Here is a 72089-nt window from a genome sequence, read left to right as displayed (position 1 = left end):
TTTCATTCTTCTTGGCATAGATTGGAAACATTCCTCAGAGATTTTGGTCCATAGTGACATGATAACATCACGCAATTGCTGCAGATTTGTCGGCTGCACATCCATGATGCAAATCTCCCGACCCACCACATCCCAAAGGTGCTCTATTGGATGAGATCTGCTGAGTGTGGAGGCCATTGGAGTACAGTGACCTCATTGTCATTTTGAAGAAACCAGTGGTGAGATGATTTGAGCTTTGTGACATGGTGCATTATCCTGCTGGAAGGAGCCATCAGAAGATGGGGACACTGTAGTCATAAAGGGATGGACATGGTCAGCAACAATGCTCAGGTAGGCTGTGGCATTTAAATGATGCTCAATTGGTACTAAGGAGCCCAAAGTGTGCCAAGAAAATATCCCGCACACCATTACACCACCACCACCTACCATCTGAATGTCGCTGCTGAAATCGAGACTCATCAGACCAGGAAATGTTTTTCTAGTCTTGTATTGTCCAATTTTGGTGAGCCTGTGCAAATTGTAGCCTCAGTTTCCTGTTCTTAGCTGACAGGAGTGGATGGGGTCCTTTACTGCTGTAGCCCATATGCTTCAAGGTTCGATGTGTTGTGCGTTCAGAGATGATATTCTGCATACCTTGGCTGTAACGAGTAGTTATTTAAATTACTGTTGCCTTTCTATCATCTTGAACCAGTCTGCCCATTCTCCTTTGACATCAACAACACATTTTCTTCCACACAACCTCTGGTCACTGGATCTTTTCTCTTTTTCGGACCATTCTCTGCAAACCCGAGAGATGGAATCCTCTTTCTTTCCCATTTTGATGCTGAGTTTGAGCTTCAGTGAGTCATCTTCACCACATCTAGATGTCTTAGAACATTGAGTTGCTGTGATGTGATTGGCTGATTAGCAATTTGTGCTACCAAGCAATTTAACAGGTGTGCCTAATAAAGTGGCAGGTGAGTGTATACAGTGCCTTCAAAAAGTATTCATACCCCTTGACATTTTCCACATTCTGTCATGTTACAACCAAAAATGTAAATGTATGTTATTGGGATTTTATGTGATAGACCAACACAAAGTGGCACATAATTGTGAAGTGGAAAGAAAATGATAAATGGTTTTCAAAATGATTTACACTTACAACTAAATATGTGAAAAGTTTGGCGTGCATTTGTATTCAGCCCCCTTTACTCTGATACCCCTAACTAAATTCTAATGGAACCAATTACATTCAGAAGTCACCTAATAGAGTCCACCTGTGTGTAATTTAATCTCACAGAGAACTGTTCAATCCATCATCTGGAAATGGAAAGAGTATGGCACAACTGCAAACCTACCAAGACATGGCCATCCACCTAAACTGACAGGCCGGGCAAGGAAAGTATTAATCAGAGAAGCAGCCAAGAGGCCCATGGTAACTCTGGAAGAGCTGCAGAGATCCACAGCTCAGGTGGGAGAATCTATCCACAGGACAACTATTATTCGTACACTCCACAAATCTGCCCTTTATGTAAGAGTGGCAAGAAGAAAGCCATAACAAGTCCCGTTTGTAGTTTGCAAGAAGCCATGTGGGGGGACACAGCAAACATGTAGAAGAAGGTGCTCTGGTCAGATGAGACCAAAATTGAACTTTTTGTCCTAAAAGCAAAATGCTATGTGTGGCAGAAAACTAACACTGCACATCACCCTGAATACACCATCCCCACCGTGAAACATGGTGGTGGCAGCATCATGTTGTGGGGATGCTTTTCTTCAGCAGGGACCGGGAAGCTGGTCAGAGTTGATGGGAAGATGGATGGAGCCAAATACAGGGCAATCTTAGAAGAAAACCTGCAAGAGTCTTCAAAAGACTTGGGATGGGGGAGTGGGGGGGGAACGCGTTTCGGAGACGAAGCCTCCTTCCTCAGGCCTCCGAAACGCGTTGTCCGTAGCAACAGCAGAGGCAGTGCACCCGTGTCTTGAATCCCCCACCTCGCAGCTCCGTACTACTTGTGGCTCCGGTTTTGGCTGAGGCTCTCCTGAGGCGCCGTAGATCACGTTGGTATAGTGCGCAGGCGCACTAGAACCGGCATCCGGTGACCAGGCAACACAGGAAGTGAAGGAGAGCGGGGATACAGCGGCGGCAGCCGCGGATGAGGAGACCGCAGAGTCACCATCTGGAGGGACGGGAGGAGCGAGTAGCTCCTGTTGGAATGCTGTAAAGCGATTGCCTTAAAGAAAAAGTGAGAGTGCAATTCCAATGTACTGTGTTATTGTCCTTTATTAAAGCTTTATTGCCCGAGGTTGCGTGCGCTTTTCTTTACAGATTTGAATTGTTTTGATCCGCCCCCCCCCAAGTGGAGTGAGAGAGGAGCAGCAGCAACCAGGACATTTCAGCTAAAAAACATACAAACAAAGGAGGTGAACACATGGACAGCGCCATGGGCTGGTGAAGTACTCCTCTTTGTACTTGTTGTATATCAGCATGTGCAGGATCTGTCCTTTTTGATCGATTTTGACAAAGAGCTCAAGGGAAGGGGCATGTGGTGGAGGAAAAATTATAAGTTCGGTTTTGGATAGATTGAGTTTGAGGAAGTGGTGTGACATCCAGACAGATATGTCTGATAGTAAATTAGTGATACGTGAGGAGACTGAAGGAGTGAGTTGAGGGGTGGATAAAAAGATTTGGGTATCGTCAGCGTAGAGATGGTATTGGAAGCTATGGGAGTCTATCAGCTGACCCAGAGAGGAGGTGTAGATTAAAAATAGGAGAGGTCCAAGAACAGAACCTTGGGGGTAGGGATAGACCGATTATCGGCAAGGCCGATATATCGGTGGCCGATATGCACTTTCCCCGATATATCGGTATCGGCCCCAGAACTGGCCGATATTGCCAATATTTTTGTGACGTCATTCTGCCTTCTTAGGCTGCCTCCCTTGCCTGTGACAGCCTCGTCTGGAGTCGGGACTAGTCTCATGGGAGTGTATCACAGCCATACACACACCCACAGCATCCCAGTGCCAGCCAGCCACCCACATCCACAGGCCCTGTACAAGCCAGCCAGCCACAGGCAATGTACCAGCGAGCCAGCCAGCCACCCACAGGCCCTGTACCTGCCAGCCACAGGCTCTGTACCAGCCAGCCACCCACAGGTCCTGTACCAGCCAGCCACCCACAGCCCCTGTGCCAGCCAGCCACCCACCACAGGGTGCCAGCCAGCCACCCACCACAGGGTGCCAGACAGCCAGCCACCCACCACAGGGTGTCAGCCAGCCAGCCACCCACCACAGGGTGCCAGCCAGCCACCCACCACAAGGTGCCAGCCAGCCATCCACTACAGGGTGCCAGCCAGCCATCCACCACAGGGTGCAAGCAAGCCAGCCACCCACCACAGGGTGCCAGCCAGCCAGCCACCCACCACAGGGTGCCAGACAGCCAGCCACCCACCACAAGGTGCCAGCCAGCCATCCACCACAAGGTGCCAGACATCCACTACAGGGTGCCAGCCATCCACCACAGGATGCAAGCAAGCCAGCCACCCACCACAGGGTGCCAGACAGCCAGCCACCCACCACAGGGTGCCAGCCAGCCACCCACCACAGGGTGCCAGCAAGCCAGCCATTAAGCATTAAACAAAAATTAACATGTTCAGTACCAGATTTGTATCAAAAATTGTCTTTATTTTTCAAAACTTTAAATGTACAAAATATCGGCCTATATTATGCCGATTCCGATATGCAATAGCCAAAATATCGGTATCGGCCCTGAAAAAAACATATCGGTCTATCCCTACTTGAGGGACCCCAACAGAGAACAGAAGAGGAGAGGAGGAGGTAGAATTATAAGTAATGCTAAAGGTGCGGTTGGATAAGTAGGAAGAGAACCAGTGAAGAGTACAGTCATGGAGACCAAAGGCGGGGGTTTTTTTGAGGAGGGGGTGCTCAACCGTATCAAAGGCAGCAGAAAGGTCCAGGAGTAGGAGTACAGAATAGTGTCCATTGGTTTTGTCCGTTAGTAGATCGTTTGTTAGTTTTATGTAGCCCATCTAATTCTCTAGATGTGCAAAGCTGGTACAGACATCCCCCAAAAGACTTGCAGCTGTAATTGCACAGAGAGGTGGTTCTACAAAGTAGTGACTCAGGGGGGCTGAATATAAATGCCCCCCACACTTTTCAGATTTGTAAAAAAGTTTGAAAACCATTTATCATTTTCCTTCCACTTTACAATTATGTGCCACTTTGTGTTGGTCTATCACATAAAATCCCAATAAAATACATTTATGTTTTTGGTTGTAACATGACAAAATGTAGAACAGTTCAAGGGGTATGAATACTTTTTCAAGGGACTGTATATATATAAATTTGCTTTTTGGATATGAGCACAGACATATTTGCATTTCTAATATATATTTTTATGAGCATCAACTTTCTCAGTTGAAACTTTTCCCCGTGATTAATTATTGATACGAATATGCAGACATTTTTCCTTTTTAAATTCCCGTCTTGGTAGATTTGCAAATGTTGTTTTGTCAAACACTGTCCGAGGGAGAGAAAGTAGAAGACGTCCGCCTTGATGAATCTTTACTAGCAATATATAATGACATGTAAAATGTTCTAGGAGATAAAAAAGCTTAACTTTGTAGGAACTGTTAATCTGGCTCCCCGCTGTCAGACATTTGCCCCGGGTGAGAACAAATGCAAATGTTAACGAGTGTTTATTCATTGGACCCCTGATGCATTAACACCGAGTTAGATAACATACAAAGTATTTTCCCACAGTAATGTCCTGGTGATAGGCGAAACCCAAAGAAGTACGTATTTATTTTATTTATTACATTTATTTTAGCACCAAAGATGTACACAATGTGTTACAAAATATACAATCACATTGGTCCCTGCCCACAAGGAGTTTACAATCTAAGGTCCCTATCTCACATACGTTGATACATTGTGTACATTTTTATTCTTTATATGTTTTCTGCATGATACATTAATTTATGAAGCTGAAAGTATAACTAAAGGCAAAACTTTTTTGGATAGAGTGGTGTAGAATTAGAACCCCTGCCAGTTTGTATTGCTGTCTGTGCTCCCTGTTAGGGAGATTCTCACTTTCTATTTATCATTGAAAGTAAAAGAAAATCCCAAACTTTGGGTTGTCCCCAAAAAGTAATAGTGGGGAAATCTTTTATTCAATCCCCAAGGGATTTGCTTAATTTGAAGGGATTTCCTCTCACGTCCTGTTTGGCTATAGCAGCGGTCCCCGACCTTCCTGGCACCAAGGACCAGCCTTGGGTGGTGGCTTGGTAGTCGTGGGGGTCATAGCTCAAATGTGCAGTGCTATATATAAAAAACAAAATGAGAGCAATACACATAAGTAACATCACCATCAAATGGCAAATAGTGAAAAAACAAGAAAACAATTAGTAAAAATGAATAGCAATAAAAAATAGAAAGTGTCCATTAATCACTTCTGGTCCAGCCACGTACCCATACTTCCCTGGACTTTCGGTGATTATACCGGGATGATATGCAGCCGCAGGCATCACCCCGGTATAATTTTTTAGAGCAAACGGTTGGCTCTCTTGTAACAGCAATCGAAGTGGCTAACCAGCTCTTCGATTGCTATTACAAGCAGCGGGAAGGGCCCCCCCCCCCCATTCTGCGTCTCTCTCAAGTTCTTCTGTCCCACCAGGAGACCCGAGCAACCAACTGTAAGATTCTGGTACCTTTGGTACCCTTATTTACCATTTTCCTTTCAACATTGCGTCCCACCTTTCTAGTTAGGTGGAACGCATACACCTTTAAGACGGATGACGTCATCGCTGAGCGCCGCTGAGCGGCTATTTCAATCGCCGGCGTTCTCTCTCACGTTGTTCGTTCAATGTGTGCCTACATGCTTACAAGCCTTGTCTTGCTGTCGGAACCTCCAGCTATTTGCCTTTACCTGGAACAGACCGGAACCTCGCTACTGATCCCGTATCTCGCTACCGGATCACTCCCTCACTACTGGACCCCTCTACTTACTAAACCTTACTAGTGATAAGTACCCCACAGGGGAATCCTCCATAACTAACTTACACTATCATCTTCTGCACATTAAGGACTGTTACTATCTATGCATACTAATTCTACCATCTGCACTGTTACATAGATTGCTAGCTCTTGAGTCTACTACCATCTATCCTTGCACTGGGTTAGTCTATCCTGTATATGTCATCTGCTGTCCTTACCACCTGTTACCATACATGATTACTAACCTATCTGCATTCTACCTATTACCATCTACTACTCTCCTGAACATTACTATCAAGTGCTTACCATTACTGTCACTGCTCACACCTGTCCCTTCAGCACATCACCTCCATACTATCATATACATCCTATCACTCCAGGAACATCTTATTGAGTGTGTGTATATCTGTATGCTGAAGCAGACAGGCCCACAGTGATGAGTCTGGAGAGTTGGATCTGGTATTCCAACACATCTCTACATGACTACTGAGTGGAGATTCTGCAGCTGCAAATCCAGCTTACAATAAAAACGCAGGAGCGTTACAGATTGAACGAACCTTAAAAAAATGGATTCAGCAGAATTACCCACTCAAGTGACACAATTAACACAACAAGTAAATGCATTAATACTTGCTCTTACTGAAGTAAAAGAAGACAATCAGACTCTGAGACAGCAGGTAACCCGTCTTTCCCAGCTTACTGCTGCTCAGCCCCCTGAACCCAAAATAAACCCTCCTCTAGTGTTTACAGGTGATCAGAAAAAATTTTGTGAATTCAAAAACGCATGTCAATTGCTTTTTTTGCTAAAACCTCGTACTTACCCTACTGATCAAATTAAAGTTTGTACCATTATTTCATACTTAACGGGTGATCCACGGGCCTGGGCAGACTCTCTCTTTGAGAAAGATGATCCTCTTCTCAACTCCTATCCTTTATTCCTAGCGGAACTCGCTAGTTTATATGATGACCCCAATAGGCAGAGTACTGCTGATATCCAATTGAGGGCTTTAAAACAAGGAAGGAGACCTGTAGAAGACTTTGTAGCAGAGTTCAAAAGATGGACCCTTGATTCAGGGTGGAATGATACATCTCTGCGAACTCAGTTCAGACTCGGGTTGTCAGAAGCCGTTAAAGACGAGCTCGCCCGAGCGGATTTACCTGGCACTTTGGATGCCTTAATACCACTCAGTATCAACATTGACAGGCGACTGCGAGAAAGAAAGGCTGAGAAAATGGGAATGCCATTGTCTAGTCCTTCTCGGATTTCGGCCGTTGACCCTACTCCTATGGAGGTAGGAACCATACGCCCACCTTTATCAACTACTGAACGAGCCAGGAGAAGATCCAGTAATCTCTGCATGTACTGCGCATCCCCGGATCATTCGATAAGCGTCTGTCCCCTTGACCGCAAAAAAGAGGGCGAGTGTTCACATGTCTTGTTAGGGAGATTAACGACTTCCTTTTCTAAACCCTATCTCTTTGTTCATTTAACATTACAGTGGGACCAGACTAGGATTACCACCAAGGCTATAATCGACACAGGATCTTGTGGGAACTATATCGATACACGTTTTGTTACCTTAAATAAAATACCTATTATTTCAAAACCTAAACCTCTTTCTGTTAGTTTCATTAACGGTATCCTGCTATCTTCTGGTCCAATCACCAATCAGACACAAGCACTCCTTGTCACTGCCAACGAGTCTCATATGGAGACCACCTCCTTTGATATACTATCTTCACCCCATTTTCCCATTATTTTGGGACTCCCCTGGTTACACACACATCAACCAATCATAGATTGGAAAAGACGGACTTTAACTTTCCTTTCTCACTATTGTGAGATTACGTGTAACCTCCCATCTTATGGAAAGATCCTGTCTGTGGTGTCAGACGAGATTGCACCACTATGCTATCAGGATCTGTCCGAAGTATTCCTTGAGAAAAATGCTCAAGTGTTGCCTCCCCATAGGGATTATGATTGCACTATCGATCTACTCCCTAACAGCAAATTGCCTTTCGGTCATGTTTATCCTCTTTCACAGGATGAACTCTCTCATCTCAAGGAATACTTGGATGAGAATTTGACAAAAGGGTTCATCAGACCCTCTACTTCTTCCACAGCTGCAGGACTTTTCTTTGTCCGCAGTAAGGATTTAAGTCTTAGGCCTATTATCGATTATAGGCAATTAAATACCATTACAATAAAGGATCGCAATCCTTTACCGCTCATCCCTGAACTCATTGAACAAGTGCGTGGGGCTACTTACTTCTCTAAATTGGACCTAAAAGGGGCATACAACCTAATCCGAATCCGTGACGGAGATGAGTGGAAAACAGCATTCAGAACCAGATACGGATTATTCGAATATCTTGTGATGCCATTCGGGTTGTGTAATGCTCCCGCAGCTTTTCAAAGGTTCATAAACGACATCTTTAGAGACTTACTTGATGTCTGTGTTGTAGTATATCTGGACGATATACTTATCTATTCTGGATCTCTGTCTGAACATATAAAACATGTAAGACTTGTGTTATCCAGATTACTCGCACACAATCTATACGTGAAATTAAAAAAATGCCTATTTCATAAAGAAGAAATATTATTCTTAGGATACATCATATCCAAAACCGGAATCAAGATGGATATGAGCAAGATATCCTGTATTCTGGATTGGCCTATACCAACAACTCGTAAGGCATTACAGCGATTCCTTGGATTTTCAAACTTCTATAGGAAGTTCATCAAGAACTTCTCTGCTATTGTGAGACCTCTCACACAACTTACAAGTATAAAGAAACCATTCAAATGGTCAGAAGAAGCAAATGGAGCTTTCCGCTTGTTAAAATCAAGCTTTACTTCTGCTTCCATACTACGCCATCCAGACCCATCCCTCCAATATATTCTGGAGGTAGATGCGTCAAATATGGCAGTAGGAGCAGTTCTCTCCCAACGACCAACAAATACTTCACCACTCCACCCAGTTGCTTTCTTCTCAAAATCACTAAGCAGCCCAGAGGTGAATTACCCAGTGGGTGAAAAGGAGTTGCTTGCCATAAAACTGGCACTGGAGAATTGGCGACATCTACTTGAAGGTACCCAATTACCAATACTCATATATACAGATCATAAAAACCTTCAATACCTCCAGACTAACAAAACTCTTTCCCACCGGCAGGTACGATGGTCATTATTCTTCCTAAGATTCAACTTCCTAGTGACCTACACTCCTGCAGACAAAAATAAAAAAGCAGATGCGCTATCACGATTAACCGAAGATAACTGCGCCAAAATCCCTTCTATTCCTATAATACCCTATGAACGTATTATTGGTGTTGTTCGTTCCCTGAAGGAAGAGATTTTGCACAGTATAGGATTGGATTCACCTCCACCGCAACTAAGTACTGATGCAGAAGGCTTCCTCTATTACCACGATAAACTCTACATACCCCCTACTATGCGCACCAAGATCTTGGAATTATCACATGATGTGCCCATGGCAGGACATATGGGTATGACGAAAACCCCTAATTTGCTTACCAGGCAGTTTTGGTGGCCTGATATGAAGACGTCTGTACAAAAATTTGTTTCTTCATGTGACATCTGTGCAAGGTCCAAAATTGACACTACAAAACCATCTGGTCTACTGCGCAGTCTACCAATACCCCAGGTCCCATGGCAAGTTGTGTCCTTAGACTTTATAGTAGAACTACCACCTTCCAAAGGATTTAATACTATTCTAGTGTCAGTGGACCATCTGACAAAGATGGCACATTTCACTGCTATTCGCAGACTACCTTCATCTAAACAAACAGCGGAACTACTAATGAAACATGTGTTCAAGTTACATGGAATTCCAAAGACTCTTTTATCCGACCGTGGTTCACAGTTCATCTCCAAATTTTGGCAAGCTCTATGTCAAATACTACGGATTGAGCGAAAGCTCACTTCTCCCTACCACCCTTAGACCAACGGACAGACTGAAAGAGTCAACCAGTGTATAGAACAATATCTGCGTTGCTACACATCATACCTACAGGATGATTGGGTGGACCTCCTCCCTCTGGCGGAATTTGCTTATAACAACGCAACCCACAGTACTACTAAGCAAAGTCCGTTCTACTTGAACTATGGGTTTCATCCCACACTTCTTCCACCACGCATCCTACCATCAAGTAACCCAGTAGCCTCGGATTATCTTACCCAAATAAAAGACTCTCTGGGTTTACTTAATACCACCATCTCACACGCTCATAGTCAACAAAAAAGGTACTACGACCTTCGTAGAAGACCTTCTCCGCAATATGCTATTGGGGACCTCGTTTGGCTATCGACAAAAAATTTAAGATTAAAGACCCCTAGCAAAAAGCTTGGACCTTTATTTCTGGGACCCTTCCCAATTAAGAAACTCATTGGAAAAGCTGCAGTGCAACTCACCTTACCGGCAGATCTCAAAATACATCCCATCTTTCATGTGTCGCTACTGAAGCCACATGTTCCTAACCAAGGAATAAGGCCTACCATCTTGCCTCCACCTCCAGTACAAGTTGAAGGCGGAGAAGAATATGAGATTAAGGAGATTTTGGATTCTCGTATCCACAGAGGAAGACTCCAATATCTCATAAGATGGAAGAACTATGGACCCCAAGACGACACCTGGTTGGATACCTCTGATGTTCACGCACCTAGGCTTATATGAAGGTTTCACTCGAAATACCCAGAGAAACCAGTGCTATAGGCCTTCCGGAGCCGGGCCTTAAGGGGGGGGGGGTACTGTAAGATTCTGGTACCTTTGGTACCCTTATTTACCATTTTCCTTTCAACATTGCGTCCCACCTTTCTAGTTAGGTGGAACGCATACACCTTTAAGACGGATGACGTCATCGCTGAGCGCCGCTGAGCGGCTATTTCAATCGCCGGCGTTCTCTCTCACGTTGTTCGTTCAATGTGTGCCTACATGCTTACAAGCCTTGTCTTGCTGTCGGAACCTCCAGCTATTTGCCTTTACCTGGAACAGACCGGAACCTCGCTACTGATCCCGTATCTCGCTACCGGATCACTCCCTCACTACTGGACCCCTCTACTTACTAAACCTTACTAGTGATAAGTACCCCACAGGGGAATCCTCCATAACTAACTTACACTATCATCTTCTGCACATTAAGGACTGTTACTATCTATGCATACTAATTCTACCATCTGCACTGTTACATAGATTGCTAGCTCTTGAGTCTACTACCATCTATCCTTGCACTGGGTTAGTCTATCCTGTATATGTCATCTGCTGTCCTTACCACCTGTTACCATACATGATTACTAACCTATCTGCATTCTACCTATTACCATCTACTACTCTCCTGAACATTACTATCAAGTGCTTACCATTACTGTCACTGCTCAGACCTGTCCCTTCAGCACATCACCTCCATACTATCATATACATCCTATCACTCCAGGAACATCTTATTGAGTGTGTGTATATCTGTATGCTGAAGCAGACAGGCCCACAGTGATGAGTCTGGAGAGTTGGATCTGGTATTCCAACACATCTCTACATGACTACTGAGTGGAGATTCTGCAGCTGCAAATCCAGCTTACAATAAAAATGCAGGAGCGTTACACCAACCAGCGCGACTGGCCGGACAGCCAAGCAAATCTGGGATTGGCTGTTTGTAATAGTAATCAGGAAGCAATGACATGACACCACTTCCGTTTACTCGGAAACCATCGGCATCATTTTTTTTAAATTTAAAGCATTCAAAAACACAGAGATGGTAACCTGTAAAGGCTTTTAAAGCATTGCCTATAGATTTATGTTGTTTGTTGCCATTGCACAGGCATGCGCAGTTTTAAGCATGACATGTTTGGTATCTATTTACTCTGCGTAACTTCATCTTTTATATTTTACAAAAAAATTGGGTTATTGTGTGTGAAAAACTTCTGCGCAAATATTGTGGCATAAAAATTAAAAAGCCCACCAATTTATTCTCTAGGGCACAGGTGTCAAACACAAGGCCCGTGGGCCGAATGCGCCCCCCCCCCCCAGGCCATTTCTTGTGGCCCTCACAACTCTCCTGCAGCTGCGGCATCCCCCTTGTCTCTGCCCCCACCTTGTCTCAGTAGTCTGCAGCAGAGAGGACAGAACTCTTTTACCAGATCCTGCACTCTGTGCAGCTGCAGAAAGGCTTGTCTTGCCCCCCCTTCTCCGCAGTCTGCAGCAGAGAGGAGGGCAGAACTCCTCCTACAGATCTTGCAACTCTCTGTGCAGCCGCAACACCACCTTCCCTCTGCCTCCCTTGGTCTCAGCATTCAGCAGACTCTGGAAGCTGACTCCAGCCCTTCTCTGGTTCTCCTCCAGACCCTGCACTTCCCAGATCCACCCGCATTTTCTTCCTGGCAGCACCATAAGGTAAGGGGGTGCATTGTGATGTAAGGAAGGGTGGTTGCTCTTGACATCTCATGTAAGGGGGTGTGGGTTGGTGAGGTGCTCTTGACATCAAATCTTATAGATCTAACCGACCCTTTGAGGGCAACCATAATGCTGATGCGGCCCGCAAAGAGATTGAGTCTGTCACCCCTGCTCTAGGGCCTCTGGTTTTACATATATATATATATATATATATATATATATATATATATATATATATACAGTATCTCAGAAAGTGAGTACACCCCTCACATTTTTGTAAATATTTTATAATATCTTTTCATGTGACAACACTGAAGAAATTACACTTTGCTACAATGTAAAGTAGTGAGTGTACAGCTTGTATAACAGTGTAAATTTTCTGTCCCCTCAAAATAACTCAACACACAGCCATTAATGTCTAACCTGCTGGCAACAAAAGTGAGTACACCCCTAAGTGAAAATTTCCAAATTGGGCCCAATTAGCCATTTTCCCTCCACAATGTCATGTGACTCATTATGGTTATAAGGTCTTAGGTGTGAATGGGGAGAAGGTGTGTTAAATTTGGTGTTATCACTCTCACTCTCTCATACTGGTCACTGGAAGTTCAACATGGCACTTCATGGCAAAGAATTCTCTGAGGATCTGAAAAAAAGAATTGTTGCTCTACATAAAGATGGCCTGGACGAAGATTGCAATACGAAGATTGCCAAGACCCTGAAACTGAGCTGCAGCACGGTGGCCAAGACCATACAGCGGTTTTCCAGGACAGGTTTCACTCAGAACAGGCCTCACCGTGGTCGACAAAAGATGTTGAGTGGACATGCTCAGCGTCATATCCAGAGGTTGCCTTTGGGAATTAGACATATGAGTGCTGCCAGCATTGCTGCAGAGGTCGAAGGGGTGGAGGGTCAGCCTGTCAGTGCTCAGACCATACGCCTCACACTGCATCAAATTGGTCTGCATGACTGTCATCCCAGAAGGAAGCCTCTTCTAAAGATGATGCACAAGAAAGCCTGCAAACAGTTTTCTGAAGACAAGCAGACTAAGGACATGGATTACTGGAACCATGTACTGTGGTCTTATGAGACCAAGATAAACTTATTTGGTTGAGATGGCGTCAAGCGTGTGTGGCGGCAACCAGGTGAGGAGTACAAAGACAAGTGTGTCTTGCCTACAGTCAAGCATGGTGGTGGGAGTGTCATGGTCTGGGGCTGCATGAGTGCTGCCGACACTGGGGAGCTACAGTTCATTGAGGGAGCCATGAATGCCAACATGTACTGTGACATACTGAAGCAGAGCATGACCCCCTCCCTTCGGAGACTGGGCAGCAGGGCAGTATTCCAACATAACGACCCCAAACACACCTCCAAGACGACCACTGCCTTGCTGAGGGTAAAGGACACATCAAGAGGGGTTTTAATAAATAGCATAAAACAAAACTTTACTGGACATCTAAATACATAAAGCCTCTTGCACATAAAAGTTACCATAAACATTACACAAAATACCACGACTTAAACATACACTCCTATTCCCAATATCCCAAAATATCAAATAATACTTAGCTCTGGTAGTTGAATGTCAACAGCTTACAATGGATAGCTGGAGGAACGGGACAATAAGAAATCCTGGCTGCATGCTTGGTAATTCCACAGCTCCAAAAAATAGACTATTTCTTATTCTATGGACTCTTTTTATAGTCCTGTATACCAGAGACCACCCACAGGATGTAATCATTCTTCTTGACCACTTACAGGTAATTTTGTGAGTGAAGTCATCAACACATGGTTGCACTCCCCCCCCCCCCCCCCCACAACCACATGGTCAGTTGGATATGCGGCAGCCATCTTTAAATACACAACATCAAAAGCTCACTAAACCACCTGTGGGTGAGAGATAGTTGTACACATGTATGGGAACATTTGTCACAAACCAGTTAAAAATATGCACGACTGATACAGAAGGTAAATCTCCAAAATGGAACACAGATGGCGAAAAAAATCTGACAGGGATTTTTACCCTCCCTTGCTCTATCCAAAATTAAAAAAAAAAAAAGTTTTGCCTATAGTTCTACTTTAAAGTAGATGTACACATATTCACTAAATTCTCATATCCGCTTTAACATAGTCATTTTATAGAATTCTGTTAAAGCAGCAGCTTTCGGTAAAATAATCCCTGGAGATCCTGCTGTTCCTGTTTTATAGAGTGACAACGCTCTGTTCCTGTCTCCCAATGGTGCTTTTGTGTTGTCACCCTGTCACATAGGTTTCTAATAGATACTACGAATTCAAGACACACTGGGCAAGCATGGTCCACTGTTGTTCCTAGGCATTAAATGGGTTTGAATCTGAAGTCAGTTGGATCTGAACCAACGGGAAGCTGTCACATGATCACATCCCCACTAGGCCAATGAGCTGCAGACAGGAGTTTACCCAACCCGCAGCTGCACATAACAGGGGGGATAACATAAGGGGCAGGGATGCTCATGACATTTATACATTATTTATGCATCATTTATATTAGGACAATGTCAATGACCAAATATGGCCATGTGTGTTGATGTCATGTTCATCCACATCCCTTTGTATAAGTAGCTCTACCCCAGAAGAAGCCGTTGTAATTTTGGAAAAGAACTTTGATGGGGTGCAGGACAATATTGGGATATTTTTTATTTATTTATTTATTTATTTATTTTTACTAGTAATGGCAGTACTAATGAGCCATGTCTTCTGCTGGTGCTGGTCCACTGTGTTTTATCAAGACCAAAGTCAGCGCAGCCGTCTCCCAGGAAATTCTAGAGCACTTCATGCTTCCCTCTGCTGACCAGCTTTATGGAGATGCAGATTTCATTTTCCAGCAGGACTTGGCACCTGCCCACACTGCCAAAAGTACCAATACCTGGTTTAATGATCATGGTATCACTGTGCTTGATTGGCCAGCAAACATGCCTGACCTAAACCCCATAGAGAATCTGTGGGGTATTGTCAAGAGGAAGATGAGAGACACCAGACCCAACAATGCAGACAAGCTGAAGGCCGCTATCAAAGCAACCTGAGCTTCCATAACACCTCAGCAGTGCCACAGGCTGATCCCCTCCATGCCATGCCGCAAACCACCTGGGAGACACACCAAACATGTGGAAGAAGGTGCTCTGGTCAGATGAAACCAAAATCAAACTTTTTGGCAACAATGCAAAACGTTATGTTTGGCGTAAAAGCAACAAAGCAACACAACTCATCACCCTGAACACACCATCCCCACTGTCAAAACATGGTGGTGGCAGCATCATGGTTTGGGCCTGCTTTTCTTCAGCAGGGACAGGGAAGATGGTTAAAATTGATGGGAAGATGGATGGAGCCAAATACAGGACCATTCTGGAAGAAAACCTGATGGAGTCTGCAAAAGACCTGAGACTGGGATGGAGATTTGTCTTCCAACAAGACAATGATCCAAAATATAAAGCAAAATCTACAATGGAATGGTTCACAAATAAACATATCCAGGTGTTAGAATGGCCAAGTCAAAGTCCAGACCTGAATCTAATCGAGAATCTGTGGAAAGAACTGAAACCTGCTGTTCACAAATGCTCTCCATTCAACCTCACTGACCTCGAGCTGTTTTGCAAGGAGGAATGGGCAAAAATTTCAGTCTCTTGATGTGCAAAACTGATAGAGACATACCCCAAGCGACTTACAGATGTAATCGCAGCACAAGGTGGCGCTACAAAGTATTAACTTAAGAGGGCTGAATAATTTTGCACGCCCAATTTTTCAGTTTTTTATTTGTTAAAAAAGTTTGAAATATCCTATAAATTTCGTTCCACTTCATGATTGTGTCCCACTTGTTGTTGATTCTTCACAAAAAATTACAGTTTTATATCTTTATGTTTGAAGCCTGAAATGTGGCAAAAGGTCGAAAAGTTCAAGGGGGCCGAATACTTTCGCAAGGCACTGTAATTCATGCAAAAGGAGCCCCGACCAAGTATTGAGTGTATACTATACTGTACATGGACAGACTTTTCACTAAGCCAACATTTCTGTATTAAAAATACATTTTTTTATTGGTCTTATGTAATATTCAAATTTTCTGAGATACTGAATTTTGGGTTGTCACTAGCGTAAGCCATAATCATCAAAATTAAAAGAAAGAAATGCTTGAAATATATCACTCTGTGTGTAATGCATCTATATAAAATAGATCAGTTTCACGTTTTGACTTGATGCAGTAAACCCCCGTTATATCGCGGTTCAGTTTTCGCGGTCCCGGTATTTTGTGTTTTTTTTTTCTGTAAGACCTATTACTATCGTTTTATTAATTAAATCATTGTTAATTCAATATTTTTGTGTTTTCCATAGCGCTTGCTCTGTCTCTCAGTATCTTTTATGTGTTTAAATGTGTTTCTATTGTTTTAAAAGTGTGTTTAAAGACCTTAAAATGCTTTTAAAAGTACAGTGAAAGTTATAAAAACATGCCTAGGGTGTATTTGAATAGGGTATTTCTATTTCGTGGATTTTCACTTATTGCAGGTGGGTCTGGAACATAACTCCAACGATGGAGGGGGGTTTACTGTATTCTAATTTTATGAGATGCATCTGTGTGTGTGTGTGTGTGTGTGTGTGTGTATATATATATATATATATATATATATATATAGATATATACACATATACATTTCTTTTATATTCGTAATCTACAATGAAATCTACGTATTTATAGTATTTTTAGTTAGCAATATAAAATCTGTAATTTTGTAGTAAAATACATTTTGCCAGAATTATCTGTCTCATTTCTAGAAATAATTAGCTGCATATTTATCCTAGGTCCCTGACCCAGAAAGCGAGTAATTAGCATTATTATAAGTAGGTCAGTAAGAGGGGTTCAGCTGTTCTCTTAGCATGCTTCCTTTAAATCAAACTACAGTTTGTGGACCCAATCTGCCACAACAAGGTTTTATCCAGTCTGTAGCTGGAGTCTGTGGCATATCCTCAGTATGTGCAATGTATGCTGGGCACATCATCCCCAAAGGGGAATGGGGCCTACTATGCTCTCCCACACTGCAAAAACTAAGGGACTAACTTCAGATCAACAGAGGCTGTCTATACTCTCCACTTCTCCCAACCTTCCTCCCTACATTCTCCAAAACAGGTTCTCCCCGCCAGTGGCGGCTGGTGCTCAAAATTTTTGGGGGGGCGCAAAAAGAAAAATGTAATAGGTATTGCTTCGCGGCAAAAAAACGCGGTAAAAAAAATGCATGACTTTGAGTGACTTTGATGCAAGGGCAGATTCTGACTGGGACTCTGATGTTATGGCAGACACTGACAGGGACCCTTATGTAATGGGGTGATCTGATGGGCACTCTGACGGGCACCCTGGTGTAAGGGGGACTCTGATGTAAGGGCAGATTTTGACAGGGACTCTGGTGTAAGGGACAACTTTGACAGGGACTCTAATGTAAGAGCAGACACTGATGGGGATTCTGATGTAAAAGCAGACTCTCTGATGGGAACCCATCAGATGTAAGGGGGTATTCTGATTTAGGGCAGATTCTGATGGGGACTCTGATATAAGGGAAGACTCTGATGGGGACCTTGATATAAGGGGGACTCTGATGTGGACCCTGATGTAAGGGCAGATTCTGATGGAAACTCTGATATAAGGGCAGAATCTGATGGGGCCCTTGTTGTAAGGTTGTAAGAGTGTGTGTGTGTGTGTGTGTGGGGGGGGGGGGGGGGGGTTCTGATTGGCTTCATGTTGTAAGGTGGGACTTTGAAGTAAGGGCAGATTTTGATGGGGACTCTGATATAAGGGAAGACTCAGAGGGGGGCCCTAATGTAAGAGGGTTCTCTAATGGGCACCCAGATGTAAGGGGAACTCTGATGTAAGGGCAGATTCTGATGGTGACCCTACAGTGAAGCATGGTGGTGGCAGCATCGTGCTGTGGGGATGTTTTTCAGCGGCATGAACTGGGAGACTAGTCAGGATTGAGGGAAAGATGAATGCAACATTGTACAGAGACATCCTTGATGAAAACCTGCTCCAGAGCACTTTGGACCTCGACCCTTAGTGCATAGCCAAGATAAAGGAGTGGCAATGGCACGGGACAACTCTGTGAATGTCCTTGAGTCAGTGGTGTATTTAGGATTTGTGCTGCCCTAGGCCTGACTAAACTCGTACACCCCCTACTTTAAATATGACCCACCCCTTCTTGCCAAGGCCACACCCCTTACTGTTTAAGACCCCCCTGCCATCTGCAAACCCCACCCCTTCCTCTTTAGGCTTCACCAGTGCAGCGGCTGGTGCGAATGGACCCTAAGCTGTGTTGAGAGGCTTTTTCTTGCTTCAAGTAGGTTTTTCATACCTACGCAAGTCTATTGGACGCTTCTGGGGGTGCCAGACTGATTTGCCTCATAGGCCCTGCCACCCAGCCCAGTCTGGCCCATAAGAATGGTGCTACACTAAAGGCCAGGAAGAGGCTGTATTTTTTATGCGGGGGTGGCTTTTTTGTCGCCGCCCCCCTGCAAAGTACCGCCCTAGGCCTGGGCCTTGTTGGCCTAGGCAAAAATACAGCGTTGCCTTGAGTGAACCCAATTGAACATCTCTGGAAAGATCTGAAATCAGCTGTGCACCGATGCTCCCCATCCAACCTGATGAAGCTTGAGAGGTCCTGCAAAGAAGAATGGGAGAAACTGCCCAAAAATAGGCGTGCCAAGCTTGTAGCATCATCCTCAAAAAGACTTGAAGGCTATAATTGGTGCCAAAGGCGCTTCAAGAAAGCATTGAGCAAAGACTGTGAATACTTATGTACATGGGATTTTTTTTTTTTTTTTTTGTTATTTTTAATAAATTTGCAAAGATTTGAAACAAACTTCTTTCACAATGTCATTATAGAGTATTGTTTGTAGAATTTTGGGGAAAATAATGAATTTAATCCATTTTGGAATAAGGCTGTAATGTAGATTTCCACAGTTCCCACATAAGGAACACTATTTATAGGTCCACTTTTGTTAACATTTTAATTCTAACATTTTCGTTGTTCAGACAACTGAAGGGATCTGCTTGTAGATCTGTGTCAGTTTTCCGTACAACGTACCCGTGTGAACAAACATTTAAAAAAAAATATCCTAATAATGAGCAAATGTATCATTTGAAGTCTATTCTAATTATTGGCTCTTCAAGCTTGAAACCGCAGTTCAGTGATATTTTGAAATTTACAAAAAACAGTTCCATCTTTCGAATTAATCTTGTCACAAAACATGAAGAACGCGACTCTTGTTCTTCATGTCTTGTTTACAATTGAAAGCCCCAATTGCCATTTTTTTTTTTTGTGGAAAGACGCAGACTGAATTTATTTTTATTTGGCCTTCAAGGCTTAAGCTTATTTTGCTTTGTTTTACTGAAGTTCCTTCTCTTTTGTTTTTCCGGATCGTATTAAAAAAAAATAAATAAATAAAAGATCAAAGTAAAACTGTTTCATTCATTTACATTTTTACTTTTTTTTTTTTTTTTTTTTTTTTTAGAAAATATACGATGTAGCCCTTGCATTAAAAAGTCTGGAGACCCCTGGTCTGATGGGAGAATTTTTGTGTTAATTAGCTTTTTCAGAACAGGCAGTGAGAGAACGGGGTTATTTTAACATTTTCACCACCTGGTCTGATATGGCGGAAAGCCAAGTTTTCTCCTTGGAAGAGCCAAGATGTTCAATGAAAGTTGCCTGCAGCTGTGTGCGAAAGAAATACAATTATAGAATAAAAAAGAACAACAATAGCTAACGCATCAACATAGTACATCACCTTTATCTCCTTAGTCCCCTGTTGTTTAATAGAAAAATCAATCAGAAACTAACAACTTGAGTGGGATACAAGAGACATTTAATGTGACTTTACTCTTTGAGGCTCAAATAGCTTTTCAGAGGACCGGTATCTGAACCAGAATTAGCAAATCTTGGTGGGAAATGATACAATATGAATATGTAAGTGGTTTTCCTTTCTTTTTTGACAGCTGTATGTTTAATAATATTATATACTGAACACCATACCTAGGGCCAGGAAAAGGTGTGGGCAGGAGGGGAAGTTGCCCTGTGCGCAGCGAAGCAAAGAAAACATGGATGCAGCATGGTACACACATTATACGGCCTGTATGAATAGTGGGGGGCGCACAATTCTGCATCCTTGCCCTGGGCTCTGGATGACCCTGTCCTGGTACTGAGCATACATTTTCATATACACAGGACCACTAATAAGGCAGTACAGCCAGCCCTCCTGTACTGGGCCTGGGCCCCATCAATTCAAAAGGGGGGCCTGGAGGCTATTCTGCCTTATTGCCAACTCTTGTGGCTCCCACTGCAGTGCTGCTGGCTTCTCCTCTTCCTTTTTCTCCCTCAAGCTGCATTGCAGAGGGATCGGTATCTGTCTTCTAACCCCCCCTGATGTCCAGGCCCCCCTGTGTGCCACCCCTCCTCTGAAGTACTGCCAGCTTTCCTCCTCTCCTGTGCTGTGAGCACACCACACAGGGGGATTGTTTTAGGATGGAGAGTGGGGGGGGGGGGGAGGGACAGTAAATGCATTTCATTTACCAGATCCTTTTTTCCTGAAAGAACGCAGTGAGCGATCAGTACTGATCACTCTTGTGTCCATTTATCACTGAAGCATAGTAAATACAGTTTTCTATCCTTCAGTTTGTAAATGAACAGGAAGCCACTAAATACAGAGCACTCCCCATACATTCACTGTCCAGTGGGACTGGGGAATCTCTGTCCTTAATCCCCCTTTCTCTGTCTCAAAAGTGAGACTTCAGGTTTTTTATTAGACCTCTGATATGTTGTGTTCATGGCTATTTAGTGAAAATATAATTTTATATTTTCGAATGGGGGGGCTTTCAGGTAAGCTGTATGGGGCCCCTTGATTTCTAACAGCAGCCCCTGCATATACATACGTAAAATTCATTGGAAGTCACTATAAACTGTCCAGGGAGTAAATTCCTGGTAGAAAATACTAGAGGCAGATGGTAAATCTCCCCACCAGAGAAAAAAAAAAACAAAAAAGCAGTATAATAATAAAAAGGGAAGAGCGCTGAAATTACTTGGTATGTTGTAATTTGTGGTGTAAACTGTGTGGAGGTTGGTTGGAAGGCAGCTCTTTGTTCTTGGGGACCCTTTGGAGCAGTCCCTGTGGAATCATAAAAGCTAATGCATTTTGAGTGCAAGACTGACTTCCTCAGCTTTACATGCATCAGAGGAGTTCAGCTCTGAAGAAGGGGGTCTTGTCCTGGAAATGTATCAGTGAGCTCAGCTCTGAAGAAGAGGGTCTTGTCCTGGAAATGTATCAGTGAGCTCAGCTCTGAAGAAGAGGGTCTTGCCTTCAATGCAGTAGAGAAGCTGAGCTCTAAAGAAGATGGTCTTGCCTTTAAACATGCCAGAGGTTTACAGCTCTGAAGAAGAGGATCTTACTTAAAATACATTAAAGAAGCTCAGCTCTAAAGAAGATGGTCTTGCCCTTGCAATGTGTCAGAGAACTCAGCTCTGAAGAAGAGGGTTTTGCCCTCGAAACCCATTAGAGATACTAAGCTCTGAAAAAGATGGTCTTTCCCCTCAAAACATGTCAAGAGAGCTCAGCTCTAAAGAAGAGGGTATTGTCTCAAAATGCATTAGAGGAACTCAGCTCTGAACAAGATGGTCTTGCCCTTAAAATGTGTCAGAGAACTCAGCTCTGAAGAAGAGGGTCTTCCCCCGAAAATCCAAAGAATAACCATAAAAATGCATAGAATAATAAAGCAACAGAGGTCAGCTCTAAAAAAGAGGCTTTTAACCTTGAAATGTGATTAAAAGCTCAACTGTGAAAAGAAGTGTCTCCCTCTCGAACTGTGTAGCTGGGAGGAAGAGGGTATTGCCCTCTAAATGCATTAGCAGAGCTTAGCTCTGAAGTCTTGCTTTCAAAATGCATTAGAGAAGCTGAGCTCTTAAGAAGATGGAACTGCTCACAAAATGTATTAGAGGAGCTCAGCTCTAGAGAAGATGGTCATGCCTTTGAAATGTGTACTCCGCACTGAAGAAGAGGGTTTTGCCCTTGAAATGTGTCAGAGAACTCAGCTCTGAAGAGGAAGGTCTTGCCCTCAAAATATGTCAGAGATTTTAGCTCTGAAGAAGAGAGCCTTGCCCTAAAAATGTGTGAGAGAACTCAGCTCTGAGGAAGAGGGTCTTGTCCTTGAAATGTGCCATTGAGCCCAGCTCTGAGGAACAGTATCTAGCCCTCAAAATGTATCAGTGAGCCCAGCCCCAAAGAAGAGGGTCTTTACCTTGAAATGTGTCAGAGAACCTTGCTTTGAAGTAGAGAGTCTTGCCCCCAAAGTGTGTCAGAGTACTGGGCTCTGAGGAAGAGGGTCTTGTCCTTGAAATGTGCCATTGAGCCCAGCTCTGAGGAAGAGTATCTAGCCCTCAAAATGTACCGGTGTGCCCAGCCCCAAAGAAGAGGGTCTTTCCCTTGAAATATGTCAGAGAACCTTGCTCTGAAGTAGAGGGTCTTGCCCTCTAAATGTGTCAGTTTGCCCAGCTCTGAATAAGAGGGTCTTGTCCTTGAAATGTGTCAGTGATCCCAGCTCTGAATAAGAGGGTCTTGCCCTTTGAAATGTGTCAGTGAGCCCAGCTCTGAATAAGAGGGTCTTGGCCTTGAAATGTGTCAGTGAGCCCAGCTCTGAATAAGAGGGTCTTGTCCTTGAAATGTGTCAGTGAGCCCAGCTCTGAATAAGAGGGTCTTGCCCTTGAAATGTGTCAATGAGCCCAGCTCTGAATAAGAGGGTCTTGGCCTTGAAATGTGTCAGTGAGCTCAGCTTTGAAGAAGAGGGCCTGTCCTCGAAACACATTGGAGAAACTGAGCTCTGAAAAAGATGGTCTTTTCCTCAAAACATGTCAGAAGAGCTCAGCGCTGAAGAAGGGGGTATTGCCTTGAAATACATCAACAGAGTTTAGCTCTGAGGAAGAGGATCTTGCTCTCGAAACAAGTCAACACTATACACTAGTTAGGTTACAGCAGTTGAATGCTGAATGGGTCCCACAGTTGGGTATCTAAATCTGGTGCACTGAGGGTGCCACTGCTTGGATATATATTATGCTCTGTTTTTAGGCACCTTTGTGCATACCATCAAACAAAAACCACATCACTCAGAACAGTGGAAACATCAGGTGAATGGAAATGTCCATCAGGTGCACAGGCTGCGGGGATCTCTCCAAACACCATGGGAGTACAATATCAAGCAAAAGGACAGCCGCCGACTCTGTAAATCTTCCAATTCTTTATTGTCATGCCTCAGTGAGTAAAAAGACAAGGTAGCTTACGCGTTTTGGCGATGAGCCTTGATAACAGCACACCACACCTTTGTGCATACGGCTAGATTTTTTTATTACGCTCTTTTTCTTGTTTGCTGCCTTTCCGAATAAAAGTGCAGGATAAACCTGTTTGGACTGTTCCTGGGTGTCCCTGTTTCGTGCATGGTTAATGCTATCAGTACAAGCTGAGCCTGTTTCCCCTTACAAGTGGGGAGGTATTGAGTGATTACGCCATTGGGTATACTATAGAAAACTGTTATGTCATGGTAATTCTGATCGTGCATTCTGGCTGCCCTGAATAATAAATTACCCACCCGGAATGAAAGCTATGTTGCATGACACGGAGACCGACAAGGAGCTGACATGTTTTATCCCTTGAATGATAACAGTAGTGACTATAAACACCGGTGTGCTAAGCCTAGGTGTATTAATGTGTCCCCCCGGTTGGAAGAACGCGCTCCCTGTATGTCCTTGCTGGGAGCAGGTGTCATTTTGGGATTACCATTCTCCAATTCACACAACCCGTGTCCACTCAGCTCACAGTCAGAGAGATCATGTCGCATATCATATGTATTTCCAAGCATTTGAGACCAGAGTGCTTCCCTAGAGGCCACTCTCCTCTACATTTCCACTTACAGCCAATCCCAGGACAGATTTACTGGGATCGTGTCCAGATCTCGGGCCATCTGCTAGCAGCTGCAGCCACTCTCATGCTTGAAACTTCCCTGTTTCCACTCAAGAAATCTTGCATGATACAAGGAACTTTATTTGCATGTGAAAACAACTTCTCTGGTACCTGCAACGAAATTTACGTGAGTTTTTCTCTTGCAAAAATATTGACATTGCGCGTTTGTCTGTATACAGTGCATGTGTATATACAATGGGGTTGATTTACTAAAACTGAAGGGTGCAAAATCTGGTGCAGCTGTGCATGGTAGCCAATCCGCTTTTAACGTTAGCTTGTTCAATTAGGCTTTGACAAAAAAAGAGCCCAAAAAACTGGAAGCTTATTTCTGTGCAGAGCTGCACCAGATCTTGCACTGTCCAGATTTAGTAAACCAATCAATAAATATTTAACTATATATATATATATATATATATATATATATATATATATATAATATTTATAAAAATAAAATAAAAATAAATATAATATATATATATATATATATATATATATACAATTGTTTTGATATATATATATATATATATATATATATATATATGTTTATACAGTATATATACATACAAAGAGCTGCACCAGATTTGAAATGCTTCAATTTAAGTAAATTAACCCCATTGTATGTCTGTGTTTGTATATTACTGTTCATCACTATTATTATCAGAAAAATAGTTTATATAGAATATTCTTTTTTACTTTTATTTAGCTATGTTAGGATGCAATGCACTCATTAAAATGTGTGTGTAATATCTAACTTATGCATATCATTCATCAGGTTCATCATGATCAAAACGGATGGTAAACAAAAGCCCTATATGCTTCAAAAGGTTGCAGGTGAGAACCTTTTTTAGGGCAAGAACAGATTTGTTTTTGTTTTGATAATTAAAATTCATTGTTTATTTGTTTTGTTTTAGTTTTTTTGGTTTTTTTTTTTTTTTGTAGTTTTTCATTGGATTCTAATGTTGAACAGGCTATATGTGGAAAAAAAGGTTATAAGCGCCGGTTCACATAGGAGCGACGCTACTTTCAGGGGCGACCTCCGAGATCGCGGTGCGAGCAGCGCGCCGCGACCTCGGAGCGGCCGCCACGGACTTCATAACATTGAAGTCTATGGCGGTCGCCTCCTGATCGCCCCAAAGAAGCTCCGGACCCTTTTTCTAGGTCGGAGCGACTTGTGTCGCTCCTATTAGAATGGGTCCGCAGCTTTCCTATGGGAGGCGACCTGCGGCGACCTGTGAGGCGACCAGGTCGCCTCACAGGTCGCCCTAGTGTGAACCGGGGCTAAGACTTGTATGTTTAAAGGTTTTCCCTCTTCTTCTTGATAGACCCCTTCATATTTAATATCTTACAAATATAGAAAAAAAAATATATATATACAGATGTGCCTCATAAAATTAGAATATCATCAAAAAGTTACTTTATTTCAGTAATTCAATTCAGAAAGTGAAACTCTTTTATTTTGTATAGATGTGTTACACACAGAGTAATATATTTCAAGCATTTCTTAATTTTAATTTTGATGATTATGGCTTACAGCTAGTGAAAACCCAAAATTTTGTATTTCGGAAAAATAGAATATTACATAAGACTAATAATAAAAAACGGATTTTTAATACAGAAATGTTGGCTTACTGAAAAGTATGTCCATGTACAGTATAGTATGCACTCAATACTTAGGGCTCCTTTTGCATGAATTACTGCATCAATGCGGCGTGGCATGGAGGCGATCAGCCTGTGGCACTGCTGAGGTGTTATGGAAGCCCAGGTTTCTTTGACAGCGGCCTTCAGCTCATCTGCATTGTTGGGTCTGGTATCTCATCTTCCTCTTGACAATGCCCCACAGATTTTCTATGGGGGTTTAGGTCAGGCGAGTTTGCTGGCCAATCAGTGATATCATGATCATTAAACCGGGTGTTGATACTTTTGGCAGGGGGGGCAGGTGCCAAGTCCTGCTGGAAAATTAAATCAGCATTTCCATAAAGCTGGTCAGCAGAGAGAAGCTTGAAGTGCTCTAGAATTTCCTGGGACTGTGCTGACTTTGGACTTGATAAAACACTGGGGATCAACACTAGCAGATGACATGGCTCCCAAATCATCACTGACTGTGGAAACTTCACACTGGACAACTTGGATTCTGTGCCTTTCCACTCTCTCCCCAGACTCTGGGACCTTGATTTCCAAAAAAAATGCAACATTTTTCACAGTCCATGTTGATTTGGGGAGCCATGTCATCTGTTGGTGTTGGTCCACTGTGTTTTATTAAGTCCAAAGGAAGATGAGAGATACCAGAACCAAGACAGGCTGAAGGCCATTATCAAAGCAACCTGGGCTTCCATAACACCTCAGCAGTGCCACAGGCTGATCGCCTCCATGCCACGCTGCATTGATGCAGTAATTTACGCAAAAGGAGCCCCGACCAAGTATTGAGTGCATACTATACTGTACATGGACAGACTTTTTAGTATGCCAACATTTCTGTATTAAAAACCGTATTTATTTTTTGGTTTTATGTAATCTAATTTTCTGAGATACTGCATTTTGGGTTTTCACTAGCTGTAAGCCATAAGCATCAAAGTTAAAAGAAAAATGAATCAAATATATCACTCTGTGTGTAACGCATCTATAGTATCTCACAAAAGTGTGTACATCCCTCACATTTCTGTAAATAATTTATTATATCTTTTCATGTGACAACACTGAATAAATGACACTTTGCTGCAATGTAAAGTAGTGAGTGTACAGCTTGTATAACAGTGTAAATTTTCTGTCCCCTCAAAATAACTCAACACACAGCCATTAATGTCTAAACCGCTGGCCACAAAAGTGAGTACACCCCTAAGTGAAAATGTCCACATTGGGCCTAAAGTGTCAATATTTTGTGTGGCTACCATTATTTTTCAGCACTGCCTTAACCCTCTTGGGCATGGAGTTCACCAGAGCTTCACAGGTTGCCACTGGAGTCCTCTTCCACTCCTCCATGAGGACATCACGGAGCTGGTGGATGTTGGAGACCTTGCACACCTTTACCTTCTGTTTGAGGATGCCCCACAGATGCTCAATAGCGTTTAGGTCTGGAGACATGCTTGGCCAGTCCATCACCTTTACCCTCAACTTCTTTAGCAAGGCAGTGGTCATCTTGGAGGTGTGTTTGGGGTCATTATCATGTTGGAATACTGCCCTGCGGCCCAGTCTCCAAAGGGAGGGGATAATGCTTTGCTTCAGTATGTCACAGTACATGTTGGCATTCATGGTTCCCTCAATGAACTGTACCTCCCCAGTGCCGGCAGCACTCATGCAGCCCCAGACCATGACACTCCACCACCATGCTTGACTGTAGGGAAGACACACTTGTCTTTGTACTCCTCACCTGGTTGCCGCCACACTGCTTGACACCATCTGAACCAAATAAGTTTATCTTGGTGTCATCAGACCACAAGACATGGTTCCAGTAATCCATGTCCTTAGTCTGCTTCTCTTCAGCAAACTGTTTGCAGGCTTTTTTGTGCATCATCTTTAGAAGAGGCTTCCTTCTGGGATGACAGCCATGCTGACCAATTTGATGCAGTGTGCGGCGTATGGTCTGAGCACTAACAGGCTGACCGCTCACCCCTTCAACCTCTGCAGCAATGCTGGCAGCACTCATCCATCTATTTCCCAAAGAGAACCTCTGGATATGACGCTGAGCACATGCATTCAACTTCTTTGATCGACCATGGCGAGGCCTGTTCTGAGTGGAACCTGTCCTGTTAAATCGCTGTATGGTCTTGGCCATCGTGCTGCAGCTCAGTTTCAGGGTCTTGGCAATCTTCTTATAGCCTAGGCCATCTTTATGTAGAGCAACAATTCTTTTTTTCAGATCCTCAGAGAGTTCTTTGCCATGAGGTGCCATGTTGAACTTCCAGGGACCAGTATGAGAGAGCGCTAACACCTAATTTAACACACCTGCTCCCCATTCACACCTGAGACCTTGTAACACTAACGAGTCACATGACACTGGGGAGGGAAAATGGCTAATTGGACCCAATTTGGACATTTTCACTTAGGGGTGTACTCACTTTTGTTGCCAGCGGTTTAGACATTAATGGTTATGTGTTGAGTTATTTTGAGGGGACAGCAAATTTACACTGTAATACAAGCTGTACACTCACTACTTTACATTGTAGCAAAGTGTCATTTCTTCAGTGTTGTCACATGAAAAGATATAATAAAATATTTACAAAAATGTGAGGAGTGTGCTCACTTTTGTGAAATACTGTATATAAAATATATGAGTTTCACTTTTTGAATTGAATTACTGAAGTAAATTCACTTTTTGATGATCTTCTAATTTTTTTGAGATGCACCTGTATATACACTATATTACCAAAAGTATTGGGACACCTGCCTTTACACACACATGAACTTTAATGGCATCCCATACCTCAGTCCGTAGGGTTCAATAATTGAGTTAGCCCAGCCTTTGCAGCTATAACAGATTCAACTCTTCCGGGAAGGCTGCCCACAAGGTTTAGCAATGTGTCTTTGGGAATGTTTAAGCATTCTTCCAGAAGCACATTTGTGAGATCAGGCACTGATGTGGACGAGAAGGCCTGGCTCGCACTCTCTGCTCTAATTCATTCTAAAGGTGTTCTATCGGGTTGAGGTCAGGACTCTGTGTAGACCAGTCAAGTTCCTCCACCCCAAACTCGCTCATCCATGTCAGACACTTTGAATAGGGTCACTGTAGTACACATGGGGTACCTTTACTGGAACAGACGACTGAAGTCTAATAAAGTCTTTGATGAAATATACATCACTATGATCACTGATGCATTTAAGAGGGAGGACGCAGAGCTAATGCCCTCTCCACCTGTCCAGTGTTTTACCGCTACCCTCCTCCTAGTAACATATGTTAGCCCCGCTGGTTACCTAGTGCTGCACTTCAACCTAACTCTTCCTCTTTGGTACCTGTGTCTAGGTTGGGGACCTCTGCAGTGCCGATCTGCTTCCATTGCTGTGGGATATGGCCTGCTCACAGAGAGGGTGCTGATAACAACTCCTCCTGCTTGAGGCTGTCCCACCTGCCACATGTACATGCGTACGACAGGCTGCTAAAGAAACCTTCATTACCCTTGTTGTTTTTCAATCTTTATTCGTGTCCAACTCTTCGTGACCTCATGGACCATAGCGGGCAGTGGTGTATTTTGGTTTTGGGCGCCCCCCCTATTTAAGTTTGCCCACCCCTTCCTGTTTACAGGTGCAACGCCCTCCAAAATTGAAGGACTACAAGTCCCAGTAAGAACCACTGAGATCTCATGAGAGGGGGGGTGGGAAAGAGAGAGGGGGTGGGAGAGAGAGAGGGGGATGGGTGAGGGATGGTGTGAGAGCGGGGTGAGATAGAGAGGGGGTTGAGAGAGAGAGGGGGTTGAGAGAGAGAGGGGGTGAGAGAGAGAGTGGGGGGTGAGAGAGAGGGAGGTGAGAGAGAGAGAGGGTGTGAGAGAGAGAGAGAGAGAGAGAGAGAGAGAGAGAGAGCAGGGGGTGGGAGACCCCCTAGCCCTGCCTACAATCCCTCCTGTCCCCCCCTGTCTGTGGGTAGGTGTGTGTGGTGCACCTACCTCCCGCCCGTAATCGTCTTTTGGGCCCTCGGTCAGCCTGTTGATGTCCCTGCTGGGAGCAGAGAGGAGGTTTGAGAAGGAGTGCAGGCTCTGGTAGGTGCCAGGGATGCTGCACCTGCTGCTGCTTTGGACAGGGTGGTGCCGTGGCAGTGGAGGTCTTCTCCCTCTCAGGCTCTCAGTTCTAGCCAGCTTCCAGGGCCTGCCGGCTGCCCGCTCGCTCTGTGAAAAAGCCGCAGCTCAGCAGCAGCTGCTGTCGGCGGTGGATTGGTGGATTTTTCTTTGTCGCTCTGCACTCCACTGTCACCGCACCGGCGAGACCACTTCGAATCATGGGCAAGGCCAGGGAGTCGCGGCCGTGACATCACTCGTTGCTAGATGCCAGCCGGCTCTAGCAAACAGTGGCCAATAGACTCTCAGGTGGAGGCGGGGGCGGCTATTTTGCTGCCCCCCTGCAAAGTGCCGCCCTAGGCCTGGGCCTTGTTGGCCTAGGCCAAAATGCAGCACTGATAGCGGACCAGGCTTTTCTGTCCTCCACTGCCTCCCGGAGCTGGCTTAATTTCATGTTCCTTGTTTCAATGATCCTATCTATCCATCTTGTTTTCTATCGTTCTCTTCTCCCTTTTTTTTCTTCCATGTTTCCCAGCATCAAGGTCTTTTCCAGTGAGTCCTCTCTTTGCATTAGGTGGCCAAACTTTTTGAGTTTCAGCTTCAGGATCTATCCTTCTAGTCAGGGGCGTCACAAGGGGGGTGTGGAGGGGGCGGACCGCACCAGGGTGTCCACCGGGGGGAGGGTGACACCACTCTGCTTGCCTCTGCCCAAGCTCCCGATCCGCTTCTCTCTATGCGGGCAGCGGCCCAAGAACCCGGTCTGTGCATCCACGGCAGGGTTACAGGCTGCAGTGGTAAGCGGAGAGTGTCGGTACACTCTCTCTTACACTGATCAGAGCCAGCAGTGACAGCCTGATCTCCTCGCCTGCTCCTCCCTCTCCTCTCCTCTCCTCTCCTCTCCTCTCCTCTCCTCTCCTCTCCTCTCCTCTCACACTGGCAGGACAGGATGGGATAAAGAGAGAGTGAGCTAGATCTACTCTTCCTCCTCCTCCCCCCTCCCACCCCTGTCCTCCTGTGTGTGCCTGCGGTCTGGTCTCCAATCAGATTGGATTTTGGGCGGGGAAGAACAGCTGCCGGGAACAGCATGGAGAATGAATATGGAGGATATGCAGGCTGCATAAGCCTCCTTCCTTCCTGGGGTAAGTTCACTATCCATTCATTCACCCCCTCTCTTCTCTCTCCTGCCTCTAAATCAGCACAATAATGTATGTGGTCTTGTTAAACACCCACATGTATATATGATGTATTTTGGGGGGGGGGGGGGGGTCCTCCTATTTTGCTTTTGGGGATAAATGTCCAACAATTTCTTTTTTTTCCACTTTTGTGTAGATGCATTTGTTCCTTTTTGTTTTGTTTTTTTTGTTTTTTTTGTTCAATAATGTAAAGGGACCTCAGATTTAAGGGGTGCTCCGCAGACCCTGTTGTAGGGGGCTTTGGTGAGCAGAGACCCCCCCTTACATCATAGATCCCCTTTACACCAGAGTCCACAGCATTCCCCCTTACATCAGAGCACCCCTATAAATCGGGTTTCCTAGAGCACCCCCTTCCATCAGAGACTCTTCCATCTGCAGACTCTGATTTAAAGGGGGGCTCTGCGGACTGTGATATAAGGAGGGCTCTGCAGACTCTGATATAGGGGGGCTCTCTGGACTCCCATGTAGGGTACTCTGGGAACCCTTATTAAACGGGAATCCTAAGAACTATGAAGCATGTGGGGGCTATGGTTACCAGAGACCCCCTAATATCATAGTTCCCCTTTACACCAGAGTTCTCAGTGTCCCCCCTTACATCAGAGTTCTCAGTGTCCCCCCTTACATCAGAGTTCTCAGTGTTCCTCCTTAAATCAGAGTCTCCAGAGTTCTCTCTTACATCAGAGTCTGCAGAGAGAGTTCAACTGTAAAGGGGAGCTCTGTAGATTCAGATGTAAAAGGAAACCCTGCAAGTTCAGATGTAATGGGGAACTCTGCAGATTCAGATGTAAAGGGGATGTTGCCTTATGAGTTTATGTGTAATATCCATTACTGTGGCCTGAGGAGGAGTTATGTATAAATCTCCATTAGAGACTGTATATAGATGGGTGTAAATATATATGTATAAGATATTGAGTTTTGATCTTACATTGAGTTGATATATGATTATCAATTATATGAAGTTGTGTGACTTCAGTCTGCAGTCAGTAGTAGGAATCCAGTTTAACAAGTCCATTTGAAAGGCCAGCCTGCTATTCACATGTAAACACATAAAATGATAAGTCTGTTTGGAGGACGAACTGTCTGCTAGCCAGGAGGGAGCCTGATGATATGCCATATAGTATCACCCTGTAACTACATTCCTGAGAGCCAGACTTCCTGGGGCCAATGAAACTAGGATGAATAGACTATGTCATGTCCGCCCTTATTTCAATCCTCCATGTCAAAGAACTCTCATTAAGATATGCAATGAAGATTGACTATCAGTTGAAGGGTTGGACAATGGGCCCTGGAGATGAGCCTGGCATCTTAATTTTCATTTTCAAAGTAAATTAACAGATTCTCACCCCCAACAGAGAGGAGTGGTTAGCAAGAGGCTGAATTATGCTAAGCTAGGGGAGGGGGAAGTTGTCCAATCCTGAACGAGATACGCCCAGAGGGAGGAACAGGGCAGGATAGCTGAACCAATCAGAATAGCCCTATACAAGTCTATGCGATATGGTTCTATATCACTGTAGGTGGAAAGAGAGGGACTTCCTGTTTTGCATAGCAGACCAGAATGAAACACTCAAGTGAAGGGTAACTATGAACGTTTAAGGTATACATGACTTGTCCTCTTTGTGTCTGTGTTCGTAAATGAGTATCATACTCTATATTTGTTCATTTAAACTAGGAATATTTTCCATTTTGTTGTATGTACCATAGTTAGATTGTTGTAAATTAATTTAGGCTTTCAGACTATATACTAATAAAATAATTGCTGTTTTAAAGCTTTCATTCATAGTCAAAGAACTCTCATTTTTAACCCAAATATTGTCTGAGGTAAATTAAATCTCATATCTTCTGGGTAACAGGGAACACTGGAAGTTCAGATGTAAAGGGGAATTCTGCAGATTCAGATGTAAAAGGGACCTCTGCAGATTCAGATGTAAAGGGGAACTCTGCAGATTCAGATGTAAAGGGGAACTCTGTAAACTCTGATGTAAGGGAGGACTCTTGTCATTAAATCCATATGATTAGAAATGTTATTTAACGATAAAATATATGTATAGTGTATACAACCAAAAAAATTGCTGTGTGCCACTAAAGTGTTCTTGTTTGGCATGAAGAAAAGGTGGCAACGCTATCAAAGACAGCATGAAGGGGGCCACTGCAGAACATGTGAAAGGGTCCCACTGCCCCGGAATTAGTGGGAACGGCCCGGGTTCTGAGGAAAGGCCCTGGGACCAGAGGCCAGGGGGGCCCTTCATGTTTTGTGCACCGGGGCCCTGAAGGTTGTAGTTACGCCACTGGCTATGGGATATGATATTGTAATTTAAAGGTCATTATAATTCTCCTAGTTATTAATGTCGCTATTTCCATTACATTTAGTGTTATATGGGAGCTATGATTTACGAAAAAAAAAAAAAACATTATTAAAAGGGGTTGGGATGACACCGTGAGTTACCGCACCGGGTGACACCAACCCTGGTGACGCCACTGCTTCTAGTGAATATTCAGGGTTTATTTCCCTCAGAATTGACTGGTTTTTTCTTCTTGCCGTCCACAGGACTTTCATTACCCTTGGTAACCACTTTATCTTTACACTGTATAAACTCTTGCACACCATACTCTTCATACCCTAATGTGATTAATGACCCAAGCTGTAGACTATGTGTGCCAGTTACTTGCATTACACTTCTTTAATAACTTCGGACCAGGCAAAGGCAAGATTTCAAAAGCTTTACTAAAGAGTAGGGTAACATGACAGTTCAACTTCAACATAAAGTGCAGTCTCTTCCTAACATCCCTGGTCCCTAAGCTTCTGGTTGCCCCAGCATATCTCCATAGGAAAGAGTCCAGTCTTGGCAGAGTCCATAATGGTAATGTAGCACCCTCTAGTGTGTGCTACTAGTAGTGGCAGTGCAGGGAAATTTACTTTCACTCATGCTTTATACTGTACCTGTGAGTCTTGACTGGGTGAGGCGTCTTCAGGGCTGACTGCAAGTCCCAGAAGTTCCTGCAAGCTGTAGCAGGGCCCTGGGGGGCAGATGTGCATCACTTGTCATTCCAGACATGGCATATTCAGCAGGCTGACCAGACGGTACCAACAGCTTCTCGGGTGCGTGTGAGCCATCAAGCCCTGACCTTTTGAGTATGGACCCTTGTCTCTTTTATAATATACAGAACCAGTGCGTTGGACCCAGGAAAGCCTGCCAAGGAGGAACTGGGAACCCCAATTAACACCTTTCCGGCTGGGGCAGCCTTAAACTCGACTTGTCTATATGCATTGCAGAGAACGTTTATATGTTCGTTACAGTATATTATTATGAAGTACTGAGAAAATGGTGGGGTTATGGGGGATAAAATAATCCATAAATTGTGATATCACCTTTGTCAAAAACTCTGGGGCGAGGCCAAAAAATATATAAAAAAAAAATATTCCCTTGCCTTCACTGCAACTCCAGCAAACTGAAGGTATGGATGGAGTGATAGGCTTGTATAAGAGCTTTATTGAAGCTTTACCACTTGCCAACCGTCTAATTTGGGAATTTACGTAATTACTTTGCAGTTTATCACCGGAGTTATTGCTGCAGATAGATGCAATAACCCCTGGTATTAAAATTTTCTGCAGTCACCAATCCTTCTGCTAAAAGTGATTTTGATTAGCTGCTGGATCACTTTTAGAAGCAGTGGGAGGGGTCGACCCCCCACACTTGCCGCTTTCTGGTGGTTCTCGGGCTTACCTGCCTCATGGGGAAGTCCAGGAATCGATCTGGTCATGGTGGCGGTTGTCCATAGAGATAAACAGATCTTTATGACTAGGAGGCGCAGAGTGACGTCATGATATCACTTCCGTTTCATGGCCGATGTAGACAAGGCCATTTTTTTTTTTTTTTTGGAAAGCATTAGATCAATGTTTTTTATCTGATGCTTTCTTATTGACCCACATCTCTCCATAATGAGGACCTGTCCACTTTTATTGTTGTCACAAGCGTTGTTTACATTTCTTGTGACAGTAAAAAAAGTAATAAAAAATAAATATTTTATAGGGACAATGTAAAAAAAAAAAATCATACCATCCTATATACACAATCCTATACCCACAGTTGATCCAGAGGCCCCCATCCCACTTTGTTCTCATACTAGACCTCCTCTGTAACTCCTCATGTGCAATTTTAAAGCATGACATGTTAGGTATCTACAGTATCTCACAAAGTGAATACACCCCTCACATTTTTGTAAATATTTTATTATATCTTTTCATGTGACAACACTGAAGAAATGACACTTTGCTACAATGTAAAGTAGTGAGTGTACAGCTTGTATAACAGTGTAAACTTGCTGTCCCCTCAAAATAACTCAACACACAGCCAGTAATGTCTAAACCGCTGGCAACAAAAGTGAGTACACCCCTAAGTTAAAATGTCCAAATTGGGCCCAATTAGCCATTTTCCCTTCCTGGTGTCATGTGACTCGTTAGTGTTACAAGGTCCCAGGTGTAAACGGGGAGCCGGTGTGTCAAATTTGGTGCTATCGCTCTCACTCTCTCATACTGGTCACTGGAAGTTCAACATGGCACCTCATGGCAAAGAACTCTCTGAGGATCTGAAAAAAAAAAGAATTGTTGCTCTACATAAAGATGGCCTAGGCTATAAGAAGATTGCCAAGACCCTGAAACTGAGCTGTAGCACGATGGCCAAGACCATACAGCAGTTTAACGGGACAGGTTCCACTCAGAACAGTGCTGCCAGCATTGCTGCAGAGGTTGAAGGGGTGGGGGGTCAGCCTGTCCGTGCTCAGAACATACACTGCACACTGCATCAAATTGGTCTGCATGGCTGTCAATTGTTTTACCCTGGCCAATACATCATCAGAAGAGAAAGAATGGTTCTTGTATCGAGGATCCAAAAGACATGCAAGCACAACATTTTTATTCTCTTCATGCTTCTCAAAACGTGTGATGAGGCTGTCCCTCATGGCCTGCCTACATGTTTTAGAGCCACATGTGTTGGGTCCTTCCCGTTGAAGAAGCATCTTCAGCACTCTCACACATGGGATGACAGATGACACAGATGAGTCATAATGACTCACCTCTAGTGTCACTTCCTCTATGGGGAGGAGGGTCTTAATGAAATTGGCTACAATGTCCCACTGATCAGCAGTAGGACAAGAATATTCTCCAAGTCCATATTCACCGTAATATATGGTAAGAGCTCGCTTCTGCTCCTATGCAGCATGTGTAGCGTTGAGTTCCATCGTGTTGGAACAGCCTGTATCAAGTTGTTTTTGGGTAGGCCAAGGTCTTCCTGAATGCACCTCAGTCGCTGCTTGGCAAGGATTGAATGGTGGAAAAAGGCCTGCGCACTTCTTCAGCATTCTAATTATGTCAAGCAAAGCTTTCTGGTTTGACAGACCATCATTTACCACGAGATGAAGGGTGTATGCCATGCAACTGAGATCTGTCACTTCAGCAAGTCTCATACCTTTAACCATGTTTGCTCCGCTGTCTCGCAGCACAAGCATAACTCGGTCTTTGGTGATTCCCCATTCTTCTAGCATGCCTAGAAACTTTTCTTTTATGTACTCCCCAGTGTGGGATCCTTGCATCACTTTTGTATTCAACACCACATGCCTTCTTGTCCATCCGCTGTCAATGTAGTGGCATGTAAGACTAATTCGTGATTCTGTTTGTCCTGACCAGCAGTCAGTCGTGAATGAGAGGGAGTTGCCAGCATTCTCTGGTTTCAGCATAGCCTTTACTTTCTTAACGACCTTTTGGTGAATCTTTTGCAGCATTTCAGTTCGATAAAACTTGTCACTCTTCAGTGTGTACCTTGGCTTAACTATGGACATCAACCGCTTAAATCCACAGTCAGATTCCATTGTAAATGGCTGGTTATCAATGGCCATCATCTCTGTGATTACTCTGTCCAGCAGTAGGGATCCTCAATCCGATTCTAGCCACCTGTTTATTTTCTGAAACATATCTGTTATTGTTGCCTGGGATAGTAATGTTTCACCTTGTGATTCATTTTGTTTTTTCTGTCCTGCATGAAACAGTTCAACATGATGAACTCTTAGATGGGCCCAAAGATTTGACGTATTTTTGGTTTTTGCAGTTTTTGATCCCATGCTTACATTGTTTTTGCACATCTTGCACAGTGCTGCTGATTTTCTGGAGATGAGAAATAGTCCCACACCACATTTTTAATTTTTCGATCTGCATCCATCTTCATTGACATTTGAAAGACGCTACTACTATAATTGACTATTAGGCTAAAAAAAAACTGTCTGGATGGCACCCTGTAGTGATGAGTGGCTGGCACCCTTTGGTGGGTGGCTGGCTGTGGCTGGCACCTTGTGGTGGGTGGCTGGCTGGCACCCTGTGGTTGGTGGGTGGCTGGCACCCTTTGGTGGGTGGCTGGCTGGCACCCTTTGGTGGCTGGCTGGCACCCTGTGGTGGTTGGGGGGCTGGCTGGCACCCTGTGGTGGGTGGGTGGCTGGCTGGTACCCTGTGATGGGTGGCTGGCTGGCACTTTTTGGTGGGTGGCTGGCTTGCATCCTTTGGTGGCTGGCTGGCTGGCACCCTGTGGTGGGTGGCTGGCTGGCACCCTTTGGTGGCTGGCACCCTGTGGTGGGTGGGTGACTGGCTGGCACCCTTTGGTGGCTGGCTGGCACCCTGTGGTGGGTGGCTAGCTGGCATCCTTTGGTGTCTGGCTGGCTGGCACCCTGTGGTGGGTGACTGGCTGGCACCCTGTGGTGGGTGGCTGGCTGGCTGGCACCCTGTGTGGTGGGTGGCTGGCTGGTACAGGCCCAGGGCCTGTGGCTGGCTAGCTGATACAGTTAGGCAGTGCCTGTGGCTGGCTAGCTGGTACAGTAATAAATAAATTAAAGTGCCGGTACTATATCACTGAACTGAAATGCAAATACATGAAACAACTGAAAAAAGTATTTTGGATTTGGTCAGATAAAGTCCTCATGCATAAAGTGCTTGTGCTCTTAAACAGCTGAAAATTGATGATCCTTATAAAAGTGCTTGTGCTTGAATACTTAATAGTGCAAACCACTCCGTGCTCCCCTCCTGTGTCCCCACTCACCAAAGAATGGGGAGATCAAACGTATATTCAGAGACTTTGCTTTGCCACTTGGTGGATGCTGGAACAAGAGTTTCTCCCAGGTTCTCCCAGTGGACTCAGACAGTGGGGAATGGTTTTATCTCCTGTGATTCCTTGACTCTCCGGTACCCAAATATAATCAAAGAAGAGCCTCCATAGCGTAAAACCGTTTATTAAGGATAAAAAGCAAAAGTAATACACTTACATCTGATGATAGTAATGCGCTTAGCCGTATAGTGGGAGAGTGACGTCTCAGGGTGTGGTTCACTACTATAACAGAAATTATGTCTGACGCTAGATAAGCAGGAATCTAACGTCAGACGTCATTCCTGGTATAGTAGTGAACCCCCCCCACAACTCAAGCACTTTGTCCCTATGTTGATGGGGACAAGGGCCTATTCCCCACAGGTGGCGGCCGACTCCAAAAATTTGCATCTGAACCGCATCTAAATCACAGCTAAACCGCTGAATAGCTGCTTTGGATATTTGCAGTGAAAACTGAGGGGACATTCACACCGGACATGTGTGAACCTAGCCTAAGTGGTACCATTCAGCTCAAGTTTGTAAATCTTAAACACAGATCCTAATGGAAATGTTAATTGCCACATTAAGCAAGCTGCTAGCTTTAACCCTTTTATGCATGAATTATGAAAGTCACAGTCAGAATTTTTTTCCTCTGTGTTTTTTTTTACTGATTAGACATAAAAAGAAAAAATTAATCGTTTTGGAAAAAAAAAAAAAAAGAAAAAATTGAAACTTTATTTTTTTGAATGTTCATTTTCCAAGGTCTTCTTCTCACCTCTACTCGAGTGAACTGCAAAGATTTGAGGTTTTAACTGAAGAAACAACTTAGATGGTATTTGCTTCACTATCCTGTAGGCCTTTCTATCATGCTCTGCACTTGAGCTCTACAAAATAAAACATGATAACTATTAGTCCTCATGTACATTGGACATTTTTAATGTAGGGATGTCTGGCATTTTTTTTGGGCTCTAAATGCCCTTGCATGTTATCCTGTATGTTATCCTGTATGTCCATGCACACATAAGCGTTTAGAGGAGTTTAGAGGCAAGGGCATCTAGAGGCAGAAAAATAAAATCACTGCCAGCACATCCAGGAGCAGCTGCATTTTGGCACATGCGTATAGCTCTTGAGAGTCAATTAATTTTAGATGGCCAGAATATAATATTATTCTAATCATAAACCACTTTCCTACAGGGTACATTCACCCCCTTCCTGCCCAGGCCACTTTTCAGCCTTTAGTGCTGCCGCAGTTTGAATGACAACTGCGCGGTCATGCAACGCTGTACCCAAACAACATTTTTTTAATTCATTTTTTTGGGACAGATAGAGCTTTCTTTTGGTGGTATTTAATCACCACTAGGTTTTTTTACTTTTTGCTAAAAAAATTTTGTAAAAAAAAAAAAAAAAGATTTTGTAAATAGGTAATAGCAATTTTTCTCCTTAACTGATGTGCGCTGATGAGGCTGCACTGATGGGAACTGATGAGACAGCCCTGATGTATACTGATGAGGTGGCACTGATAGGCGGCACTGATTAGTACTGATAGGTGGCACTTATAGGCAACACTTATGGGCACTGATAGGCAGCATGGATAGGTGGCAATAATAGGCACTGATAGGCAGGACTGATGGGCACTGAAAGGCAGTACTGATGGGCATTGACAGGCATCACTGATGGGCACTGAAGGGCAGCACTGATGGGCACTAATGGGGCTGCACTAATTATCAGGGCATTGATGATCAGTGCCCTAATTGTCCATTCATTTCAGATACCCCCGTTGAGGAATGCTGCTTACCGATAACCGGCATTTCCTGTTTATACTGTGATCAGCTGTGATTGGACACAGCAGATCACATGATAAAGAGCCTATGTCATAGGCTCTTTACCGTGATCGGTGATGCACCGCAAGAATGGGAGGACATCCAATGACGTCCTCCCACAAAGGGAATGCTCCCACCCTTCATTTCATGATACAGTGGGCAGGAAGCAGTTAAATTAATTAATGCCCAAACACTTGATGTGCCTAAACACGTCACACACATTTACAAGTGTCAAGCTTTTTTAAGTCAAAATGGTGCTGCCAGGAGGAAAGGGTTCTACAAGAGCTAGCAAAACATCCAATGTGCATTGGGTCTTACTCACATAATGGAACTTATCTGCACAAAATGAAGCTTTTGTTACAAAAGCTCCAAATTACATTCTAATAGCATAAATACTGATTTGAACTTGTAAGCAACATGTCAGAAAAATGCTTAGGCCCCTTCCATACGAGGTGGATCAGTTTTGATGGACTCCGCTTGGTCAGTGGGGATCGCTCTATTGATCCCCGCTGAGCAGGCAGATGACAGGTCCGTCCCTGCTCACTGTGCAGAGATGGGCCTGTCAGAGTCCCACTCTCCTCTATGGGGGGATTGGATGAAAACAGATGTTTATTATCCGATCCCATCCCATCCGACCCACTGGATGGATGACGAACGTATCGTCATAGTCTTTTTTCACCAGATCTCGTGCACTAGTGCACAGTCTTGTTGGAACAGGAAGGGGCCATCCCCAAACTGTTCCCACAAAGTTGAGAGCATGAAACTGTCCAAAATGTCTTGGTATGCTGATGCCTTAAGAGTTCCCTAAGCCCTGAAAAACAACCCCACACCATGATCCCCCCTCCACCAAATCAATTGGACCAGTGCACAAAGCAAGGTCCATAAAGACATGGATGAGTGAATTTGGAGTAGAGGAACTTGACTGGCCTGCACAGAGTCCTGACCTCAACCCGACAGAATACCTTTGAGATGAATTAGTACGAAGACTGCCAGCCAGGCCTTCTCTTCCAACTTCAGGGCCTGACCTCACAAATGTGCTTCTGTAGGAATGGTTAAACATCCCCATAGACACGCTCCTAAACCTTGTGGACAGCCTTCCTAGAAGAGTTGAAGCTGTTATAGCTGCAAAGGGTGGGCCAACTCAATACTGAACCCTACGGACTAAGGCTGGGATGCCATTAAAGTTCATGTGCGTGTAAGCAGGCGTCCCAATACTTTTGACTATATAGTGTATGTGAGACTCAAAGATACAGTGACTTCAAAGTAGTTGCAAAAGTAGTAGTGAGTTCATGCACTACTTTGGTCCGACTTTCATGCAACTTGAGGACCATAGACCATAGACTTTAATGTTAACCCTCAAAAGTTGCATACAAGTAATACCTGAATGTTATACAATGCAACAGATTTGCAACAGTTGTCCATTATCACTGGTCAAAGCCAAAGTGGCATCCAAGTCGCAACTATCCAACGTTGCATTAAAGATTCACTACAAAATCGGCACAACTTTGGAGTCATACAAGTGTGAATGGAGTCTTAAAGCGGAGTTCCACCCATTTTTAATAGGTTGGAATACATAGATCTTTGTAATCCCCTTTAAAATGGCTTTTACCAATGGAAACTTTTTTTTTGCTAGTAAATACCTTAATTTTGGCTTTATTCCTCCTCTCCTCACTTCCTGGTCCGATCGGCGATGACGTCATTCGGCGATCCGCAGTGTCTGCTGGGATGTATTCTACTTGCAGTAGCTGTATCTGTACTGAGCCGTGCCTGCCCCGCCTCCGCCCCACCTCCTCTCATTGAATTGCATTGTATGAATGTATTAAGGCCGTTCTCTGCCCAGCCTCCGCCCCGCCTCCTCTCATTGAATTGCATTGTATGAATGTATTAAGGCTGTTCTCTGCCCAGCCTCCGCCCCGCCTCCTCTCAATACAACTCAATGAGAGGAGGCGGGGCGGAGGCTGGGCAGAGAACAGCCTTAATACATTCATACAATGCAATTCAATGAGAGGAGGCGGGGCGGAGGCTGGGCAGAGAACAGCCTTAATACATTCATACAATGCAATTCAATGAGAGGAGGCGGGGCGGAGGCGGGGCAGGCACGGCTCAGTACAGATACAGCTACTGCAAGTAGAATACATCCCAGCAGACACTGCGGATCGCCGAATGACGTCATCGCCGATCGGACCAGGAAGTGAGGAGAGGAGGAATAAAGCCAAAATTAAGGTATTTACTAGCAAAAAAAAAAAAGTTTCCATTGGTAAAAGCCATTTTAAAGGGGATTACAAAGATCTAAAGTTCCAAAAATGGGTGGAACTCCACTTTAAGAATGTCTTTTTGGTTCACGTCCTCTATTCTTATGACTTATGGAGCCACACTGAATAGCTAATTTTCAGTTATGTCCGGTCTTTGTAATACGACCGTCTTGCCTATATTAAATTTATAGTTTCTAATGAGCTACCCCCTTCAGGGGATAGCTTATGTTATTGTCTTCCATGTACATTATGGTTTGATTCTTGTATAGCCATGGGATATCTAATACGGTTGTACTTACTTCACGTTTACTGTTTCATTCTCTGTTATATGAACATTTCTCTGTTAATTAAACCTTTTATAAAAATTACAATAATAAAAAAACCAAAATGGTTGACGGAAACCCAGAAAGGCTGAGCAGCTTAGGAATACTTCATCTTGCCAATACTTTCCATAGGAGGAAACCCTTGGAGGTAACAAAAAAATATGGTAACATCAAGTAACACCTAAAGAGACTTATTGTAATTAAATTTTACTGGTATCGATTTTATCTTGGGTGGAAATTACAATGAATCATCTGTCCACCAAATTCGACATCATACACCACTGGTTATATGTCAGCTACAATTCATACTAATACTGTTTCTATTGGGGGAAAAAAAAAAGCAGCTGCGGTAACTTTTTTGGCTGTAAATCAATTTATTTATTGCTATAAAATTACTTTGAACCCCCAAACATTATATATAAATATATATATATATATACAGTGGGTACGGAAAGTATTCAGACCCCCTTAAATATTTCACTCTTTGTTATATTGCAGCCATTTGCTAAAATCATTTAGGTTCGTTCTTCTTCCTCATGAATGTACACATAGCACCCCATACTGACAGAAAAACACAGAATTGTTGACATTGTTGCAGATTTATTAAAAAAGAAAAACTGAAATATCACATGGTCCTAAGTATTCAGACCCTTTGCTCAGTATTTAGTAGAAGCCCCCTTTTGATCTAATACAGCCAGGAGTCTTTTTGGGAAAGATGCAACAAGTCTTTCACACCTGGATTTGGGGATCCTCTGCCATTCCTCCTTGCAGATCCTCTCCAGTTCTGTCAGGTTGGATGGTAAACGTTGGTGGACAGCCATTTTTAGGTCTCTCCAGAGATGCTCAATTGGGTTTAAGTCAGGGCTCTGGCTGGGCCATTCAAGAACAGTCACAGAGTTGTTGTGAAGCCACTCCTTCGTTATTTTAGCTGTGTGCTTAGGGTCATTGTCTTGTTGGAAGGTAAACCTTCGGCCCAGTCTGAGGTCCAGAGCACTCTGGAGAAGGTTTTTGTCCAGGATATCCCTGTACTTGGCCGCATTCATCTTTCCCTCGATTGCAACCAGTCGTCCTGTCCCTGCAGCTGAAAAACACCCCCACAGCATGATGCTGCCACCACCATGCTTCACTGTTGGGACTGTATTGGACAGGTGATGAGCAGTGCCTGGTTTTCTCCACACATACCGCTTAGAATTAAGGCCAAAAAGTTCTATTTTGGTCTCATCAGACCAGAGAATCTTATTTCTCACCATCTTGGAGTCCTTCAGGTGTTTTTTTAGCAAACTCCATGCGGGCTTTCATGTGTCTTACACTGAGGAGAGGCTTCCGTCGGGCCACTCTGCCATAAAGCCCCGACTGGTGGAGGGCTGCAGTGATGGTTGACTTTCTACAACTTTCTCCCATCTCCTGACTGCATCTCTGGAGCTCAGCCACAGTGATCTTTGGGTTCTTCTTTACCTCTCTCACCAAGGCTCTTCTCCCCCGATAGCTCAGTTTGGCCGGACGGCCAGCTCCAGGAAGGGTTCTGGTCGTCCCAAACGTCTTCCATTTGAGGATTATGGAGGCCACTGTGCTCTTAGGAACCTTAAGTGCAGCAGAAATCTTTTTGTAAACTTGGCCAGATCTGTGCCTTGCCACAATTCTGTCTCTGAGCTCTTCAGGCAGTTCCTTTGACCTCATGATTCTCATTTGCTCTGACATGCATTGTGATCTGGAAGGTCTTATATAGACAGGTGTGTGGCTTTCCTAATCAAGTCCAATCAGTATAATCAAACACAGCTGGACTCAAATGAAGGTGTAGAACCATCTCAAGGATGATCAGAAGAAATGGAAAGCACCTGAGTTAAATATATGAGTGTCACAGCAAAGGGTCTGAATACTTAGGACCATGTGATATTTCAGTTTTTCTTTTTTAATAAATCTGCAACAATGTCAACAATTCTGTGTTTTTCTGTCAGTATGGGGTGCTATGTGTACATTCATGAGGAAGAAGAATGAACTTAAATGATTTTAGCAAATGGCTGCAATATAACAAAGAGTGAAAAATTTAAGGGGGTCTGAATACTTTCCGTACCCACTGTATATATATATATATATATATATATATATATATATTTTTTAGCAGAGACCCTAGAGAATAAAATGGCGATCGTTGCAATATTTTATGTCACACTGTATTTGCGCAGCAGTCTTTTAAACACAATTTTGTTGGGGAAAAATACACTTTAATGAATTTTAAAAAAACTAAACAGTAAAGTTAGCCCAATTTTTTTGTATAATGGGAAAGATGATGTCACGCTGAGAATCGTGATCTTTCTTCTAAGCAAAAGAATTGTGATTCTCATTTCATCCTGAATCGTGAAGCTCTAATATATATATATATATATATATACAGAGAGAGGGATAAATATATAGATATACAGTATATTTAAATTCATATTAGCAACTACAGTAAGTGTTCCCTGTACAGATCTCTGCATTACCAATGGAGCTGGATGTTGCTCACAATAAAAAATTTTTAATATGAAATAACTTGACTAACCCTAAACTATTAAATTTCCCGAAGCTTAGCTTGGTATTCTCTCACAATCTCAAACTTGCAATGCGCCTTTGAAAGGCATATGTAGCAGAGCCGCATAAATTGTTATCTGGCACCTAGATAAGTGCAATTTAGAGGCAAGGCATTCCACAGTAATGGAAGCCGCCTGGCATTTTTAGCCTATGCATAAACACCAATACATTTTTTTGCAGAGGTCAATGTATAATGGCTTTCCAAATATCCCTAGCTTAGCAGCAGCTGGAGCAAAGGCTCGCTAGTAATAATGAAAGTAATCTTGTTGACTTTAAGAGCAAATTTCGGCTTAACCTTTCAATAGATACATGTTTCTCTTGATGGATACATCACTCTTTATACTTTTGTTTTGGGCACGTTGCATATTTTTTGGGATTCTTCCAGTTAGGCTTCAATCCCCTTTTTAACAGTACACATAGCTGTTCTAGATTAAAGCGAATCACCATATGAAATCCTTCATAAACCAGCGCCATTTGCAACGAAATCCAGTAAGTATAGTCATGTGATACACTTGTTTTTGTTATCTAAACAGTAACATGGATTGGACTGAGCAGTTGTTTTGCATAGACATGATTGCTTTTACACAGGAGGAATGGAAATATCAAGAATTTGTTTATTTACCTCTTCATACAAAAAGTTCTTTGATTTTGGGGCCAACCCCATAGCAAAAAAAAAAAAAAAAATACTATTAACCTTTGTTACTAGTTCCAACAGATTCGTTTTAACAGTTATAACTTTGCTTGGTAAATTTCTTTTATTCTTTTCTGTGTTTCTATTAAACTTGTAGAAAGGCTCAAAAAATCAGCGTTACCATTTACAACTTATCTTTGGGTATTAACAGACAACAAAGCTGGTCCTGTAATCTAGCAGATCTTTGCTTGCTAAATTCCCACTGACACTAATGATGGGACATCCACTGACACCAATGATAGTGCACTATTCCTCCCACTACATCAATGATGGGGCACTATTCCTCCCACTGACACCAATGATGGGGCACTATTCCTCCCACTGACACCAATGATGGGGCACTATTCCTCCCACTGACACCAATGATGGGGCACTATTCCTCCCACTGACACTAATGATGGGGCACTATTCCTTTCTCTGACACCAATGATGGGGCACTATTCCTCCCACTGACACCAATGATGGGGCACTATTCCTCCCACTGATACCAATGATGGGGCACTGTTCCTCTAACTAATAACAACGATGGGGCACTATTCCTCCTACTACAACCAATGATGGGGCACTATTCCTTTCACTAATACCAAGGATGGGGCACTATTCCACCCACTGACCCCAATGATGGGGCACTATTCCTCCCACTGACACCAATGATGGGGCACTATTCCTCCCACTGACACCAATGATTGGTATCTATTCATCCCACTGAGACTAATGTTGGGCCACTATTCCCTCCACTTATACCAATGATGGAGCACAATTGCTTCCCCTGGCACTAATGATGGGGCACTGTTACCCCCTACTAATAAAAATGATGGGGCACTATTCCACCCACTGACACCAATGATTGGGCACTATTCCTCCCACTAATACCAATGATGGGGAACTATTCCTCCCACTAATACCAATGATGAGGCACTATTTGTCCCAATGACATTAATGATGAGCCACAATTCCCTCCACTTATACCAATGATGAGGCACTATTCCTTCCACTGACACAAATGATGGGTCACTATTACCCTCACTAATACCAACAATAAGACACTATTCCTTCTACTGATGCCAATAATGGGAACATATTTCTTCCATTGACACCAATGATGGGGGACTATTCCTCCCACTAACCTCAGTGATGAGGGACTAATCCTCCCACTGATGCCAATAATGGGACACTATTACCTCCACTGGCACCAATGATGGGGCACTATTCCTCCCACTGATGCCAATGATGGGACACTATTCCTCCCACTGATGCCAATAATGGGACACTATTCCTCTCACTGACACTAATGATGAGGCACTATTCCTCCCACTAAGAGGCCCTAAGGGGCTCCGGGGATTGCTTAGAGAAACACATGGAAAACATACACAACTAAATACTTGCTGGGACCTGTGGTGTGCTTTGGAACACCTATTCACCAGAAAACCCCAAGAACATGGACTTTTCTGTTAGAGCACTGCCAAGCATGGACTTTTCTCAAAGAGACGTTACCTGTGCAGGTAACTTGGGGCAGCCACAATTAGGTTTAGTTAGGAGAATGTTATACATGATTTAATGATATACATGTTGTGCCAATTTTACAGGAAAAGTTGATTCAACTGCTCAATGCCTGGCCTGACATTACGCAAGGGGTGCATGTGAGGTTTTGGCATTTTAATAGAGAAGTTGGGTCCATAATCACCAAGTTGGAAATGTGCAACATCACTACCACAGAGGTTCATTTAACAAGATAGGAAGGAAGGGGTAGTTGCCATCAGTAATTACAGGAGAAACAGCAACCAGTCATTGGCATGGTACCCGGTTAGGTGACAGATTCTCCAGTAGCGAGGGAGTCGGTGCTTTGACTTCCTCCCTAGCTGCCCATCTTTGCTGGTCTCCGGGAGTGGACTAGCATTACAGAGATCTATGGTCTGGTCACTGGGTACAGGAAGAGAAGAGTTAAGTGAGAGCATGCATGATGTCCATGCTATGTGCTCAACGGGACCCAGTTCTGTTACTGGGAGTGAGGTAACAGAGGTATGATGACTGGTGGAGTGGACAGAGGGTCAGCCTGTCCCTCTGAATGCAACACATACATCAGTACAAGCGTGTAGGACATGGGGCAAAGCAGCAGGAATGCCGTACTTTGTGTACTGCAAACGTGTGGCTCATCTCTGAGTTGGGAGGTTGCCTTAATGTTTGACTCTTAATGTTTGATCCCAGGCATTTTTGAGCAGGCCTTCAGTCAAAGTGTTATCCCATGTGTAAGGGATAGTGACCCCTTTCATTGCCTGGCATAGCCCAAATAACCCACTCAGGACTGGCCTCTCTTGTGACCCTTGCTTTGCGCCCAAAAAGGAGGGAAAATATGGAGGACCTAACGACCACCCTATCACCCTAACCCTTACAATCTGGACCAATAGACCTGAGGTTTGGTTCTGATAGATATTCAATTGAGTGCGTCATGCTTCAAAGGAGCTGTTACATAATGAAGGTATAGTGTAGGTGGACCTTGTTCTCATCCTAGGTTGGTACCGCTCTGGTCATGACAAAAAGAGTGCTCAGCAGGTAAGCTCTGGGGTGGATATTGAGGAGCCCCTAAGACAAAAGTTCATATCACTCAGAGGTCTTTTTGAAATGTTTATCAGTTAAGAGCATTAAATACAGTCAATGTGTTTCAGGGAAAGGCCTCCCTCTTTCTCACTGCTTCTGACAGGGTTGATTTAGATCCTCCAGCCTGGGCGAGAACATTAGATGTGACTGCAGCTGTAGATCCTGTAGTATAGGAGGTGAGGAACCCAGGCAATGATAGACAGATAAGATCAAGGCTGGAGAAAGTGTTTACAAGCCCACTTGTCTCTGTGAACACTTCCCCCAGACCCAGGCTTGTGTGTCTATCATATCAAAAAATTTGTAATCACTTTTGAGACAGAGAAAGAAAGAGGACGAAGATTCCCCAGTCTCTTTCTCTGCAGTAAACATGGTTTACTATGCTCCAATTATTACTAAGAACAGAAAAACACTGTTAAATTGTTATTATTTATTAGTCAAGACAAAATTTAAGAAAAACTATTAGCATATCAAAAGATGTCACCGTGCAAAAATATTGCTTTTTTTAAAAGAGCTATTGGTGTTTCCGTGCTTATATTTCAACATGTTTCGCCGTACAGGCTTCTTCAGGAAAATGCGTGGCACATTAGACTTCTGAACAAAGAAAACACATATTAGCAAGAATCCTAAGTTTATGAATAACAATACAATCAAAAATTATCAAAAATACATCCCCCATCCTCAGCATGGGTACCCCAGATAAGGCATTTTATCTGAATGAGATGGTTGAGCCTTATACCAATGAAAATGTAGAGAGTCTGTCCATGTGACTTTATATGTACATCATGAGGAGTCACCCGCATGTGCCGAATCTCCCACATGGAGGGGTATAGAGATTTAAAATCTAAATAAACAGATGGGATATAATAATTGGGAGGATCAAGAGAAAGTTGTTCCCGTAATAATGCTAATAGATATCAGATGCAATCCGTACTTATATTTGAATAAACCTACACATAGGGGGAGCAAGGATGTCCGCTGGAGGTAATGGGTATCCCATGGGTAATCCTTTGATACTGTAACAATATATATAAATACACTATTATAATATTCCAAAGTGATAGTAATAAGATTAGTTAGAGGTAAATGTACATTATATTCCCAAAATAAATATTAAAAAAATGATAGCACCATTCAATGTTGCATATCATATCGACTATATAAAATAGTACATTGATGTACCGTATATCCCTCAAACAAAAACTTGATATCCACTGTACTTTTTTTTTTAACCATAAACACATTGTCTATATAACGATACCCTGATACCATGGTATTAGGTTTCTCCATCCCATTCTCATTGGAGAATAATACACGCCCCCACCCCCCCAGGTTCAGGTTAGCATAAGAGGGAGCACATCTTGCTCCAATGGCTACACCCTGCACCTGGAGGTAGTGGGAGCCTTTTACCGCTTGCCGACTGCTCACAGTATATTTACTGCGGCAGTCAGCCCCTCATAGGCAGAGCGACGTAGGTCTATGTCGCTAGCCTGTGAGGCTCTGGGGAGCGAGCGTGCGCCCGCGGAGGAGCGCTCCCGCGCAGTCACGGACCCCCCCCCCAATGTCTGCCGGTCACTCGGCGATCGTCGCGGGAGAGGGAGAAAGTCAGGCGGCTTGTGTAAACAAGCTGCCTGTCATTCTCCTCGGTGTAAAAACACTGATCACACGGTTCTACAATATAGAACCGTTGATCAGTGTCCCTACAGCTAAAGCCACAGCCAATCACAGTAAGAATCACGCCCCTAGGGACACACACAGCCCCTCCCTCTCAAATAAAGTTAACCCCTTCACTACCAGTGTATTTTTACAGTAACAGTGCATATGTATAGCACTGATTACTGTAGAAATGTCACTGGTAACCCCAAAAGTGTCAAAAATGTCAGTCAAGGGTCCGATCTGTCCGCCGCAATGTCGCAGTACCGCAAAATAAATCGCAGATCGCCGCCATTACGCGTTAAAAAAACAACAAAAATGACATAAATCTTTCCCTTTGTTAGTAAACGCGATAACTTTTGCGCAAAACAATAAAAACACGCTTTTTGCAATTTCTTTTTACCAAACATAGGTAGCATAAAACAAATTGGCTGAAAATGTTAAAAAATTTTGATTTTTACATTTTTTTTGGGGGGAATTTCATATAAAAAAATTTGAAAAATATTGTTATTTTCTTTTTATAGCGCGTGATCAAAAAATCGCACAGGTGATCAAATACCACCAAAAGAAAGCTCTGTTTGTGGGAAAAAAAGGACGTCAAATTCGTTTAGGTACAGCGTCGAATGACCGCGCAATTGTCCGTTAAAGTCACGCAGTGCCGAATCGCAAAATACCCCCTGGTCGTTTAGCAGCCAAATCCTCCGGGGCTTAAGTGGTTAAAAATAAAGATGTTATGGGTCAGGATAAAGGATAATAGTTGTACAATAAACTCATTGTATTTCCATGATTGTTGACCACGTTCACGTAGCTGATCTTGAATGACCTCTATGCCACGTGTATTGGTGATAGAATTATATAATGCCTCAATATCAATGTCAACTAACCAGGCTCCTGCTGAAACTTGTAGTCCATCGATAATCTTCAATAATTCAATGGTATCCTTGACATAGGAAAACAGTCCCTTCACATGGGGGTATAAATACTCATCCACCACACGGCTGGCATTTTCCGTAAGTGAATTACATCCCGATATAATGGGGCACCAAGGGGGGAAATCAGGCTTTTGTGAACTTTGGGTAAGGCATAGAAGGTTGGGGTTCTTGGATGTTTGGTATCCAAGAACTTCAACGTATTAGCGTCAATCAGGCCTTTTTGGAGGGCCTGCATCAAAATATTCCTGAATGGAACTGCACTTTGTTGTGGATACAAGGCTGGTTCTTGTTTGTACCATTGTTCCTTCTGAATTATGTCATAACACATTTTCTCATAATTCTCTCTATTCATGATCATAAGGTTTCCCTCTTTGTCGGAAGGTTTAATGATAATGTGTTTATTATTCTGTAACCGTTTTATGGCTTGCCTTTGAGATAATGGTAAATTGCGATATGGCCCTCATTTCTAATTGGTAGTTTCTATAGCCTTAGTAACTTGTATGACAAAGGCCCAGATATTAGCACGGAAACACCAATGGGGGATGTATTTTTGATCGTTTTTGATTGTATTGTTATTCATAAACTTGGCTTTCTTTTCTTGGGCATGTGGATTTTTCCTAATATGTGTGTTTTCTTTGTTCAGAAGTCTAAATGTACTGTGCATTTTCCTGAAGAAGCCTGTACGGCGAAACATGTCAAAATATAAATGCGGAAACACTAATGCCTCTTAAAAAAGCAATATTTTTGCACAGTGGCATCTTTTGATATTCTAATGGTTTTTCTTACATTTTGTCTTGATTAATAAATATTACACACTTTAACCACTTAAGCCCCGGAGGATTTGGCTGCTCAAAGACCAGGCCCTATTTTGCGCTTCGGCACTGCGTGACTTTAACGGACAATTGCGCGGTTTTGCAATACTGTACCCAAATTAAATTGACGTCCTTTTTTTCCCACAAACAGAGCTTTCTTTTAGTGGTATTTGATCACCTCTGCAATTTTTATTTTTTGCGATATAAACAAAAAAAAGGGACAATTTTGAAAATATGAAAAAAAAAATGTAAAAATCAAAATTTTTTAACATTTTAGGCCAATTTGTTTTCTGCTACATATTTTTGGTAAAAAAAATCGCAATAGGCGTATTTTGATTGGTTTGCGCAAAAGTTATTGCGTTTACTAACTACGGGAGAGATTTATGTAATTTTTATTGTTTTTTTTAAACTAGTAATGGCGGCGAGCTGCGATTTGTTTTGCGGGACTGCGACATTGCGGCGGACAGATCGGACCCCTGACTGACATTTTTTACGCTTTTGGGAGTACCAGTGACATTACTACATAATCAGTGCTATAAATATGCACTGTTACTTTAAAAATGACACTGGCAGGGAAGGGGTTAACTTTATTGGTGATCAGTGGGTTAAATGTATCCCTAGGGGCGTGCTTCTAACTGTGGGGGGGCTGTCTTGTGATGTAACCACAGAGACCTACGATCCTACATAGCAGGATCGTATAGTTTCTGTACTTACACCAGGGATAATGACAGACGGCTTTGTTTACATCAGCCGTCTGCCTTTCTCTTTCTCCTGCGGGAGATCGCGAGTGGCCGGCGGACATCGGAGCCACCGGTCACACGCGTGGGGATCCCTGTGAACAAGCGGGGGCGGGAGCGCGCCTCCAGCGGCGCACACCCGCCCCCTACAGGCTCCTGGGCGAGCGACGTAGCCCTACGTCGGTTTGTCCAGGAGCGGCTGACTGCCGCAGTAAATAGTCATGCGGCGGTCGGCAAGTGGTTAACAGTGTTATAAAATGACTTTATTTCGCAAAAATAGCACCTATAAAGTCCTGCATCTCACGCTCTCCTGCTCTCCAAGGGATGTTGGTGCTATGTACTTAAGGATTAATTCTGGCCTCGCCCACATAACCAAACCAAATATGCTTCAATTAGGGATGAAGACAGGAGCGATCAGTACAGATCACTCACTGTGTTCATTCAGAAAAGGAAGCTGGGGCCGGTAAATTAAATATTTACCAGTCCCGTTCCCAATCCTGAGAGGTGAGGAGTGAAGCTGGCAGCACTGCAGGGGGGAGACAGGAAGCAGGGGGAATCGGCACTGCATGGGGGGATTAGGGTGTGCCCAGGCACACCCTGTGCACACGCCTATGGTTGGTTGTATTTAAGGCTCTTAACCAATAAATGTTTCAAAAAGATCTCTTTGGCCCTCCTCAATATCCATCCCAGAGTTTGCACACACAATGCAGGCATGGGCCACCATTGTCACCCTGAAAAATGCCATGCAGATGTTTCTGGACTGGATGTAGACAGAAAATGGTTGCAGAGAGGTTACAGGAGAGCAGGAAGGTGATGAAAAAAAAAGGATAACAAAAATTTTTGAAACATATATTATTATTATTTTTTATTTTTATTTTTTTTTAAAATGGAAGTGCTATAGCAAACTCAAGGCCGTTCATTTGGCATTGACGTCTATTTTAAGCTAGTTATTTAAAATCTGTTTTTAAAATCAATCTACACACCTGCCAGCTAGCCTAGTGAGCTTCAGACTGAGCAAATAAAAGAGCTGAGAACGGCTGGAGCTTCCTATTAACATCTACAGAAAGTGAGAAAGGAAAACATGGTTTTATTATTGACTGAAAGTGAAAGACTTGTGTTTTTTAAAGGTTGGTTGAGGAAACCCTGGCAGTCCTCAACTCATCTTATCGAGGGGCTTAAAAAAGGTATAAAACCTCCAACCTTTAAGAAAAATATATAAAAATTGTTCTCACAAACCATTATTTCAAAAAATTAATTAAGTGTTATAATCTCCCCAAAATAATCTTTCAACTGGGTGAAACTGCTCTGGCCACAGGTGCTTGGTAGATTAGAAGGCTTTAAATAGTGCAAGAAAAAAAACAAAAAAAAACAAAAGCACAGCTGGATTTCTTGGCCAGCAGCACAGAATTATTATATTTTTATTTATTTTTTTTGCAAAATGTGGCTGAATTTTTTTTTTTTTTTTAATTTAAAAACTCTACTTTCTCTTCTGTGCTATTTAACCCCTTTGTGCCTAAGGGTAAAACAAATCGAAATGCCTAAGCACAATTTCCCAACGTTGACATGTGTTAATAAAAGCGTACATATCATCACAACTACTTTGTGCATCCAGGTGTTTTTTTCAGGACAAATTGTATTTTTTTTTTGGTGGTAAATGGAAATGAATATCTCCTGATTTTTTTTTTCATTATTATTAAAGGAAAACTTTCCCAAAATAGTAAACATTTTTTTATGTAGCTGTATATTTCCTGGTACTATCATAACCTGACACCAAAGAGCAACCCAAATTAAATTCTCCTGCTCCTGACAATTGCAGAGATACCACATATGTGTATGTTAGTGTTAGTGTGTACCCGGTAGTACAGCCCAGAAACAGTAGTGCAAATTTTGCTTTTTTTTTTTTTTTTGTTATCCTACCTAAAACATGCTGACATTGACACTAATTAGAAAAAAAAAATTTGTCTCAAAAAAAATACTGACCTTTGACCCTGACTTTGACTGAAACACTAACCCTGGCACTGACCTAGATCAAAACTTAACCACTTAAGCCCCGGAAGATTTTACCCCCTTCCTGACCAGGGGGTTTTTTGTGATTCTTTACTGCGTGACTTTAATGGACAATTGCACGGTCGTGCGACGCTGTACCTAAACGAATTTGACGTCCTTTTTTTCCCACAAACAGAGCTATCTTTTGGTGGTATTTGATCACCTGTGCGATTTTTACTTTTTGCGCTATAAACAAAAAAAGAGCATAAATTTTGCAAAAATAACAATATTTTTCACATTTTTTTATATGAAATTCCCCCAAAAAATGTAAAAATCTAAATTTTTTAACATTTTTGGCCAATTTGTTTTCTGCTACATATGTTTGGTAAAAAAAAATCGCAAAAAGCGTATTTTGATTGGTTTGCGCAAAAGTTATTGCGTTTACTAACTAAGGGAAAGATTTTTGTCATTTTTGGTGTTTTTTTAATGGACAATTGCACGGTCGTGCGACGCTGTACCTAAACAAATTTGACGTCCTTTTTTTCCCACAAACAGAGCTTTCTTTTGGTGGTATTTGATCACCTGTGCGATTTTTACTTTTTGCGCTATAAACAAAAAAAGAGCGTAAATTTTGCAAAAATAACAATATTTTTCACATTTTTTTTATATGAAATTCCCCCAAAAAAATGTAAAAATCTAAATTTTTTTAACATTTTTGGCCAATTTGTTTTCTGCTACATATGTTTGGTAAAAAAAAATCGCAAAAAGCGTATTTTGATTGGTTTGCGCAAAAGTTATTGCGTTTACTAAGGGAAAGATTTTTGTCATTTTTGGTGTTTTTTTTTAACGCGTAATGGCGGCGATCTGCAATTTTTTTGCGTTACTGCGACAATGCGGCGGACAGATCGGACCCTTGACTGACATTTTTGACACTTTTGGGGTTACCAGTGACATTACTGCAGTAATCAGTGCCATACATATGCACTGTTACTGTAAAATGACACTGGGAGGGAAGGGGTCAACTTTATTGGGGAAGGAGGGGTTAAGTGTGTCCCTAGGGGCGTGCTTTCTACTGTGATTGGACATGGCTACTAGTGTAGGAACAGTGATCAACGGTCCTACATAGTAGAACCGTATGATCACCATTCCTACACAGGGGAGAATGACAAGCGGCTTGTTTACATTAGCCGCCTGCCTTTCTCCCTCTCCACCGACGATCGCCGAGTGACCGGCGGACAACGTCTTCCTAGGGAATGAGCCGTGGCGGGCGCGCGCCTCCGCGGGCGCGCGCTCGCCCGCTATTGGCTCACAAGGAAGTGACAGGCTAGTGACGTATATACAGTGGGTACGGAAAGTATTCAGACCCCTTAAATTTTTCACTCTTTGTTATATTGCAGCCATTTGCTAAAATCATTTAGGTTCCTTCTTCTTCCTCATGAATGTACACATAGCACCCCATACTGACAGAAAAACACAGAATTGTTGACATTGTTGCAGATTTATTAAAAAAGAAAAACTGAAATATCACATGGTCCTAAGTATTCAGACCCTTTGCTGTGACACTCATATATTTAACTCAGGTGCTTTCCATTTCTTCTGATCATCCTTGAGATGGTTCTACACCTTCATTTGAGTCCAGCTGTGTTTGATTATACTGATTGGACTTGATTAGGAAAGCCACACACCTGTCTATATAAGACCTTCCAGATCACAATGCATGTCAGAGCAAATGAGAATCATGAGGTCAAAGGAACTGCCTGAAGAGCTCAGAGACAGAATTGTGGCAAGGCACAGATCTGGCCAAGGTTACAAAAAGATTTCTGCTGCACTTAAGGTTCCTAAGAGCACAGTGGCCTCCATAATCCTCAAATGGAAGACGTTTGGGATGACCAGAACCCTTCCTAGAGCTGGCCGTCCGGCCAAAATGAGCTATCGGGGGAGAAGAGCCTTGGTGAGAGAGGTAAAGAAGAACCCAAAGATCACTGTGGCTGAGCTCCAGAGATGCAGTCAGGAGATGGGAGAAAGTTGTAGAAAGTCAACCATCACTGCAGCCCTCCACCAGTCGGGGCTTTATGGCAGAGTGGCCCGACGGAAGCCTCTCCTCAGTGTAAGACACATGAAAGCCTGCATGGAGTTTGCTAAAAAACACCTGAAGGACTCCAAGATGGTGAGAAATAAGATTCTCTGGTCTGATGAGACCAAAATAGAACTTTTTGGCCTTAATTCCAAGCGGTATGTGTGGAGAAAACCAGGCACTGCTCATCACCTGTCCAATACAGTCCCAACAGTGAAGCATGGTGGTGGCAGCATCATGCTGTAGGGGTGTTTTTCAGCTGCAGGGACAGGACGACTGGTTGCAATCGAGGGAAAGATGAATGCGGCCAAGTACAGGGATATCCTGGACAAAAACCTTCTCCAGAGTGCTCTGGACCTCAGACTGGGCCGAAGGTTTACCTTCCAACAAGACAATGACCCTAAGCACACAGCTAAAATAACGAAGGAGTGGCTTCACAACAACTCCGTGACTGTTCTTTAATGGCCCAGCCAGAGCCCTGACTTAAACCCAATTGAGCATCTCTGGAGAGACCTAAAAATGGCTGTCCACCAACGTTTACCATCCAACTTGACAGAACTGGAGAGGATCTGCAAGGAGGAATGGCAGAGGATCCCCAAATCCAGGTGTGAAAGACTTGTTGCATCTTTCCCAAAAAGACTCCTGGCTGTATTAGATCAAAAGGGGGCTTCTACTAAATACTGAGCAAAGGGTCTGAATACTTAGGACCATGTGATATTTCAGTTTTTCTTTTTTAATAAATCTGCAACAATGTCAACAATTCTGTGTTTTTCTGTCAGCATGGGGTGCTATGTGTACATTCATGAGGAAGAAGAATGAACTTAAATGATTTTAGCAAATGGCTGCAATATAACAAAGAGTGAAAAATTTAAGGGGGTCTGAATATTTTCCGTACCCACTGTATACGTCACTTTGCCTGGCCGGGGCTGACCGCCGCCGTATATAGTCGTGCGGCGGTCGGCAACCGGTTAATCTAGGTATTTTTTAATTGTATTTATTTAGTATTCATTTTTTATTTTTTTGACAAACATTTTTTTTTTTTTTTTTTTCTGCAAGGAGAGAGAGATACGATGTATTTCTCTCCTCTATTCTGTGGTAGCCAATCGGAGGCTATCACAGCGATCAGATGACCCAGAATTGGGAGTTCCAGGTCTCGATCGTTAGTACGGGGGCCCGGGGCTCACGTTGCGACCCCAATCTCTGTGCTGGGAGCGTGTTGTTTGCCGCGTGGCGTGCTCCCAGTGTAAAGGGAGATACCCAAATATGCGGTCCCACGGAAAAAAAGCCCAGTCTAGTGGAGCTGCATATTTGTGTTACATGAAGGGGTTAAAGCCGTAATAAATCCAAACATTTATTATATTGCAGCTTACCAACTCTTAGATGTGATGGCTGCATTCATTTTCTTTTTTTAGGCATAAGGCTTCATGAGACAGCTAGTGGGGGCATGCGCCCGCCTCCGTAGACGCACGCACATGCTGATTGGCCACAGGGGGAGCCAGTCAGATTGCGTCCGCCGGGCACCCGTGATTGCTCCCTGTGTAGACAGAACGCCTGTCTGACGATGTAAACAAGAAGACCGCTGTTCTGTCAGTGATGAGCACAGGGGCCCTGCGTTCTATACAATTGTCTTTAGATTTTTTCCTTCAGATTTACCAAATCCATATAATATGAGGTCAAATCTAAACAACTTTAATTTGTATGCAATCAGACAGGCCCTACACTACATAGTTGAAGGTAAATCTAAAGGAAATCTGACCACAAAAGTTGTAAAGTGTGTATCCAGCTTAACCACTTGCCGACTGCCGCAAGTACATTTACTGCAGCGGTCAGCCCCTCCTCGGCAAAGTGACGTAGTGCTACGTCGCTAGCCCAGGAGCCCAACCCTTGAAAACAACCCCACACCAAAATCCCCCCTCCACCAAATGATATGGATCAGGGCACAAAAACTTTGTGGGAACAGTTTGGGGATGTCCCCTTCCTGTTCCTACATGACGTCGCACTAGTGCACAAAGCAAGGTCAATAAAGACATGGATGAGCGAGTTTGGGGTGGAGTCCTGACCTCAACCCGATATAACACCTTTGGGATGAAATAGAGCAGAGACTACGAGCCAGGCCTTCTCATCCAACATCAGTGCCTGACCTCACAAATGTGCTTCTGGAAGAATGGTCAAACATTCCCATAGACACACTCCTAAACCTTGTGGACAGCCTTCCCAGAAGAGTTGAAGCTGCAAAGGGTGGGCCAACTCAATATTGAACCCTGTGGACTAAGACTGGGATTCCATTAAATTTCATGTGCGTGTAAAGGCAGGCGACTCAGTACTTTTGGTATTATAGTGTAGTTAAGTGTATATTTTTCCAAAAACATTTGCGTGTGAAAAACCTCGGTGCAAGTATTGTGCGACATAAAAAAACAAATTGCAACACCCACCATTTTATTCTCCAGGGCCTCTACTTAAAAAAAATGATATATTGTTTGGGCGTAATTTTCTAGCAAAAATATGCAGATTTCTACATGTGCGGGAGAAATGTCGGAATTGGCTCGGGGGGGGGGGGGGGGGGGATTAATGATGAAACCAATTTTTTTTTTTTTCTGAAAATGAATAAATTTGCTCTATATAAAATATCAGAAATGTAACCTTCCACTCGGATCTTACAGTTGGTTTCAAACCCACACGGATCTCTCTGAAAAATGTGATGGGAAACATGTCCGCGGCTACCTAAGTCTGGACTGAGGGAAGAACCATCTGCTCTTCCCTTCCATAGGATAACATAGATTGCCCTTATTATTAATGGAGGCGAATGCAGCTGTTAGAGTATCAGGGGACGGAGGGGGGCTTAGGTTATACATTGGATGTTTCCAGCCTCCCATGTGTTATAAATACTCTTCCCAAGTCTACAATAAGCTCGGCATTCATCTACGGCTCTCATTGTACTATAAATAGACCTCCAAAATATTAACCCCTTAATGTCTTTTTAGCTTAACCACTTACAGACCGCCCGTCGCAGTTTTACGTCGGTACTTTGGCTTTAAATACAGATAGCTGCCTTAACCCCGGTATGTTTTTTTAAACCGCGGGCAGTCCGCTTTAACATAAGGGTGGTCCCAGCGGCGGATTCGCTACGGGATCACCCTTATGGGAGGCAGGAGAGGTGCCCCCCCTCCCACTGCTTCCCGGTCGTTTTCCCCACTTACCGAACCCGCCGGTAGCGGGGAAAACGATCCGGTCTGCTGCCCACTTGAGTGAGGGCAAGATGGCCCTCACTCAATTCTATGGCCTTGGAGGACCGGAGCGACGTCATACGTCGCTTCCTAGCAACCGATTTAGAGAGCCGATTTTTTTTCAAGATGACTTTTTTTTTCTGTTTCTTTCTTTTTTAGTGTAAATGAGAGATCTGAGGTCTTTTTGACCCCAGATCTCACAATATAGAGGACCTGTCCTGCTTATTTCCATTACAGGGGATGTTTACATTTCTTGTAATAGGAATAAAAGTGTTACAAGAGTAAAAATAAAAAATAAAAGATAAAATAAATAGAAAAAAAAAAATTAAAGCGCTCCGCCCCCGTTAGCTCGCGTGCAGAAGCGAACGCATATGCAAGTCGCGCCCACATATGTAAACGGAGTTCAAACCACACATGTGAGGTATCGCCGCGATTGTTAGAGCAAGAGCAATAATTTGAGCCCTAGACCTCCTCTGTAACTTTAAACTGGTAACCTGTAAAAAATGTTTCTAGTGTCACCTATGGGGATTTCTAAGTACCAATGTTTGTCGCCATTCCATGAGCGTGCGCAATTTTGAAGTATGACATGTTGGGTATCTATTTACTCAGAGTAACATTATCGTTCATATTATAGGAAAAAAATGGGCTAACTTTCCTGTTTTCTTATTTTATAATTAAAAAAGTGTGATTTTTTTCCCAAAAAATTACGTTTGTAAGACCTCTGCGCAAATACGGTGTGATAAAAAATATTGCAACGATCTCCATTTTATTCTCTAGGGTCTCTGCTAAGAAAAAAAAAAATAAAAAAATATATATATATATATATATATATATATATATATATATATATATATATATATATATATATAGTTTGGTGGTTCTGAGTAATTTTATAGAAAAAAAAACTTGATTTTAACTTGTAAACAACAAGTGTCAGAAAAAGGCCCGGTCCAGAAGTGGTTAACATATTAAGCGCAATCAAATCAACATTTCCCCAGTAAGATATTCATAAAAAAAATTCCCCAGCACTTGCCATTTGCAGCTTTCAATGCAGCTGGCTGCTGCTCTTTTAGTGCGGCTTCCCTGAACTTCCAGTCTTCGCAGGGCAGAGAGTTAAAGTGTTCCTAACCTCCCAACAGTAAAATCAGTCTGTATATGCAGTAAAGCATGCTTGCTATACCTTATGCTCTGGGTAATCCTCTGCACTTTGTAAAAAGGCTGTTTGATCCTGTCTTCTCTAAATCCTCCCGTTCTTCCACTGTCCCCAATTCATCTCTTTATAGAACAGAGCCTTGGGGGGCACTCTGCACATGCTCATTTTGGTGTGTATTGCTAGAGAGTTTCTTTTTTTTTTTTTTTTTTTGGGAGGGTGCATGTGATCAGCACATGGCCAATCAGCACTGTCCAGACAAAGCTTCAGGGGACCTGCAGCCTCGTAGGCCAGTCAGAGTAGAATGAAAACTCCTCCTACAAGCCTTAACCACTTAAGGACCAAGCCTATTTCTGACACATGTTATTTACAAGTTAAAATCAGTATTTTTAGCTAGAAAATTGCTTAGAACCCCCAAACATTATATATATGTTTTTAACAAAGACTTTGGAGAATGAAATGGCAGTCGCAATATTTTTTGTCACGCAGTATTTGCGCAGCGGTCTTTTAAACGCAATTTTGTTGGAAAAAATACATTTAACTGCATTTTAAAAAAAAAACTAAACCGTAAAGTTAGCCCAATTTGTTTGTATTTTGTGAAAGATTATGTCTTGCTGAGTAATCAGGTACCTAACGTTTTACGGTTTAAAATTGCGCACATTGAATTTTTATTCAATTTTTTTATTTTTAGTACTATTTAAAGAAAGAAAGAAAAAAAAACTGATCACTTGCTGTCACAAGCAATATAAGCATCCCTTGTGACAGTAATAGGCAGTGACAGGTACTCTTTATTAAAGGGATCCCCTCCACTGCACTTCAATGTATTCAAAATGCCACAATTGGCATTTTAAAATACTGACAGTTTTTTTTTAATTCGGCACCGTTAGCTGCTGAGTAAACTGGAAGTGACGTCATGACATCGCTTCCAGGTCAATACATCGGGGTCCCGTTCAAAGCCCAATCCGACTTCGTTCAAGACTCCAACCAGCCAGTGGACGTGTCGGCTGGTTGCTCGGGTCTCCAGGTGGGGCGAGAGACCCGGGTGGAGCCCTGGGAGGGGGCGTCCCCTCCACCCCGCTGGGATAACGACCGAGCAGGTCCCAAACCCCATTGGTTGTTATCTTCTGAAAGCCAATTGCCGGCTCTAAAAAACAGTACTGGGATAAAGCCTGCAGCTGCGTATCATCTGATACAAGCACTTCTCCGAGCCGACGTACGAGTATGTCAATTCGTGGGAAGTGGTTAACCAGACACTAAGAGGTCACAAGACAGCTGATGAGAAAAGGGTATTTAACAGTTTATATTTACTAAAATTATTTCCATGTTCTGTGTACTGTGGGAGGCCAGATATAGTGACTGCAGGCTCCTGGGTTTAGGAACGCTTTAACTACCTCCCACCCGTGCTATAGCCAAAAGCTCAGGCTTCCAATGCTGGAGGACGTCAAAGGACCTCCTTCCATGATCACGTGCACCTCTTTTGGACTCGGCTGATCACAGATCGGGGTGAAGGGCCAATCACAGAAACCCTTTACCATGTGATCAGCTGTCCACCAATAATAGCTGATCACAGGATGTAAACACAAGCCGGTTATCGCCTTTTCTCTTCTCACACTTTCCGTGAGAAGAGAAGAGCCAAGCCGATAACTGGCTTCTGTTATTGGTCTCAACAGTGCCCACCAGTGCTGCTAATCAGTACCCATAAGTGCAGCCTCATCAGTGCCCATCAGTTCAGCCTATCAATGTCTATCAGTGCCCATCGGTGCAGCCTCATCAGTGCAGCCTCATCAGTGCCCATCAGTGCAGCCTCGTCAATGCCCATCATTGCAGCCTCATCAGTGCCGCCTTATCAGCGCCCATCAGTGCAAAATTTTTAACAAACTATAAAAAAAAAATGAGACCGGTTCTGTTCAGCTGAGGGCACTTTTTTTTTGTGGGTCGGTGTTCATTATAATTGCCACTGCAACAGGGGACATTTTTTAAATCAAGGACTTTGTTAAAGGGGGCTTCCTGATTCCAATAAATCACCCCCTTGCTCGCAGACCCCCACAACCACTGCCCTGGGTTGTGATGAAGAGGCCCTTGTCCTCATCATGTTAAGGGCATGTGGCCTGGTATGTTTCAGGAAGGGGGAGCTCACTTGTCTTCCCCTCTTTCCTGGCCCATCGGGCAGCATGCTTGCATAAGGGTCTGGTATTGATTTTGGGGGGGTGACCCCAACGCCATTTTTTAAAAAATTTTGGCGTGGGGTTCAACTCAAAATCCATACCAGACCCAAGGACATGGTATGGATTGGGGAAGAGGGGGGGGGGGGGTTGCAGCCACTCTGCTTTTTTTTTTTTTCTTTTTTAAGCTGTGTCTTCTTTTGTTTACATTCTGCTGTCAGCAGGGAATCCCGCTGACAGCAGATGAGTCTTGATTGTTAGGGACGCGGTGGCCGCCCGCTCCTTAGCAACCAGCTATTTACAATGAATCTGAATGAAATAAATACATTCTTTAATTTTGTTAACTTTTTTCCGGATTCTTTGACATTCTTTACTGTGCTCCAACATGTTACATCCAAATCTCCGAAAATTTATTTTTATCTGAAAAACAAATCTGAACAAAAGGAAACACACATGTCTATCCATAAGAACACAATGACAATCAAAGATAAGGACATACAACAAAGAGAATTTAAGCATTTACAAATATATATATATATATATATATATATATATATATATATATATATATATATATATATATATATATATGCAAAAACTACAGATACAATATTACAATTTCCATTATACAAACATGTATTTCACTCTGGAAAGAAAGAGAAAAATGAATAAACATTTCTGAACGTCCAGAGTGATCATGAAGAAGGACAAAAGACAACACTCTGGGAGGACAGTATAGATATAAACTGAGCATGCTTCCTCACCTAAACTCTTTAATCACTGAAACATCCAACCGGTGCATTCAAGGTTTATCAAGTTGTATATAAATACGTGGTAGGCAGGGCTTTTTTTCAGCAGGAACGCGAGGGAACGCAATTGCTGCACTGAATGTATGTAATAGCAGGGGGTGTGCTGGAGGGTCTATTGATGCTGGCTGCTGGGGATCTATTGTCACTGGTGGGGATCTGTTTTAGTGTGAGGGTCTATTGTTGCTGGTGGAAGATCTATTGCTCCTGGTGGGTCTTATGTTGCTTGTAGGGATCTACTATTGAGGGAGAGGTCTATTGTTGCTGGCTGCTGGAGGGTCTATTGATGCTGGCTGTTGGGAGATCTGTTATTGCTGCTGAGGTCTAATGTTCCTGTTTTTTTTTTTTGTTGTTGTTGTGGGTGGTTCGTTGTTGCTGTGTGTGGGGAATCTATTGTTGTGTGGGGGATCTATTGTTGCTGTGGAATCTATTGTTGCTTGGGGGACCTATTGTTGATGGGATGGGATCCATTGTTGCTGGCGGAGTCTATTGTTGTGTGAGGAATCTGTTGTTGCTGTGGGGTATCTATTGTTGGCTCCAGAGGATCTCTTTTACTGCTTTTCTTGTTATTAGGCAAGATCATATTCCAAACAAATTACACCCACTGGCCACTTTATTAGGTACACCTTGCTAGTACCGGGTTGGACCCCCTTTTGCCTTCAGAACTGCCTTCATTCTTGGTGGCATAGATACAACAAGGTGTTGGAAACATTCCTCAGAGATTTTGGTCCAAATTGACATGACATCATCACACATTGGCTCCAGATTTGTCTGCACATCTATGATGCGAATGTCCCATTCACCAAATTCCAAAGATGTTCTATTGGATTGAGATCTGGTGAGTGTGGAAGCCATTGGAGTACAGTGACCTCATTGTCATGTTCAAGAAACCAGTGGTGAGAGGATTTGAGCTTTGTGACATGGTGCATTATCCTGCTGGAAGGAGCCATCAGAAGATGGGGACACTGTAGTCATAAAGGGATGGACATGGTCAGCAACAATACTCAGGTAGGCCGTGGAGTTTTAACAATGCTCAATTGGTACTAAGGAGCCCAAAGTGTGACAAGAAAATATCCCCCTCACCATCACCAGCCTGAACCGTTGATACAAGGCAGGATGTATCCATACTTTCATGTTGTTTGTGCCAAATTCTGACCCTACCATCTGAATGTCTCAGCTGAAATCGAAATTCATCAGACCAGGCAAAGTTTTTCCAATCTTCTATTGTCCAATTTTGATGAGCCTGTGTGAATTGTAGCCTCAGTTGTCTGTTCTTAGCTTACAGGAGTGGCACCCCGATTTGGTCCTTTGCTGCTGTAGCCATCTGCTTCAAGGTTTGATGTATTGTGTGTTGAGAGATGGTATTCTGCATACCTTGGTTGTAACGAGTGGTTATTTGAGTTACTGTTGCCTTTCTATCATTTGGAACCAGTCTGCCCATTCTCCTCTGACCTCTGACATCAACAAGGCATTTTCCTCCACACAACTGCCGCTCACTGGATATTTTTTCTTTTTCAGACCATTGTCTGTAAATCCTAGAGATGGATGGCTGTGCCTAAAAATCCCAGTAGATCAGCAGTTTTTGAAATACTCAGACCAGTCCATCTGGCACCAACAATAATGCCACGTTCAAAGTTAATTAAATCCCCTTTCTTCCCCATTCTGATGCTCAGTTTGAACTTCAGCAAGTCGCCTTCACCACGTCTAGATGCTTAAATGCATTCAGTTGCTGCCATGTGATTGGCTAATTAGCAATTTGTGTTACAAAGCAATTAAACAAGTGTACCTAATAAAGTGGCGGATGAGTATATTTAGCACCACAAAATGATACTTGGGGCAGTACTGGGAGGTGGGTTGGGGGTGGAACCAAGGGACAGTGCTTGGAAGTGGGTAAGGCATGTAGACAAGGGTCAGAAGGCAGTTCCTGGACCTATTCTCTGAGAAAAAAAGCCCTAATGGTAGGTATCTATGATATAATCAACAAAAAAACAAGATGTGTTGCTTTAAAATACTTCATCACTTATAGTCAAAAAGAAAAAGGAAAAAAGAAGGGGGGGGGTCCTAGAAACATGGCAGTGCATCCTAAACTAGCTAGCACTATCAGTAAGGGAGGACAGAGGAGGATACCAAAATCACATTAGTACACAAGTTGCAGTGGTCCAAAACCCCTACTGAGTGGCAGCATGCTACAAAAAACAAAAAGCTCATGCAGTTCAAAGAACAACATTAAAAAATTCATAAAAGTGGGGCAGAACGCACTCCGTTACAAGAGAGTACAACACCCTAGTATTGAGGTATTTAAGCTATAATATATATATATATATATATATATATATATATATATATATATATATATACTCACAAAAGTGAGTACTCCCCTCACATTTTTGTAAATATTTTATTATATCTTTTCATGTGACAACACTGAATAAATGACACTTTGCTGCAATGTAAAGTAGTGAGTGTACAGCTTGTATAACAGTGTAAATTTACTGTCCCCTCAAAATAATTCAACACACAGCCATTAATGTCTAAACCGCTGGCAACAAAAGTGAGTACCAGTGGCGTAGCGTAGGTTGTCAGCGCCCGGGGCAAGGTAAGTAATTTGCGCCCCCTACACAAATCTACTAGACCACTACACAGACCTACCTTATACCTACACTGACGCCCCCCATACACTGACACCCACACTGACCCCCCCTCCCACACTGACACCTTCACTGACAACTACACTGGTCCCCCCATACACTGACTCCCCCATACACTGACACCTACGCTGACACCCCTACACTGACCCCCCTTACACTGACGACATCACTGACCCCCCCCCCCCCCCCTACACTGACAACTTCACTGACAACTGCACTGACCCCTCCCCCTACACTGACCCCCCTTACACTGACGACGTCACTGACTCCCCCCCTACACTGACAACTTCACTGACAACTACACTGACCCCCCCATACACTGACACCTACACTGACCCCCCCCATACACTGACACCTACACTGACCCCCCCATACACTGACACCTACACTGACCCCCCCATACACTGACACCTACACTGACCCCCCCCATACACCGACACCTACACTGACCCCTACACTGACCCCCCCATACACTGACACCTACACTGACCTCCCCATACACTGAACCCCCCCATACACTGACACCTACACTGACCCCCCATACACTGACCCCCCCATACACTGACACCTACACTGACCCCCCCCCCCCATACACTGACACCTACACTGACCCCCCCATACACTGACACCTACACTGACCCCCCCCATACACCGACACCTACACTGACCCCTACACTGACCCCCCCATACACTGACACCTACACTGACCTCCCCATACACTGACCCCCCCCCATACACTGACACCCCCATACACTGACACCTACACTGACCCCCCCCCCATACACTGACACCTACACTGACCCCCCCATACACTGATCCCTACACTGACCCCCCATACACTGATCCATGCACTTACCCCCCCCCCCTACACTGACCTATCTCCCCCCTCCTATGTCCACTTCCCTGGGCTCCCAGGCAGGCAGCACATCACTCAAGTCACCTCTTTCTGTGTCCAGACACTGGGGACTTGAGGAGACGATCTGGAGCAGAGGAGAGACACAGCGTGTCAGCAGCAGCAGCCAGTGAGGAGGCAGCCGGTCCGGACAGCAGGGAGAGACTCCAAGAGCGGTGCTGCACATGCACCGAGCGGCCGGCTGCCATCTTCACCCACGAGTCAGCCCCGCCCCGCCCCCTGGCCGCACATGACAACTTCAGTGTGTCAATCGCTGCTCGTCCTGCACAGTAAAGGAGCCAAGTGCAGGAAAGAGCGGCCGGGCCGCCGGACAGGGCATTATCACAAATAAAGGGATGCAGGACACTATGATCTTGCGGATGGCGGGCGTGGGATGCGCCCCCCTAAATATTGCGCCCGGTGCCAGTGGCCCCCCCCGCACCCCCCACGCTACGCCACTGGTGAGTACACCCCTAGGTGACAATGTCCAAAGTGTCAATATTTTGTGTGGCCACCATTATTTTCCAGCACTGCCTTAACCCTTTTGGACATGGAGTTCACCAGAGCTTCACAGGTTGCCACTGGAGTCCTCTTCCACTTCTCCATGATGACATCACGGAGCTGGTGGATGTTAGAGCCCTTGCTCTCGTCCACCTCCTGTTTGAGGATGCCCCACAGATGCTCAATAGGGTTTAGGTCTGGAGACATGCTTGGCCAGTCCATCACCTTTACCCTCAGCAAGGCAGTGGTCGTCTTGGAGGTGTCTTTGGAATCGTTATCATGTTGGAATACTGCCCTGCAGCCCACTCCCCGAAGGGAGGGGATCATGCTCTGCTTCAGTATGTCACAGTACATGTTGGCATTCATGTTTCCCTCAATGAACTGTAGCTCCCCAGTGCTGGGAGCACTCGTGCAATCCCAGACCATGACAATCCCACCAACATGCTTGACTGTAGGCAAGACACATTTGTCTTTGTACTCCTCATCTGGTTGCCGCCACACACGCTTGACTCCATCTGAACAAAATAAGTTTATCTTTGTCTCATCAGACCACAGGACATGGTTCCAGTAATCCATGTCCTTAGTCTGCTTGTCTTCAGCAAACTGTTTGCAGACTTTCTTGTGCATCATCTTTATAAGAGGCTTCCTTCTGGGACGACAGCCATACAGACCAATTTGATGCAGTGTGCGGCGTATGGTCTGAGCACTGACAGGCTGACCCCCCACCCCTTCCACCTCTGCAGCAATGCTGGCAGCACTCATACGTTTATTTCCCAAAGACAACCTCTGGATATGACACTGAGCACGTGCACTCAACTTCTTTAGTCGCCCATGAGGGGGCCTGTACTGAGTGAAACCTATCCTGTTAAACCGCTGTATGGTCTTGGCCACCATGCGGCAGCTCAGTTTCAGGGTCTTGGCAACCTTCTTATAGCCTAGGCCATCTTTATGTAGAGCAACAATTCTTGTTTTCAGATCCTTTAGAGAGTTCTTTGCCATGAGGTGCCATGTTAAACTTCCAGTGACCAGTATGAGAGAGTGAGAGCGATAACACCAAATTTAACACACCTGCTCCCCATTCACACCTGAGACCTTGTAACACTAAGGGCTCTTTCACACGGGCGTTCCGTATGTCTGTTTTTTATCCCATCCGTTTGCGGATGAAAAACGGACATAATGTATCTCTATGTAATTACGGATGTCAGCGGATGATCATCCGCTGACATCCGTTTTGCATCAGTTCCGTTCAGTTCAGTTTTTTGGAACGGAAGAGAACCCTATTTTTTCTTCCGTTCAAAAAACGGAACAGACGCAAAAACGGATGTCAGTGGTGTCATCCGCTTACATCCGTATTTACATAGACATACATTATGTCCGTTTTTCATCCGCAAACGGATGGGATGAAAAACGGACATACGGACCGGATGACACAAGTGTCATCCGTGTCCGTTTAAAAAAAAAAAAAAAGGACCTGATCGGGCAAAAAAAACTGAACACCTGTGTGAAAGAGCCCTAACAAGTCACATGACACTGCGGAGGGAAAATTACTAATTGGGCCCAATTTGGACATTTCCACTTAGGGGTGTACTCACTTTTGTTGCCAGCGGTTTAGACATTAATTGCTGTGTGTTGAGTTATTTTGAGGGGAGAGCAAATTTACACTGTTATACAAGCTGTACACTCACTACTTTACATTGTAGCAAAGTGTAATTTCTTCAATGTTGTCACATTAAGGCCCCGTTCACACTGGGGCGATCCGGCTTCCCAGGGCAACCTCCGAAATCTCGGTGCGAGCAGCGCGCCGCGACCTCGGAGCGGCCGGCACGGACTTCATAACATTGAAGTCTATGACGGTTGCTCCGGGTCGCCCCAAAGAAGCTCCGGACCCTTTTTCTAAGTCGGAGCGACTTGTGTCGCTCCTATTAGAACGGGTCCGCAGCTTCCCTATGGAAGGCGACCTACGGCGACCTGTGAGGCGACCAGGTCGCCTCACAGGTCGCCCCAGTGTGAACGGGGACTAAAAGATAGAATAAAATATTTAAAAAATGTGAGGGGTGTACTCACTTTTGTGAGATACTGTATATCTATAATAATATAATATATACATATAATAATATTACATATATATATATATATATATATATATATATATATATATATATATACAATATACACACACACGTGTGTTATAATAATAATATATATAATATAACATAATTAAAAATCAGTTTATTTGCTCTGTGATGATAAAACTTCCTTGCAGGTAAAAACTTTTTCAAAGGGGTTCTGTTCAACATCCATCAGCAACATGTCTGATCTGCATCTAAACCCTGTCAATACTTCCCCGGAACAATAGAAAAATAAAGGAGCGGGTGAGAAATGTGATAAAAGGGCAAGGAAATGATTGGTAGAATGAACTGCTTACTCGAGAGAATTTGTGATGCATTGATCATGACGAAGCAAAAACTTTTATTCCAACTCTTGGCAAACTTTCCCCATCGTCTGCCGCCCCGCATTAACCATCAATACAGCTAGAGGTCGTCTCAGAATTAGAGGTATTGATATGTTGTGATATTACGTCTAGATAAATAAATGAAGCGTACTTAGTGTATGCTTTTGAAATATAAATCCATTACATAGGGTAACTTATCTTTCATGTCTAGTTTGCTAAAAGCTCGCTGAAATACATTTGGCACCCTGCTTATAGGTATGATAAAGATGAAATGGGTTTGTGAATACCAATTGCAAAGGGAAAAGCATGCCAAGCAACATGGCTTGTAAGACCGGTGATTGATTTACAAAAGCAATTTTGATAAGTTCAGAGTGCGTGCTGAATAATTTTGAAAATGTTAAAGTGGAAAATTGAATCAAGAAAAAAAAAAAAAAACTCTATGAATACTTTATTTAATTTGATTAATTTTTGATGATGAGCAGGAATTGGGGATGAGTGATGTTTTGCCAAATTGATTTTAAAGCAAAATTAAGGATTTATATATTCATTTTTTTTCCCCCTTTATTTTAAAGGGTATGTGTGGGCTATTTTTTTTTTTTTTTTTTACTCTGTTTAGCGTAGGGTTTATTTATTTTAATATTCTGAACATTTGTGTTTTTTTTTTTTTTTGTCTTTTTGTTTTCAGGTTTTTACACTGATATTTTTTCTTAATTCTAGGGGCATGTGGATTTTCTTTTTTTATTTTTGCCTATGTTTAAAAAGGTTTATTTAATTTAGTATTTATTTCATTTATGCTTTTTTTCTTTGCATTTCAATATTTTTATTGAAAAAGATCGGACAGTAACAAATATATAATTTAAACAACAGTCAGTTCTCAGGTTGTTGTTATATCACAGACATAAATCCATAAAGTAAAAGAAAACAGATGTTTGAATGATTATGATAATGATTGAATAAACAAACAATATCAGTGTAATGTTCTCAGATAGGTATTTTGATACTAAAGCACTATATGGATCATGTGCTTTTTTTTCTTTATTTTGTCTTTATTTAATCACTTTTTACACTGTTTTTTTTTTTTTTTTCTTTACTCAAGGGCTGTGTGGATTTTTTTTTGGATGTGCTTAGAGTAGTTTATTTAATTCAATCTTATTACATTTGTGCCTTTTTTTTCTCTGTTTTTTTATTTTATCACTTTTTACAGGTTTATACACTTTGGTTTTTTTTTTTTTTATTCTAGGGGTGTGTGGATTTTCTTTTTGGCTGTGTTTAAAGTAGTTTATTTCCTAAATATTTTTTTTATATTTGTGTTTTTTTTCTTTGTTTTGTCTATTATAATCACTTTTTATAGGTTTATATACTTATATTTTTTTCCTTTATTCTAGTGGTGTGTGGATGTC

This window comes from Pelophylax lessonae (assembly GCF_965119305.1).
Source record: "Pelophylax lessonae genome assembly, chromosome: 7".
In the NCBI taxonomy this organism is placed as follows: Eukaryota; Metazoa; Chordata; class Amphibia; order Anura; family Ranidae; genus Pelophylax; species Pelophylax lessonae.
This window is presented reverse-complemented; position numbering follows the sequence as displayed.